Source organism: Argiope bruennichi, chromosome 3 (genome assembly GCF_947563725.1).
Source record: "Argiope bruennichi chromosome 3, qqArgBrue1.1, whole genome shotgun sequence".
Classification (NCBI taxonomy): Eukaryota; Metazoa; Arthropoda; class Arachnida; order Araneae; family Araneidae; genus Argiope; species Argiope bruennichi.
This window is the reverse complement of record NC_079153.1, coordinates 138237419-138309507: the sequence shown is the minus strand read 5'-3', so window position 1 is coordinate 138309507 and position 72089 is coordinate 138237419. Positions and strand designations below refer to the sequence as shown.

Here is a 72089-nt window from a genome sequence, read left to right as displayed (position 1 = left end):
CTTTAACTTTTATCTATGTCCTCTGCTCAGTAAATCATATTTAACAAAATATTCTTGAGATGCTAATATTTTATATAAAAAGAACTGAATTCCATTAAATTAGTCTCTAAAACTGACTGATTTATAAATATTTGAATATCACTATTCAATAAAAATGGGTGACATTAGACCACTTTATCGGTCATCTCAAAGATGATACCCCATTCAGAGCCCAGGATTTCTCCAGACTGATTGGCCTAAGAATATCAAAATGTTGATTTTTCTAAACTATTCTATTCAAAACTTCATAATCGATCACATTTTATAGCAGAAGGTATCAATATTTATTTCCTTATTTAAAAGTTGCAGTGTCAAGAATATTTCGTATAATATAATTCCTTAGGACCAAATGACTGTATAGATTCATAATTTTTTGAAGTACATTTAGAGACCAAAACAAAATAAAATATTATTATTAACGCCATTGAAATCTATTTGACAGTAAAACTAAAAACTGAATTTTATGAAGAATCTGAGAAATTTTTGTAGAATGTTTCTCAAGATATTACATAAATTATGAAAATTATAGTAGTATATAGTAGTCACGTAACACTGAAATGCTGATCAACTGCTTTTCAGTATTCATTTCAAAAAAAAGTTTTTTATATTGATTGCAGTTTAATCATTTCCACTTGAACTTAAAGTTGAAATTTCACGGAGCTGACAGAAAATTAAAGAAATACGTAGTAGATTATGGCTTAATAGTATGAAGGAATAATAATATGATAGAATTTTTAATAGTATGAGTGAATTATATGACTATCAAAATTTCAAGCTTAAAAATATTTTGATGAAGAAGCTATTAAATACAAGTTACATAAAATAATTAACTGATAGGTTTAACGAGCATTAAGATCGGCGAACTGGTTGGTCCCCAAAGACTGTTAGTAATTTATAAAGCCTTAACTGTTTTTTTTTTTTTTTTTTTTTTTTTTTTTTGCTACAACAAACCTCATATTCGTAACTTTAAAATTGAGTGAGTTATATTTAATTGAAAATTGAACACGCTGCATAGGGACCATATACCAAAATAGAAATAAAATCTGTTGCATATTGTAAAAATATTTATGTTAATATTTGTTTTTAAAAACTGCACACTGAATTGCAGACGATTTTCTTTTATCACAATATCTTTCTAAAATACATTTTATAGAATGTCTGGTTATTTGTATTCATAATTCTTTTATTATCTGCGCCAACCGCGGGACCACATAAAACGAAATTGAGGCAAATATCCCACTGCTCGCATAGGCAGATCATTGTTTATCTCTGTCTATTAAAGCTTTATTTAACGCCATTTGGGATTTTTTCGACATATGCTCCTGCATTTTTAATCTAACAATTTCCACTATCGGTTCATATATGGCCCCTATTTTCACTGAAGAAACATCGTTTTAAGTGATGTGAAAAACGGTATAAGTCTGTCCTCCCCCCCCCCTCTATATCATGGTTCATTTGGTGCAAAGATACAGTTGTGCTGTTTTTTTCTAATGATCTTGTTGGACGGAAAAGAAAAGAAAAACTTTTTAACTGGCCCAATTTGTGTAGAAGGGTCGCATAAAAGTTTAAAAAGTGTCACTTTTTGAAAATTATCGGCAATTTTATTTTTATTAATGTACCTTATTTTGAACTATACGCAATTTACATCGTATATTTTTCTCTAATGTGTAAAGAATGAAACCGCTTTTCAATCTTTTTGCGACAGCCTGTATATAAAATCTGGTTTAAAAGCTTTATTTTGGTGAAATCGTAAATATCAAATGCATAAGAAATTTAATTGCAATTAAACGCTACCAATATTTTTGGCAAATCTGTTGATTGCCAGGAACGCCTATTATAAAATAATTAATTCATTCATTTAGAAATTGCACAGTGTGTTTCTTTATTATTCAGATATGACAGAAACAGAAAAGTCTTCACCATCAGTGAAGTTGTTAATTGAGTTCTAAAGGTGCAAATCTAACGGTCTAACAGTACTCTTGTAAAGATATAACTGTTTTAAATATTTTATTGTATTTTTAAATGTTAAGAAAGATAGATCTTTCTAATAATCACAATTTTGAATAATAAATTTTGAAAAAAAAAAAATCGCAACTTTAAAAATTTTATATCATTAAAAGAAAACTGAAGTTCAGATGGCAATCCTACAGCTAGGTAAGTGTGATCACGGTATAGTAAAGCAACTATACCCGACCTAATGCAAATGGCAGCAGCGCCGCTAGTGGCGAATTTCGGAAGATAGCAGTCGATTGGAAATCAAAACAAATAGAGATAGAGCTAAATTTACTGTTAAAAAGTTTTAGAGCATCAATTTATTAGTAAGAAAAGACATTTGGTTCACAGAGGTAAGATAAATTATCTCCTGTATAGCCAAAAATGTCCGAAATCAATGCACGACGATTCTGCTCTGGATATTCACATTTAGGAAATGGAGCCGTGCGCAGTTCCTGATTGTGACGTGGTACTCTACTATACGAATGTACAACTTTAATTTCCAGTGCATATAAAATTTTTAGTTTAACGTTGTTGACGCTCACTTGATACAAGCAGCATAACCTCATAGCATAGATGACAGACGATACTTTTATTCCCAATGGGCGAGGGGTTTTATTTAAAAAATTTTATTTTCCGTGTTATGACAATCTGAATCGTTGCCTAACGACGAGTCCGTGTTTTTGTTTAGAGTGACAAAATAAATGGAAGTCTGATTGATCCTAAATGAATGAGATCCTTTTATAGGTACATTTCTTAAACTTATAGCAAGATGCGATGAGCGAGGATAGAACCTGAGACCTTGTGGTTCGCAGTCGAGTAACATGACCACAATACAAAAGCAATTGCCCGTGTAGCGTAGCTGTTAACTGGCTTATAAGCTTTCACTACAGACTCTCCCTCCAGTGAGTCGGCGGTGAGACGAACGATATGGCTGTTGAGTGGTGATGTATTAGCCGTTGAATCCAATGCGCCTGTACCTATTTGAGAAGCGCCAAGCGTTATGGCGAACGTGTGTGGGTGAGTGGTTGCTGTTGTTGCGTGGAGTCTGACGACTTTGCGTTGCTGAGGCCTTTCTTGTGTTGCTGCGTCAAGTAAGTCTGACGACTTTGTGTTGCGACTTTGGTTTGCTGTGGGTAGATGGCGCCCCAACAGCTGTACGAAGGTTGATGGTTCATCGTCCGAGGCATCAATGTAGCGAAGTGGGATGAGCGAGAATAGAGCCCGAGACCTTGTGCTTCGCAGCCGAGTAACATAACCACAATACAAAAACAATTGTCCGTGTAGCGTAGCTGTTAACTGGCTTATAAGCTTTCACCACAAAGTAATGTATTAAAAATAATCTTTTCTTATAATTTGGAATTAGAATTAAGCTATCGGGAAAAGGCAAACTTCACTGACTTCCAATAATAATACTTTAAAACTTTCTAATTGGAAATTTAGTTCTAACTCTTTTCATTTTCTATTTACTATGATTTTATTTCGAAATGACCATGTTCCAAATTTTGCCACTAGGGGATGCTGCAGTCGTTTGCATTATGTCTAGAGCAGTCGCTTCACTATACCATTACCGCGCTTGCATAGCTGTGACTCTGTCCATTCGCAAGTTAATGGGACTTTCCTATGCACTCTGTATTTATAGGCCAGTGTTCACAAATAAAATTTATTCAAAATTCTAAATTTATATTCCTCAAACACATAGAAAAATCTAACAGAAATGAATTGTCAAGTTCTTTTGTATGTTTGTGAGATTATGAAATTCTTCTACGAACCCTACGATTTTATTACACAGCTCATTTACATTCTAAAATTGTATTTTGCCTAAAAACAGTTATCAACTTACAATTAATAAAGTAAAAGTAATCTGATTTACATGACTGAATTTTGCCAACAGCGTTTTATCCCAGATTTTGAAAATTGGCTGGAACGAAAAGAAACAGGGGAATATCAAGTCAGAGATTCCATTCTTCAGAAATACTATAGAAGAGCTATTTGCAGAACTTCCAAAAAAATTCACTCCACGCACTTACAAGCGTCGAAGATATTCAGAATTCCTTCAAGGTAAGATTCCCATGCAGTTCGTAAAGTTGCTCATAAAATGTACATTTGTTGTTGTTGCCTGTTTGGAACCTGTTGCCAAGACAAAAGAGCTTTCAATGAAGAAATATTGGAAATATCTTCGAAAACGTCAGTTGTATGAAACTCAAAATAGCCTCAAAGGCGCCTCAGAAGTCTCCCTGTCACATTAATATATCGGGATGCGGGAAGTCGCTCACATCTCGCTTTTCCCAAACCAAGTGAAGGTCGTGTTCCCCTTCTCTCCGCTGGAATCGATCTCCTCTTCTTCTCGCCGCGCTGACATTTTTCCCGCGCTAGTGGTGAGCAGCTACCAACATAATCGTATATTTAATAAATTAATGATATTTATAGAAAACTGTCCTTAATTTGCTTAATATTTTTAAAAAGAAATAAGCTTTAAAATTTATTTAACTTTACATTTCAAGATATTAATAATATATTTAAAAATGCAGATCACTATTAATAATTCATTTTGTTGCAAAATTCATAGTCTCGAATTACAATTTATAAACTGTAAATAATTTAGCATCATTTTACTAATAAATCAATATTTTAAATCTTATCATATTGCTAAATTTTTAATAACAATAATTTTATAGTCTACTAAAAAGCTAAATTTCCTTATTTGAACTATTTTTAATTTTTATCTCATACTAGATGACCCGGCAAACGTTGTTCTGCCTTATAAATTATTTCTATTGAATATTTTGGTTGTTAACGAATGTATTGTAAGTGTGTAGGGATGGGATCTATGACAGAAAGAGGAATGAAGCACTGTAGACGATGATCGCCGATAAAAGCTATAAAACACCAACCATTCATTTTCTCAATACAATGCATTTCATTAACGTTACGAACGTTTGTTTGATCTCATAAAAGTTAAACGTAAAGTGAAAAAAGTAGTATATTTTTTGTCCTAAAGTATAAAAATGAAATAAAGAAAATCAATATTCATTTCAAAGAGCAATTGAGTGTACGATTATTTTTTGTCAATCCGTCTTTAGCCTACTTAAATAAGCTCGATGGTTTGTCCACGCGAGAACATGCCATGTATAACTGTCCGTGTGAAAAACATGGTGTGCCCAAATCTAAGCCGCTAACAGACATCGTTTAGCCTTGCGATTTATTGATTATCATTGCGAATGCCAATCTAGTAAGAAATTGAACACGTTTGAATTCAATTGGCACGTCTATGAGAATCATTGGAATTCGTGTCAGCAAAACAATTCCGACCCGGAATTTGCCATTCAAAACGGTGGCTTCGATAACGTTTTTCATCAATATTTTAATGACCAATGGGTGCCATTGCACAGCCGTGGTGGGTTCAAATTCCGAAGTAAAAGAACCGTTGAACCAACTTCAGTCGTAGAAGGTGTAGTGACATGCCTGATAAATCCAGTGAGTTCAAAACAACGACCTCTGTATCTTGAAGTTTGAATCGTTCATATCCTCATTTTTTGCTACCAAAATGGCTCTTTCTGCCAGCCACTCATTATTGTGTGCGTACATCGTGAAATATGCGGTCAATCAGAGCATTTTGTGAATCAACGATAGTGCTGAAATTAGTGGGCAATTTTATGCATCCAGTATTTTTATAGACAGCAAATTTTCAATCTCCAATATCCAACAATTGGTTCGAGAATGTGTCAGCAGATGGATCTTGTAGCATTTGTACGCGCATGTTTATTTTTAGCTGGACTTTTTCAACATTACGCGACAGTGGCGATGATTTCAAGCAAGCGTTGATCTCATTAGCGTACGTTGAATGTGAAATGACGGGAAGTGTTTGTCTGAAATTACCTGAAAGGAGTAATAGAATGCTGCCGAATAGTTTTTTTATATATATATATATATCTTTGAGTGTTCTGTTCAACGCCTCAAGAGATGTTTGTGTTCCATAGTGTAATCATCCCAAATGATAATTTTGCATTTTTTCATTACCGTGGCCATGGACGATTGTTTTTTTTATATTGTACACTATGTCTGGGTTATTTTGAATATTCAGAGACAGCTTAAATGCTGCATGAGCTGTTCTGCCTCCACCCAATAAAGTTACTGCAATGCCAGATGATGAACGGCCAATACGATGCTATTATTAGATCGTATTTTGGCGAGAATTAGCGAAATGAGAATTGTTTTGCCAGTTACACCTGGTGCATCAAAAAACACCGTGTACGAATTCTATGCAATATATCGTCAGTCAATGAATCTTTGTGCTTATCCCACAACGTGTCTGCTCGTTCCGGGAAACATGTAGTCAACACTATATCAAATAGTAAACGAATTTGTTTGGCTGTATAGCCCAATGCTGCTTCAGCAAACATATCGTCCCTGTGATTGTCGTCTTCGAGCAAGCCGAGTGCAAGGCATGCCTCTTTATATGTGGGATACTGTTGTACATTCACTTTGCGTATATCTAGGAATGACAATGGGCCGGTGACATTAACCAACAACAGTCGCAGATAGAAGCACTCAATCTGCCTTGGATTTATTGTATATATTCGGTCCAAAGTGTTTGATTTGAATAGACGGGGCACGCATCAATTGGTGTGCTTTACTTGCGGGGCATCCATTTTTTTTTGTTTGATTGCAGTGTTCGTGCAAAGGCACCGAAAGTATCCGCATGACTACACAATTCAAAAATTTTCGGTGAATGTATTTTTTGGTGGATTTATGTCACGCTCAATTGCTGTCTCGTTGGTGAAAAATATGCGCTGGCCATTTCCAAGATGGACGGCTAAATTTATAACTGCTGGGTCTCGTTCATGAATTGGGAAACCAAAGATACGCCTGACAGCTTCATTGGAGCTGATGTACCGGTCAAATTGGTAGCGTATTATTTCGTCGTTGTCATTCAATAGAGGCGTATTCACATCGGTATTTTGAATGTGAAACACAGCCAAATTTTTGTCAAAAAAGTAGAAAAACAATTTTGGATAGGGACACCCTAATTACCTAGTGTTATGAAATATACTTTACGACCTATTCTCATACCTACCAAATACACATAAAAATCGGTCGAGCCGTTTCGGAGGAGTACGAACACAAACACCGTGACAAGAGATTTTTATATATTAGATATTATTGTTTTACATAATAGTTATGCTTGAAACTAATTTTGATTATCAAATTCATCTTTAATTTGTACCATTCATATGAATAAAAATTTATTAAACCTATCCATTAACTGATAATTACTGTTGCAAGCTATTAAATAATGTGTGCAAGCAAGTGTATAAAACAAAATATACAATCAAAGACAAGCGTATGGAATTTCCGGGCTCCAGACTTTCTTTCTGGGACACAAAATCTGAGATAAAATGCATCAAACTATTCAAAATGAAAGCCCAATTCCCAATTAAATCATTCTTTTTATTTCACTTTTTAATTGCAGAGTGGTTTCAATGGAAAAGAGAGAGGAAAAAACCAGACACATTAATGGATCGTATAACGAATGCCTTGTCACCAGTCTTAACGAAATGCAATGGAAAGAAAAAGAGATCGCAGCCGGCGCGTGATTACAGTTCAGATGATTTTTTCACAACACGCTACAGAGAACTGGAAAAAATAATAAATGCTATTGAAGATTGTAGAAAATATTATTCATTTAGGGCAGATTATCTTCCCTTGGGTAAAGATGTAAGATATTTCTTGCTTCACAAAAAATTAAGGAATTGTTCGCATTAATACAAATCAAATTAAAATATAAACATCTGTATTCTTAAATAGGATACTAAATAATATTAAACTAAATCTGCATGGTGATAAAAGAAATTCTAATGTTAAATTATAAAATTAAAGAAACAAGATTTTTAAAAGCTATAATTGTATAAATTAAGAAATTTTGTTAACTTTGTCTAGTTTTAAAAATCATTTGTTTATTTTTCATTTTGGGTGAAAAGTTAACAAATGATTTAATAGATTTTTTTTATTTGAACCGACTAATGTAAGTTCAAAGTTAATTATGAAATAATTTTGGCTGTACTTATTTACGAAAACATATTCTAAAACTTTTAAATTATTAAATTGTTCCGTTTATCTTTTAAAAAATATTTGTATACTCATTTCACTAACAATCGCGTTTTCATATCAAGATGCAATAAAATACAATATTTTATCGCAAAATAGAAGATATTTCACTCTCCTTTTGTATTTCTTTCTTTTTCTTTTTCCTTTACGTTTGTTATTAAGGTTTTTTAGCAGCGGAAGTATTTACGATAGCAGTGTGCTTGTATGCCTTCTGCCCCATAATTGGCTCATATAAATTTGTCTAGCTTCTCTCGAATCAATTTTTAAAAAAATTCTATTTATTCTTAAATCTTTAAAAAATCGTATGTTTTAAAGAAATTAAATGTCTTTATATTCTATTAAAAATCTTATTTTCTTTAAAAAGAAATGAGATGAATTCTGATCAATTTATTTGCTTTAAATAAACTTCATTCATGTCATTCATAAAGTTTTCGCTTATTTCGAAGATCTTCATTTCGAATCTCTAGCCCGACATTGAAATTTTTCATTTTTTTATTAAAGATGTTTTTCTCTAATTGAATATACCATTCCTCTCATAAATTCAATTAAAAATTGTTAGGAAATTTCGGCATTAAGGTTATAAATTCCAAATTATTTTGTGTCCCGTACTTTATTGAAAAAATGATGCAATGCATTTTGAACCTGCTTTTGTGCGTCATTGGTATGAATAAATCACTTCACGTGACATTAAACATTTAACTATTTAATCGGTATTGCATCTGATATTTATGTAACCTAGCAACTATAACTAATATAAAAATTTTAGAATTAAGACATGAGATAAATACGTGTCGTTATGTTTTTGTAAGATGTTTTGGTTTGGTATTGGTCTCAGGTCCTGTAATGACCGTTTATGTTTTTATAAGTTTTCCCCGTCATATCTGTAAATAGTTCATTATGTGTTCAATTCTATTTCCTCGTAATAAATTGTATTTAAATTAAATCTTTCCTTTTGTCAGACCCAATCTATGGAGACTTTTTATTCATCATCATTTCCACTGCAATACTCTAATATCAAACGGCTGAAGTCCCAGCAGTTTTATAAAATATCATTGTAATAAAAATTATATTATTTGCACTGCAAATAACAGAAATAAATTATAGAATATCTAAACAAAAATTTTAATTTTTCGATGTCATGATCTCGCGAATGCGCAAAACTTCATACTATCGAATTCATTGCGCATTCAGAATAGATATACCATCAAATATAATTCGAAATACTGTTCTCAAATTAGATCTTATATCGTCCTAGTACTCAAAAGTGTGTAGGTTGGTGGTATGATATCTCGTGAATTATCTACATTTTACAGGTGGAATCTTACACCTTTCAACTTTTCATTTCAATTCTTTCGAACTTTCCATTCAATTCAACGTTTTTATTTCATATTTCTGCTCACATTTCGAATCTGAAACCAGTTTTTCAAATCTCTCTTTTTTAAAGAATTTTTCATTGTACATACAATTCTTATAAATTCAATAAAAAATTATGTAATTTTCTCTTCAAATAACTGAAATAAAATACAACATATATATATTGATTTTTAGATGTTAGGCTCTCGCACATGCGTAAATCTCGCTTCAATCCAATCCATTATGGTTTTAACTTAGCATAACAGCTAATATAAATCGAATTGCTCTTCTCAAATTAGATATGTTTGCACAGTTGCTCTAAGCGTGTGTTGCATGTTTATATGATAGCTCGTTCGCTTATTTTGTAGGCCTTCAGTTCGAATCTGAAAGCGGCTAGAGGAATTTTCTCTTTTTTTTATTTGATATTTTTTATCCTATAGTACATACAATTCCCATACATTCATTTAAAAACTATATTATTCTCACATGAAATGACTGAAATAAACTACAAATTCCTACCAAAAAGTTTTAATTTTTAGTTGTCAGTATCTCAACCATGCGCAAAACTTCATATTATCCAACGCAGTGTGCATTGAGATTAGATATACCATCAAATATAAAATGAAACGCTGTTGTCAAATTAGATGTTATATCTGCACTTTTAATTGAATCGTGCGTAGTATAGTGGTATGATAACGCTTGATTTTCTTTTTTTCTTTTAGAGATTTTTTTATCTTATTGTAAATACAATTCTCATAAATGCAATAAAATTTCCATTATTTTTACTTCAACTTAACTGAAATGAATTACAAAATTCCTCTACATTTTTTTTTTAATTTTTAGATGCCAGAATCTCTCGCAGGCACAAAACTTGTTTTTATCCATTACGTTGTGGTTTCAAAATGGATTTACCATCAAATGTAATACTGTTCTCATATTAGAAGTTATATCTGCACAGCTTCTCAAAGGGAGTGTAACATCTTGGTATGACTTTAAAAGTCCTTTAGTTCAAATCTTGAGACCCATCAAAGAAAATTTCGACCCAACAAAGAGATTTTTGATTTTATTGTGCATACGATTGCCATAAAGTCTATAAAAAATTCTATTATTTTCACTTTAACTAAATGAAATGATCTACAATATTCTTATCCAAAATTTAATATTTTAGATTTCGCACCTGCGCAAATTGAGCTTCTATCCAATACATTGTGCTTTTAGAATAGATATACCATCCAAATTGAATTGAAATGTTGTTCTCCATTTAAATGCTGTATCCGCACAGATGCTCAAGGAGTGTACAGCACGGAGCGTTTATTTTGTTTGAAGGCCTGAAGCTCAAATCCGAATCCCAACATTCATTTTTTTATTTATTAGATCTCATTTTATATAAAATTCCCATAAATTCAATCAAAAATTCTTTTCTTTTCACTTCAAATAACTGTAATGTACAACAAATACCCAAAGAATATGTTTTTATTTTTTTGATCTCATGCTCCCGAGCATGCGGAAGACTTCCTTGTGATGCCTGTGAAGAGTGTGTTGTGCGATGGTATGATAGCACGTCGTTTCCGCCTATTCTGCATGCCTTCAATTCGTATCTGACTCCGTCATTCAAAATATTCTCTTTATTTTAAAAACCAAATGTAGACCTTAATTTTGGGGACATTTCGCGGTAAAGTACCAGGAAATATGCTATTCAATTAAAAAATATCAAGTTAAAAGAAAAGGATTAAATATTTGAGAATATGAAACGGAATATTAATATTGTTTCAAATTCATAATGTAGTTCCAAGAGCAGTGGGACTCATGAAAAGGAATGTCGTCTTAATTATTTATTAGAATTATTTAGCTTTAATGGATGGTGAATGTATGTCGGATTCATCTTGGCGACAAATAAAAATTTCTGGTATCCACAGGAATTTTGATGATAGGCAAAAAAATTTTATTGTTTATTTTTATTGTTTTCTACAGATTTTGTGTACTATTTTAGATACGAGATCTAAAACTTCAAAGCAATGCTCCATTTATTTTACTTTATAAAAATGAGATTTATTACAGAATATCTAAACATCTAAAAGTCCTGTCATCTTAATAATTCCTATAATTTTTATATCCCAGGATGTGCAAAAGTTCTTCTGTTCAATATCATACTTCTCTCATCTAACTTCATCCAAATTTTGAAAGTGCGAAAAAATGTTTCAATTACATATCAATATAAATTTGTATTTAATAATGTTACAGCCATTAAAATCATTTATTATATAATTTAGAATAATACAATTTTTCTAGTTTTCATCTGTCATATTTTCTTTTCCGAAAACATACATTTCTGCAATAATATTACATTCATCTTGTAATTTTCTTACATACTCAAGTTACATTTTACACTTGCAGTAGCTCTAAATTATTATTCCATCTACAATTAAGAAGCGAAATTTTAATTGGTTCTCATCCTTTTGCAATATGTAAGAGCGTCGACGATTTGTAGACACTTTTTTTCCCTTTCCAATGGAAATTATTTTCCTCCCTTGGTTGCGCTTGACTTGCAGATTTATTAAAACAATCAACCAAACTCTTCTATTTTCGATTCGATGATGAGCCTGTCTGCCTCAATCGGTGTCATCATTAGTAGAATTATTGCTACTGAAGATCTGATATCTGAAGGTGGTCAAAATTAAAACACCCCTACTCTGAGTTCTCTATACAGGGAATTACTCAGTGTAAAGGCTCCAAAAATGTTGAACATACTTTTCAAGATATGGGGAAATAAATTGCGCGAAACAAAAATTAGTTCCAGAAACAGCGATAGATGGCACTGTACAGCAAAAAAATATGCTGAAAAGATACAAATAATTACAAAACACACACACACACGTGTTATGGAATTTTTCCTTTCTAATTTCTATTACAGATGCAAAAAAATAAAAAATGAAGAAACTTAAACTCTAATTGTAACTGCACTTTCGCACTGTAAGCACAAAAATTTGCATAAACCCTTGTTTTGCAACTACTGTTCTGAGCATAAAACGGGATAAAGCTGGGAAAATGTCATTCTTTTCAAAATAGCTTCATGCTTTGCTTGTGAAGTTACTTAGTTAAAACTAAGGAGACGCTGCAGTTGCATTTCGAGAGTTTCGTCGACTTGAGAATTTACGCAAAGGACAAAAGGTACCAAAACATGCTCGAAAATTTTGTTGTACCCCAAGTGCAACAGCGCCAATGTGTTGATTCAATTACCTTTACGCAAGATGGTGCGCCTCCACACATTGAACTCTGTGTACAGCAGTTCTTTGACAATGATGGAGTAATTAACCGCGCTTTCCGCCAATCTAACCATTTCCTTCTCCACAGTTTAATCCCTGCGAGTTTTGACTTTGGTGATCTTGTTTATTGCGGACGTCTGGTAACCTTGACAGATTTGAAAGACAGTATCCCTCTGCATGTGAGAAGCATCTCAATCGAACAATTAAACTCCGCAGTTGAACAAGCTGTCCACAGAATGCAGATTTTACAGAATGCAGATTAGATCTTGAAGAAGGGATCCATATTGAGCAGTTTCCCCTGCTTCTATAAGGTCTTTGAGATTGAATGTTTGAAACGTTCCAAAAATATCTGCTACAAATGCCTATTTTGTGATTTTTCAGTATATTTTCTGTAGTACAACGCCATCTGTCGGTGTTTCTGGATTTTTTTTCGTGTAATCCTTTTCCCCATGTCTTGAATAGTAAGTTCAACAATTTGGAGCCTTTGCACTGAGTAGTTCGCTGTATAGGGAGCTCAGAGTAGGGATGTTTTAATTTTGACTACTTTGTATACTGCTTGTGTTTCCCTTCTCATAGAGCCCTGATAATGTACCACAGAAATTAATCACATGAAAGAACAAAACGGAGGTTTTGCAGTAGCTCAGAGGATTAGATTACAAGAGGATTAGATTTGCAAAATATAAATAACTTTTAGCATTAAATGAGTTAAATTATTAAAAATGCAGAATTTTAATAATTATTATTGTATTAAAGTTTTTTTATCATTTATTATTTATGGAAACTTAATAATAAATATTCCCACGTTATCTTTATTTTAACGTAATATAATAATTTTCTTTTATAAAATTATTTGTACGATTCGTATTTTATTGGAGTCGTGTCTATTTCAAATGAGACAATGTAAGCTTCTCTGCTTTTCATTATAGTGGATAAGTTCTGTTAAGTATTTGCTTATAAAAGCGGATTTATTTATTATCTCCATATTATATCTACAAATGGAGATAGAAGTAAATATACTTAATGAATATTCATTATTAAACAAATATTTTTCAAATGTTTAGATGAAAAATAAGTTTATATTTGAATGTTATAGAAAATACATAGAAGATTCAGTTTTAGTTATTGATAGTTTTGATTGAACTGCGAGAGCTAATACTTTTCTATTTAGTTTAGATATATTAACGTCCCGTTGTTTTAAAGTAACATTAGGGCTATTTATTCTTTTTGGTTACAAAAATTGCTATACCATTTAACCCAATACTATAGATTCATTTAAATAATGCAAAACTAAAATAGAAGTAATTAAATATTTTTAAAAAAATTATTTTTCAGCATATTAGTACAAATGCATTCTCAAGAAATTTTAAATTTTATATTCTACGATTCTACAGACTTTCTCCATTGGTTGGGAATTTGTATCGAAAATTATTTTCTGTTCTGCCCCACACTTCTCGATTCCAGCCACAATAATGGACTTCGAATTATTCGGACATTTTAACAACCACAGACTTGAAATTATTAATGGATATGGGAAGCTGTGAAGAAAGAGGAGAGGAAAGCTAGTTACATTAATTTTACAAAAACATAATGCAATAATTTTATAATTACATCCTGTAATATTATTACTGAAATTTTGAAATGGAATGGCCATTTAAGAATAAACAATTGAGTAGAAAAATTAAAACGCAAAAATTGAATGCTATTTGCATTAAACAAACGCCGATTTATTTGAAATATGTTGGAATCATTCAAAGAAATGTGAACAGGACCCACATTTTCTATTAAAGAGTGTGCATATGCTTTATATGATAAATCATATCTTTATTAGAGAAATTTAAATGTCAATAAGTTTTTCATTTATATTGTTTCAAACACAATTATTTCAGCTTAATAAAGGATTTTTATTATTAAGATAACATTTTTATTTCCAAATTTGCTACATATTCATGATTTACAAAGTCATTACGACATCAAAAAGAAAATGCATTTTAAAAAGTACATATAATAAAAAATTTCAAAATACAAATAGTCTGTTATTACATTTAAGAATACATTCTGAAAAACAGTTGTAGTAAAAGATAGGAAGTCATTTGAGATTCGAACCTGGGATACAAGACCTAAAATTGAAGTGCTGTGATCTTACCCACTGCACCGTGGGCTCGTCCGTGCGCTTGTGATGTTTATCCTCTTCATTCCCTCATTCCTATCCGACTCTCTAGATTAAAGTCTGAAAATATGCACAAATTCTATAGAAGATTGTCAGATTGAATTCGAAATTTTCATTATTTAACTAAAATCCTTCCTTTTTTAACAGAAATTTTTGTTCGTGTTAATTATAAAAAAATAAAAATTAAAGGTTTTATAACTTTTATAGAATTTTAAAACAAGAAAGGAAAAATTATACTTTTACCCAGTGTGTGATTCGAACCTGGGATACCAAAACTAAAACTGATATGCTGTGATCTTTCCCACTACAACACCAACTCGTCTGCGCCTTTGTAATATTTACTCCCTTTATTCGCTTATTCCTAACCGATTTCCCTGATGGATGTCTGAAAATATGCACAATGCATTCCTATGGAAGACTGTCAGAGTTCTTTGGAATTTGAAATTCTGGTTATTTATCGAAAAGCCTTCCTTTATTTAGCAGAAATTTTTGTTCTTGTTAATTATATTTAAAAAAATTGAAAAAGTTTTAGAACTTTCTTAGAGTTTTAATAACAAAAAGCTAATTATTAGACTTTAACTCTTATGAACAAGCTCATAATTAAATGTGTTTATGTTGATGATATGGCCTCATTTTTTTTTCTTGCAATGAGATCAAGTTTACAATTTCAAATAAGACAAACTTTTGATTAAGTCACGAAGTTGATTTGGAAGTGAATCGTCAGAGAAGATTATAAATCAGAAATGGAAGTATTTTCGAGTTTGTCTTGAAAACCTCCATTTCAAAAACTTGTGCACATTCTATAAGCTGTGACGAAGTTATGCAGAATTCTGAAGTTCTCTAACGTCATGAATTCCACATGGTTCCCAAAATTAAGCTATGAAAATTGCAAGATAATGTGCTAGGAAAAGTCAAAAATTAAAAGAAATTTTGCAATTTATCTTTCCAGGATTTGGTGATACTGCTAGTATCCTGTGCTGGATTAGAGTAATCGGCGATGCTTCTGCGCAACGTGGGCACTCTCTTATTTCCGCGTTAGTCGTCGGACTGTAGCAGACCGTTAAATGTGGCCTTCTCCGTTGTCGATCTCCACCGAGGAGGAAATGAGAGCAGTGATTCACTTCTTGTTTGCGGAAAGTGTTATATCTGGAAAAGTCATTCGTCGAATGTAAGCGCAATATGGTGACAGCTGTTTATGGCGAAACAAAATCTACGAATGGATGGCGTTTCGAACAGGGAAGGACTTCTTTATGACACGAAGAAAGATCGGGCAAGCCATCGCCGTGAAGTTGTTGAGGGTATGGCGATGGAAAACAGAAGAATCAACATAGACAAAATCATCAATACTTTACATATCATTTAAGGTCTGGCGTATTCCATGTTACAAGACAGGTAAAATTTTCGGAAAGTGTGTGCAACATGGGTCTGCCAACGGCCGGCAGAAACAATAAAGGAGTTGGGATTCGAAATGCCGCCATATCCGCCATATAGTCCAGACCAGGCTTCAAGCCATTTCCATATGCTTCTGCCACTGAAGAAAGCGCTAAGGGGAAGACCGACCGATAAAGAAGCTATTGATGCAGTGCAAAAATGTTTACAGATACAACCGAAAACTTTTAATTTTCAACGGAATAAAAATAAAAAAACTTGTGAAACTTTTGGAAAAGTACGTTGAAGTTCAGGGTGGTTTTGTAGAAAAATAATGTATGTTTCAGTTTTCTATCATTGGAATGAATATACCTTTTCTCAAATGTCCCTTTACTTTTTGACTCTTCTTTATATAATAACAAACGTTTGTTTTCTGTCAACTAAGTGCTTGGAAAAAAAAAACTTATATGTGTAAAATGTGTTGGTAAACATTTATTTAAAAATAAGAAATTCTGCTGGCAAAATCAAATTTATTTGCGTGCTTACAAAGTTTTAGAAGCTTTTCAAAAATATTTCATACTATTCTGAGATTAAACAATATGAGCAAACTATCATCACCAAAAGTGCATTATAAAATATTAACAATTTCGATTCAAATTTTTTCTTTGGATATTATTCTAATGATCAAACAGAACGAATGATAAAATATATCGGTAAAAGACTAAGAAAGACGCCTCAAAATCAAGCAGGTACTTATTACTATTTGTTATATATATTCAAAATTATAAATTAATGTTTACGGCTAATATATTGATAAAGGGGTGTAATGTAGCAGGCCTTCACGCGTTGCACGCTGGTTAACACTAAATGCTACGGCTGTGCCTCCTTCCTTGTGTCTGTAACATATTGGAAGGCTAGAGGAAGGGCGTCATAGTCAATCTTCTGGAGATTTGTAATAAATAAATAAATAATAGCTGATAATATAGCAATTATGTCAGCTCTGTCAGCACCAAATTTCTTCTTTGCTACGATAAACTTAAAATATAAAATAATTCAAAGGAGAACAATTATTTTACTCACCAATGACTAAAAATATTAGGATAGAATTAAGAGAAATCCGTTATTTAAACATTATAATTTGATGTGAATCGAAAGCATTCTTATTATTAAAATGGATTACATTCTAAAAGCAAACACATATATTCAGTTTCCTTTGACATTTCACTTGGATTGCATCAATAATTTATTATGTAACATTAGTCAAAATTTTGAGAATTAAGGTTAGAATGAAATCATGATTTAATAGCAAATATATTTTTTCATTTAGATTTTCAGATCATTCAAATGTATATGTTGCGGTCAATATGAATAATCGGTTATTATTAATATTAACCGGTCATTATTAATATTAATCAGTTTGGTTATTATTTACAATGATCGGTTAATATTAATGATAACCGATTATTCACATTGACCGCAACATATACTTTGATCAGCGGAAAGCATTTCTATAAAATGTAAACCTCCCATCGACTGTTTGCAAATCAGATGAAAATTTTGGGGAAAAAAAGAATCTTCATAGAATTCCGGAAGTATAGGAAATCAGCTTTCATGATGCAGGATGGAAATAGATTATGTTGGGCCAAGATTCAAAGGAAGACTTACATATTTAATGGTACTGACATTTAAAATTAAGGTGACAAACAATTCACTAATTTAAGTAATTAATTTCTTATCAAATGATGATTGATATGCAATCTGTCACATTTTCACTTAGCATGAGGATTTTTTTCTTTGTTTCTAATGCCCCACTTGATGTAACAAATGTTCTAAAAGCTATCCACAATTAGAGAGGCTGGATGTCCATTACCAATTTGTTCTTGTCAAGGCCTGGACAGAGGCGGTCACAAAAGTTTACCGACCGGGAGGCATATTCCCAATCCCAACCCTATTTCATGTACGGAAGAAAATCGGGTAATATCATTGGTTCGCACCACCGCTCACTATGCTAAGAAAATGTGATGTCATTATGCGCGAACTTCGATGTAGTTTCAGTTCGTATTATTGTACTTCGCAATTTCCAAAGAACGAAAATAGATAAAAAGAGAGAGAGAGAGATAATAATTACAAAACAAAGCCTTTGTGCTCCGTTTTGTAATTATTATCTCTCTCTCTTTACCTTTTACTTTCCGACTAAATGAATTTGCCTGAGAATATTTACATTAATATAACAGCAGAGAAATTGCCTCTGAATTGCAAAAATGAAATTGCCGAAAACTATGAAACAGTTTCCATTAGGTGCAACTTAAAATCAATGGACGATATCAAAAAATGGGCGAAAGAATTTGGAAATACAACAAATACTAAGTAGAACTGTAGAAAATCAAGAAAAGATTTATTTGCTTAATAAGTTAGGAAATTGATTTTAACTTCCCTAGTATAATTAGGGAATTAATTTTAGCTTTAAATTTTAGAAATATATATTTTAAGTCTCTCGGTAGACTCTTATAAAGTGCTTTTAATTGGCTTTGTTACAGGAAAAAATGTGTATGCCAACATAGTTCATTCAATAATGTGCCATTTACCAAGAATAAGAAAGGAATTTCAAAAAATGCTGAATGTTTTGCCTCTGTTATGGTGAAGATAAAACTAAATACTACACACACGAGAATGGAAGATGATTTTCTAAGAGTACGTTAAGTTTAATTTATGGTCAAAAATTGGCAGTTTTTAGAAATTAAGCTTATTAAGTTCATTTTTTCAGTTATTGTATCTATATTATAAAAGTTGCTGGATATTTTATTTATTTTCTAGTACAGTTATATCTCATTATAACATATTTATTTCCAGAATTTGACAGTGTAATCAAATTATCGCTACTGACGGGATAAATATATAAAATGTAAATCCATATATTTATCCAAAAAAAAATTAATGTGTGTTTAAAAATTTGTCATTCAAAAAAATGAATGAAATAAAATTCTTGGTAAGTTTAGCATTTTGATTAAAACTAATAATTTGGGCCAGACATTCATAATAGAAATTATCTAAAGTTTATATTTATTCTGATTTTACGTACAATAAATGCTTTATTTCAATAATCATTTTAACAAGTAAATAATTTTAGGATTTTAATCTATAAATCCACTATGTGCATCAGATCATCTTAATTCATTTGATATTTCCCATTTTTATATTTCATATCTGTGTTTTATTTCGAATTAAGACTTTTGTGATTTATGTATATCCATTAACATTTATGTTATAGTTTGAAATTGCAAGGATAAACTATACCAATAAAGTGCATAGTGCTTCAGTAATTAGCTATGATTTAAAAATTAGGACAGAATAAACATAAGGGTTATGTTTAATTATTTTATGAGATATACTGAGAAATTTTATTTAGATGGCTGAAAAAATAGAGAAAATTTGATTTTTAGAAAAAAAAAAAGCATAAATAATGTGGTTCAAAGAATATTTATATTGAATAAATGTTATTCTCAGTAAATATAATATTATTATATATTCTCTAACTTGTAGGTTACAAATGTCTTTGGAAAATCACTAATACTTTTTTCAATTTTTTAAAAACTATTATTATTATTGTTTGTGATAAAAACTTTTCTCTAGCTGAAGTGAAAAAAAAAAACACCAAATAACTTATTTGGTACTTGGAGAAGGGATCAATTGATTTTTACCAACCATTTCAATTAGATGGATGCGAAATTCTAATAATTAATAGGAACAGCGAATCTCTTGAAGGAATTCTTCCTTTATCTTCTGAGTTACTTCATGCTACAATAAGCCATTCTTCAGATTACAACATTTATTCACACAATGATAAAAATTCATAAAAGGAAGAATGGTATGAAAAATTAATGAAATTATTTACTGATGGTTTAAAAATATGATTCTTCTGAATAAGGTTAGAAACTTTTGTTACGTGTTTTATTTCTAAACAGTTATTTGTTAAGTGACAATAACTTTTAAAATTTGGAAGTTTTTCCGTAACATAAACTGTTAACAAATTAGAAGAATATTTAGTTTTGTACTTTGCATGTAATGAAACTTGACTGATTTGAGAATCTTACCAAATACATTAAAAAATGAATAACACAGAAATTCAAAAGTAAAATCTTTGAAATGTTTCTAGAAGCATGTTATTCGTGATAAAGGAATTTCCACTAGAAGCATGTTATTCGTGATAAAGGAATTTCCACATTTAGGAAATAATAATCTGATATATTTTCAAAACAAAATCTTACTTTTTTTTCTTCTTAAATTTTTATAGTTATTATTATAGGATATTTATAAATTAAGGTTGTCCATGATTTGTAGATATCTGTTTAGAAGTTCTGTGATAGAGAATTTCAAAAATCTGGTATTAGAATAAATAATATTAATACAACAAGTGTACTCTGAAGTTGCAACTGATTTTCTGCAACTTTTTCCCCCCTCAGTTTTGGAAAAGCCTGAAATGTATTTAGAAAAAATATCATTTGAAGGATATTGGGAAGCAATGCTGGTAACTTTTAATATTAATGTTCCTCTAAAGAAAAAAGTTGGAGTAGCCATAAGAGTGCAACCTACATCCATTGACTGAAGAGCTGTTAGAATTACAAGAGGCAACAAGCGACTAGCATTTTTTGTATGCATATTGCACAATTATAAAGCTTAAATTTATCACAATATTTATTTTTGTATTTCCTCTACTTGGAATGTAAAATTTCTTATAAGAAAAATATTTTACTTGTTACTGTATATAGATAATATCAGCCAGGGGGTATATTGAGTTAGTATCTAAGTTGCTGGAAATATTTCTAGAATTTATTAAGGGACAGAAAAGTACTTTTTATTTCTATTTTCACATTACATATTTTCTGATAAACTTAATACTGTACATATGTTTGAAAGGGTTGCTTCTTAGCATTTGTTAAGAAATTGTAAGTTTATATTCTCAATAAATAATTTTCTCATAGAATTTTTTTTAATGTGATACCGTTGTTTATATCGATGCTTAAAAGTATAATAGATACTTTAGCTTTCAAAAATATTAAATTAACTAAAAGTTATATTTGTTATAAAATTACTAGAAATAAATTGTCTTTTTAAATAGTTACACTACAGCTTCTTCTAAATTAGTTATAAAAAAGTAAACATTGTGTTTTCTTTGGTATAATGTTATTATTCTAGTAAATCTACAAGCTAGGTATGAATATTATCATTTTCTTCTGTATTACAGTTTTCTCTAATTGCAATTGAAAATATAAATACTATATTTTTGCTTCATTCAACTTAAATTTAAATAAGTTAGTTATTGCAGTACATCATTTGCTTAGTTTTGTAACATATTTGGTAATATTGATTTTTATGTATGAAAATGTCAGTAAGATTTTTCTAGTGCTAAATATGTATTTGTTCATTATGAATAAACTAAGTGTTTTTCAAAGAAAAAAGGTCTGTCATAAATATATCAGTAAAAATGAAGTATTATTTCTATACAAATGCAAACCAAAAGATTTTTTTTTAAATTGGGAAATTCATGATTTTTACAGGCCTGATGCATTTCTGGATCAAATCTTCTAGAATATAATTTTTCCATTCTTGACATTAATAAATTTTCTTTTGTGTTATAATTCTGTAGTAATTTTTGTATCCCAGGAGCTTTTAATAAAAATTTAATCATTTTATTGTTCAATTAATCATACTTATTTTACCCCTTGGTGTTTGGAATGATGCATTAATTTATGAAGATCAGCTTTTGTTGTTCCAACCCTAAGTTGCCTAATTTTGCATTAATAGCCATTTAAAATGCACCATAATTCTAGCAAAATAAATTCTGGGATCTTGACACTCATTATAGGTAATAACAATTCATCACCATTTCATTTTTTTTTTTTTTTTTTTTTTTTTTTTTTGATATCGTCCATTGATTTTAAGTTGCACCTAATGGAAACTGTTTCATTGTTTTCGGCAATTTCATTTTCGCCATTCAGAGGCAATTTCTCTGCTGTTATATTAATGTAAATATTCTCAGGCAAATTCATTTAGTCGGAAAATAAAAGGTAAAGAGAGAGAAATAATAATTACAAAACGGGGCACAAAGGCTTTGTTTTGTAATTATTATCTCTCTCTCTCTCCTTTTATCTATTTTCGCGCTTTGGAAATTGCGAAGTACAGTAATTAGAACTGAAACTACATCGAAGTTCGCACATAATGACGTCACATTTTCTTAGCAGAGTGAGCGGTGGTGCGAACCAATGATATTGCCCGCTTTTCTTCCATACATGAAATAGGGTTGGGAATGGGAATATGAGACCGGGGGGAGGGACGAGATAATTTCGACACAGCGCAAGCACAGTTTTTCTCAGTTTCGAAATAATTCATAATTAATACTAGATTTAATGAAAGCCAGTTAGGTATTAATTAGCTCATTAAAATTCTTAACCCTCTTAATCTTCTGTTATTTAAATGCTGATTCTAATTTTTCTCCCATTGTTAAAAATTTCCAAGAGTATTTGTAAAAAAAGTTTTCTGAATTTCTTTTACTCAGCAAAAAATGATTGCTAATATTTGAGTCCATTTTTAATGATACTTTTTAAAAATTTAATTGCACAGAGATTTAATTCTTGAAAAATATACGATTCTATTACACTCTACATTTTAGTAATATTACATATATATATATAAGAATACATTTTTTTTACTTCTTTGAATTTAGTTCAAATTTAACAAGATGCTTAACCTTCTGGATCTTTTTTAATACTTTTAAAATAATTTTCAATAATAGCAAAGATGAATTAATCGGACAGGGTTTTAGTAATCTATAAATGCCTAAATTTGGGCTGACTATAATAAATGCAAAATAATACTTAATAAAATAAAATAATTAAATTTAAAAATTCAATTAAATTTAAAACGTTTTTTTATTAGTTAATTCTCTTGAAATTGAATAATATTTCTACAATATATATAATTATACGAAAAGAATCACGGCATAAGTTACTGTTAAAGCAAGAGAAAACACGAAAAAAGATAAATTCGTATGTTATTTTTATAAACACCTTTCAATTAAGAAAGAAGGCAAAAAAAAAAAAAAATCTTTGATAGCGACACCCTGAAGAATATTAGAGCTTCCCATAATCTTCAAGCGAGGAATTTTCAGTGAAATAATTTCCCGTGGATTCTTCCTTTTCGTCACTTTTACTTATAAGATCGGTGCTACCCGATTTCGCTGTATTAATCGGGATGCTTCAACTTGTTTTTTTTTATTTTATTTTTTTATTTTTATTTTTTTTAGCCTTATCAATGTAAAAGCATTCTTGATAGGCAACAAATTCAATTTTTTATCAATTATGCTTGGATGACGCGCAATGCTAAATGAGCGAATGCATGGTCTCATGTAAAATGAATGTAGGAACTAAATTCCAGCTGTTTGAAAAAAGGAAACATTTTAAAAATACAGAATAATGAATTAAAAACAATATTCGATATTTTCAAAAAAAAAAAAATGTTTTATTTAAAAAAAAAATTTTTAAAGCGTAGTCACCTATTTAACCCATCGAGCGTCGGCTGTCCAGCTTAAGAATGTTCTTAAAACGGCCGCAGTCAAAATAAAGGTTGAACACAATTTACTAGAAAAGAAATTGGCAGAACGTTCCTAAACCGGCCTGGTATGTTTTTGCTTTCCCCTGACCATTAACAACAGGGGGTAAACTTTCCCGCGTCTCGACCATCGCCACCCCCTAAACACCGGGGATTTTGAATAGGACTGACTGATCAATCAAGTAATAAATCTGTCGACGCAGGGCAATTGCCATGCGGTTTTTCAACTAAGAAGTTGGTTTTCGCTCTGAGAACTAAGAACTTCTCTTTTAATCTGCAATGTTTGCAGAAAATAGAATTTGTTCAAAAATAAATTTAAAAAAAAATCCGCAGTATGATTTTATAAATTTTTATTAGTAATAGAAAAATTTGTTTAATAAATTATTTAAAAGGAATTATCATTCATCAAATTGCATTACGAATATAATACATTCTTTTTACTGACATTCAGTGAATTTTACTTAAGTTTTTTCTAATTTTTAGTTGTAAGCCTTTTACTCGCATATTTGGTATTCGAAATGAAAATAGCATGATTTATAGCTCCCTGATTGAAATAAATTATAAAAAATTATTATTAATTTAAAAATACTACATTCATTTCGGATATAAATCTGTTATAATCTGTTATTGAAAATTATAAATAAAAATTTATAAAAAAATTTTGTTTATTTTTTGATTTTTGTTTTTCATTTCATTTTTTTAAGTTTTGAAAAATAATAAAACAATCTTTTGACAATATATAGTAGGTGAATATTTTAATGATAATATGTTGATGAAAATATTATTAACTTGAATATTTTTGACTAATTATCTTATTTTGAAATAATTAAAAAATAAGTTGAAATAATAAATTTTTAAAGTTAATTTTAATGCTAAAATAAGAAAACATAGTGTATCCATTTACTCACTAGGCTTATATCTGATAAAAATCATCATTTCATTCATATTTTTAATAAGTGAATATTTTGAATGTCAATTTCTTATATCATTCCTAATTTTGTCACAAATCTTGGTAAAAATGACTTATAGTCAGTGCAGAAATATTTTCATAAATCCAAGCATTTCTCTGGCGTTAAATATTGCGAAGAATCTTTCTTTCATCTAACTCCATCAATGAAATCAAAATTTCAACTGTACCCATTTTATTAAGTTACAACATTATGATTTTTTATGAAAATTCGTAAATTATCTCGTAGATAATTTACGAAAAATGAGACTTAGCTGCATGTGTCCAACAGTTAAGAATTACCCTTTCAGACTCTTGCTTCCATGCTCTTCATTTCTGAACAATTCAAACGAATTTCACTGGCAATATTTATAAGGTATTTCGCTGCATGTGAATTTCAAAAGGTAGATGCACAATAAAATAAATGAAAAACAATCTAGAGTAAGTAATCATAACTTCAATAACGTTTAAAACCAGTGAGTGAAAATTAAGGTTTTTATTTCATTGCAACAATAAAAATACTTGCTACAAATTTTGGCACACTCATTAAAATAAAACAAATTATAGATATTAATGAATCTGTAATTATTTTATTATTTTACCAGTTCCTTATTTTTCCAGTTTGTGCAAGAAGGGCAGAAATTCTTCATTTAAATGATCTTATCCTCCGGTCACAAAAATTGGATGGGAGAAAATTTGCTTAACAATGACATTACATATTAAGAAGGTTGTGCTAAATCAGAAATAATATATATATATAAGTTATTTTATATTTTTAAGAAAAATAGAGATAGGCGTGAATTGTTACATCATAGAATTAATTAGCAAAGACAGGTCGGAGAATCATGTTGGTGTGATAAAGCAGCAAGTTATTGGTGGTCTAGTCACAGATGACTCATCGTGGTCCCATGATGTTAAAATGTTCTCATAATGTTAAATGTCTCATGATGTTCTTATCATCTGTAACTACTTTTTATCAAAGTAAAAATAATATTCACAAATAGCTTTTTAAAAATTCAAACGCTACTATTTTCGTAAATTATGAATTTTTAAAGCATAGTAAAAATTTTAATTAAAATTTTTCCGTGGTAATTCGAAGAAAAGTAAATTAACTAATTTGACATTTGTATATTAATTTATCGAATTTAAGCATATTTTACATCAATATATTTCATTATGGAAGTGAAATTAAATTGTCTTCATTGTTGCTTCTATCATTTCAACCTAATTTTTTTCCATTGTTGATATCAAGATATGATCCAACTAATTATTTAATGCTGAGTATCTTTCAGTGGTATGCTTTTGTTAAAAATTCTGTTATACTTTAGATAAAGTTCAAGTGCAGAATCAAGCATTGGTGAAACATTTTTAGCTCATTTTTGAAAATTGCTATTAGGATTGCCCTTAGGAACTGCATTAGAAATAAATTTCCTAAAGGAAGCAATTTTTCTATTGGAAACAATCTTCAGTAGTATCTGATCAATAGCCGAATTTCAACCAGAATATAAACAAATTTAGTAAGAAAACCCACTTGCATTGTATTAGTGAACAGAGAAATCGAATTTTTTATTTTATTTTTTAGTCATTACTTATTATTGAATATATTAAGAAATACGTCTTTAAATCTTCTATGAAAAAAAAACTTTAATGGATATGAAAATCAAAAATAGTAGAGCACACACTTTGTTTGACATAAAATCTAAAACTGATTAAAGAGCAAACCTTAAAAACTTTTTTTCATAGATTATTGCCATAATACCCACGTTAACTTAATAAAAAGAACACCGCTTTCAGGAGTGATGAATTAATCTTTTGAATCCAAGACTCATAAATTTCAAGAATGGTAAAGATTAAAAGAACTACTCAAAACCTCTTTCAAGAATTAATTCTTGTCTTGCTGAATGCCTAGCAAGGGAAAATATCCTCCCTTTCAATGCAAGATTCGTATTAAAAGTACTTCTATTGTACAATCTGCCTGGCGCATGTTCTATATAACCCATTTTGAGACACTAATTTTCCTTGAATAGGCTGTTGTTCACCAGATGTAACACTTCTCTTTGTAATGTAACTTGGGCAACTTTAAGCACTAAACCTACCGACATTTTACTGCTTGATTTGATCGTAAAACTTCTTTTAACAATGCGAACAAGCCGAAAAACTACTTTCACATAGAGAAACACATGGATTTTCTTACCGAATACTAGCAATTGAAAGGAACCGAGATCCATAGATAAAAAAAGTTCTGAATCCACAGCCTTGTGATACGTTCAAACAGTTAGAAATCGTATCAGCCTTTAATGCATTTATTTAATTTCATTAAATAGTTAATGCTGTTTTATTGCAAAGCAATAATTATAATTGCACAGATACATTCATTAATTCTATTCTTCAAAGCAATATCATACACATCATCCAATTTTGAAGAATATAAATAAATGTTTTCCATTTATTAAATATATTTTCTTTCTTTCATATGCCAAACTTTTTTTAATAGTCCTTATTATTACCAAGTAATTTTTTTCATTTACGCTTTTCGCAGCCCGTCACAAGACACAACTCTTCCTCCCATTTGAATGTGCTTTGATTTTTTTATAGAGATTTTAAATATATATTTATAATATAATTATATATTTTAAAGATATATTTTCTAAAAAAATATTTTTTATATTTATAAAAAAAGCGGTTTTTTTTATAACCTGAGCCCTCTCCCCCCCCCCCCCCAAAAAAAAAACGAAAGACAAATATGATTTGCAAAAACCAGTGAACAACGCTTGTATTTAAATAGTGAAATAAAAAATAATATTAAGCAGTATAAGAGAATAATAGTAACTACATTTATCAAGATACTTTAAATAAAAACGTCTATAAAAAAAATTAAAAACGCTTTTACTAAAAACTCATTCTAAACAGTAAAAAATAAATAATTAGATCCAAAAATTTTCAAATTTGCCTTTCATTACGTATTAAATGCTTGGCCAAAATCTATATACAAAGCTTAAACAATAGTTAAAATTACATTTATAAATAAATATTTGTCTCGCTTAATAATTGGGATGAAAATAAATTTAAAAATTTTATATAAGGATTTGTTTTTTTATATTTTACAGCATTTTAATAAAAGTATTATTAAAAGTTCAAACGTACTTTTTTGCGAACTAATCACAATCATTAACTGTTATACATGATTATGACATGTAAATATGAGGGATTCCCTACCTTTAATAAGTATAATAGTTTTCATTTGGATATTAAATTTGTGGCGAAATAATGAAATATCCAAATCAGAAATGAAGTATACAGCTCATATCACCAATCGATCCTGCAATCGCGAATTCTTACGAAAAGCGTTATTTCCCCTTTTCGGGAGTTCGTTCCCCTAATTGGAGGGACCACCCAAATTCTAACTGTCAGCGAAAACCACAAAATGACCTTAACAAGCAGATGACCCACCCCGTTTATTGCATTTAAGGGGGAAAGCATTGACGACTTTCTACGTTGGAGCCGGGTTAATAGCAGTTTGCGGAAAGCAACTTCCTACGTTCCAGCCGGGTTCAAAACAGTTTTCGGAAAGCAACTTCCTACGTTCCAGCCGGTATTCAAGAGACACGTTGGAGCGACTTTCTACGTTCCAGCCGGTTGAAGGGTTAAGAGAATTTGTAAATAAAGATTGCAGCAATGAGCAGGAAATCAGATGTGTTTCGAGTCTGCTGTGAATCAGCTCGTGTACACGAACAAAAATTTACAACTATTCGGTCATGTACATTGAACAATATAGATATCGGAATAGATACGAGGATGTTTTTTAAGAAGACTGGAGAAAATATTTTGTAAATATATGTACAAACTTATTCATTTTTCAATTCTTAGTAAGGCATTAAAAATTTCACATACGGAAAATGAACTATTTAAACATTAGATTCCTCATTTACTTATTTTTATGTGTATATTTAGATTTAAAAATCAATTCATTTTGTTGAAAAACAATAAGACATTGAATTTTAACTCCCACCCCCACCCCTGTGTTTATTTTTAAGTACGTGTTCTTATCATTAAGTACTTTTTCTCTCGGAGTATTTCAGGCCAATATTCTCCTCCTCCACCCCCCCCCCCAAAAGAATTTCAATGGCATGAATTCATATATGAATAATATGAATTTATATATGAATATATTATATATGAATTCATATATGAATATTTATATATGAATTCATATATGAATATTTATATATTATCCATATATGAATAATATATAAATATCATTCTATGAATAATATTTATATATGGATATAAATATTATTCATAGAATGTATGAATATTCTATGAATAACTACTTTACCCTTAAGACATCTTTATCCAAAATCTATTCAAAATTTTAATGCAATTAATTATACAGTTTTTACCGTGGAGAGTAACTGAACAAAAAATTGGAGGGAGGAAATTACATTCCCACATTGCATAATTATGTATAATATTAAATATAGAATCTGAAAAATATATGTGAGTTTAACAAGTTTTGTGAAATCGAAAAGTTCTTTTAGTGTAATTAAAAAGCTACTGTATACTATATATTTATTTATTTCGTCGTCTCTTGTAGTCGTCAACGAAATAATTACATCTTAATACATTAGATTGCAAAAATCAAATAATTTACAGTCAAATAAACTTAATCATTAATGCACAGCCATTCCGAAGAATCGACTTCTACCGACAAAACTCTTTATCGCCGACGGGCAAACAGTAAACGGCCAAACGGATGTAGGTACAGGATGTAGTCACAATCTGCAAAGGATAAAACTAGGTTCAATGTTAGCAAGACAAATTCATGTTGTATGGGATAGTGCCTGAAATATTTCCCTCGACTTTCGGATTGCAGGTTCGAATCGCAATGCAGAAAATGTGTTTTGTTTTAGAAATACATGAAATATTTTTTAATCCATTTTTCCCCTCATTTCCCGAATAAAATAAATATCGTGGTTATCAAGCAGTATTGTTGTTAAAATAGTCTGATATATTCTATTATAGGAATACATTATGTCTTCTGTCAAGCTTTCATCTTGCAACTGGAATAAGAATGAGCGTCAAAAGAGTAGAATTACATTCAGCATTAACTAGATAAACTCGTGGTGGAGGAAATAAAGCATTGCTTTTTCTGCCATAGACTTAAATTTCAGTTTCGAATTACGCAATTCGCAAAAATATTTTCTTTCTTTTCTGTTTTAAATTTTCTGAAATTTGTTTTACCAATTGTTCTCATTATTGGCTAAAACAAATAAGGATTGCACACATGAAGTAATATTTTTGGACAGAACGACAAGTATTGATATTCGATTACATACTGATAGCATACCATAGGAATGCATACTGGTTTTTCATAAGTTGGTAATCTTGCAAGTCGCATAGGAATGAGTAAATGAAGAGTAGAATCAGCGTCAATCTCAGTTGATGATTCTTGATGTAAGGTATAGGATAATGAGTTTGTGTTTTAGTGTTAAATTTCACTTTGTAATCGCCCATCGGTCAAGAACGTTTCTTTCATTTGGTTTCAAAATTCCATGACATTTTCGAAATTTTTCATCTTTTTTTTATCACTTTTTGAAATAAAAAAACCCATAGATATGTAATAGTATTTTTGGATAAAATAACTAGAGTTTGAATTCGATTATACATTTATATTCTACTATAAGAATACATAATGCTTTTTAAAAAAAGTTTTGATCTTGGAAGTCGAATAAGAATGAGCGACTGACGAGTAGAATATAGCTTCGATAGATATTAAGGAGACGAATTTATGGGGAAAAAATACCATACATTGATCTTCCTTTTGCAATTTCGAATTGTAGAATGTGCAAGAATAAAAATTTTCTTTTCTGCTTTAAAATTCCAAAATATTTCTAAAATTTTCCAATTCAATTTCTCTATCTTTCATTGAAACTAGATATGATTGCGAATATTTTTGAATGAAGCGACTAGTATTGGAATTCGACTATTCATTAATATCTCACCTTAGGAGCCTTTTTGCTTTCTCATATACGAGAGATAATATTGTATTCATCAAGACATTTGAACTCTGGATCTGTATAATTCAGACCTGCCCGGATTCGGGGAAAAAAACACACACACCTTGGAATTATGTCTGTTTATCTGTTTGTCCGATTTCTGTGAACAAAGAAAACTCAAAACGCTTTGAGCTACTCGGAGGAAATTTGATATATTCTTTACATTAAATTTGCATCTTTCTTTGCATTTAATATCTATAGTTTAGACATCCAATTTTAAGCCAAATCCAACAAGCCTGCCAATCTGCACTTTTAAAGACGCAACCGCGATAACTCTAAAAAGCAAAGGCTTAAATACATCAAATTCAGTACGTGATTTTGGGACAACAAATGTTGTTTTGTATCAAATTTTGGTTTAAATCGGCTGGGAAGAAAACGCATCTCAAATACAAGTTCGATTTTCAGATGCTATTAACAGCATGCCAAGGTGGATCGCCAAAAAACTCGCTAAAGATGGCACGATAGATTCAGTAAAAATGAAAAATTCATGTCAAAGGTTAATATTGCGAAACTATTGTATGCCAATGGCGTTCAATGGCAGGTGCTCTCTGGGATATCACATTTATTAGAGAGAATGCAAGAAAGTTTTGGGAAGATTATTCCAACTGGTTTTGTTTGTAATGTAGAGCAGCAAAAGGAGCTGTCCTCACTCTCGCTGGTTTCATGCTTTGATTTTAGTTTCAAAATGCGCGAACGAAAAGTCGAAAAAGCTTCAAACAACGACAGTGAGACGTATTCGTGATGTGTTTTGCTCTCAACTTTGTTATGCAATTCCAGATTCGAATCACGTATTGGCATATCATATATTTTTTTTTTCAAAAATTATTTATTTATTTGCTATTAAACGAAAATATTTTGTAATATTTTTCATAAATAATATATTTTTTTGTTAAATTGGACAAAATTTTTAAAAACCTTTGGCTCACTTTTTAAACTCATTCGCTGTAATAATTTTATATATAAAGCAACATGTTTAGTTACAATGATTATAATTCGAATTCGAATATACATTGATATCCTAGCATAGGAATACAGTGAGCCTTTTTTCAAATATTGATCATGGAAGTGTAATAGGAAAAAGTAAATGAAGAATAGATTAGCGTCAAGTTCAATGAACTCGTCTTGTAAGGATAAAGCACTGCTTTTCTCTTTCAGTTTTGCAATTCTAGATTTGAATCTTCCATCAATCCAGATTTTTTTGTTGCTTTTTTACCCCTTTTTTAATAATTTGAAAATTTTTATCTATTTTTTTTATTATTATCTACTAAAATTAATAATGATTGTACATCTCAAACATTGTTTTGGATGAAACGGCTATAATTTTAATTTGACTATATACTAATATCACGAATTCTATTCCAAACTTTGATCTATGAAAGTCGATTAGGGAAGAGTGAATTAACAGTAGAATTATTAGTTAGATGAATTCCTGATGCAGGGGATAGAGAATGCGGTCATTAAATGAGAAAAAGTAATAAATAAGAGTTTAAAGAATCTGTTGTTAATAACCTTAAATAATGTTTCTGTAAATAATTTTTTTTTGGTAAGAGATTGAATTTCAAAATTTATTAAAATGAGAAATGATATAAATGCGGCATTTCATAAATAAAACAACATAGCAATTTTTTTATCGTCAACATATGCAATGGCTTCAAAGGTAATAAATTACATTATTAAATCCTTTATCTTGTTGTAAGGGGAAAAAAAAAAAACTATAGTAATTTCTTCTATATGTCTGATATGAGTCTGAGATTACACAAATAATTGACTTTATTGTCTTTAAAAGTGTACTTTGTGCTTCGCATTTTCTTTTTTCTATTCAAATACATACATTAGCACTTTTTTCTGGAACCGAAACTTTATCTGCAGACTTTTTAATTTTTGCATCTATAAATTTAATTTTAAAAGACAAGTATTTAAATTATATTATTTTTTGTATTGAGAAATGAGGAAGGAAACGTAGAAGAAATTTAGAGATTTTACGTGTAAAAAGTGAATTGAGCAAAAAAAGAAGGGGGGGGGGAGGAATATGCGGAAATATTTTTTCCTGTTATCTACTGAATGACAGTACATTTTGACCTTGCAATTTATAATTAAAGTTTTAATAGTGGCGCCATCTGGACAGAAGTATAGTAAATCCTATATGTTTCCAAAATATAACGTATATGATTTATAATGAATTTTATTGGCTTGTGGTTAAAATCTAAAAATTGTACATTTTCAAAGAATATTATTTTTTAGAATCACATTCATGTTTCTAAATTCTTACATGTTTTAACTCGGTTTAAACTGTAAAAGATAATTATGTCACGAATCAGTTCACACAATTTTGCAATCCAGACTTGCTCACCTTCGTTGATGATTCACGATATACGGTTCTTTGACAACAAAAACAAAGCAACGGAGGCAGACCATTTCGCTGAAGCTACAAATCGTATTGAGTGCTATAAGCAGATACTGCTGCCGAATTGAAGTGCTTTTTATAAAAGATTCTGCCTTACTCAGCAACGAAATTGTGTTGTTTCAAGATCTACATAATTCAATAAATTATTAAATATTCGTTTTTAAATTTAAAACAATTTTATTTTTCGAACATGACAGTTATAGATCCGGCTTTTGAAGGAGTAGGACAAACGCCAGGTTTGACAATCTGGAGAATAGAAGTAAGAAAAATGTTGTATTTCTCTTACCTTTTTTTCAGAAAATTAATTTCATTAATTTTTTTGGATATTTAATATTCTTGTGTTACGTTTTTGCTATACCTTATCATTAATATAATCTAAATCCAATCAATAGTGTATTTTAAGAAGCAGTCTAAAATAGAAGTTTAGATGACAGTTTATGTTACTAAGTGTAATTAATTAAACGTGTTTGATACCGCTGGAGCATCTAGCGAATATTTTGGTACACACTTCCTCTGTATTTATTAAGGGTGTGGCAATAGTTAAATTAAGTAACTCTTTGGTAGATAGATATATGTGCTTAACTTGCAGAAACAGCTGAGTAATAACTCTGGACTTAATCCAAAATCCTACATTCCTTCTCACTATTTAATTTTTTTAATTTTTAGTTGCTTACTGGTTCACCCAAATATCATTCACTGAGAATGTGGCATTTTCAGAATAATGATAAATATGCATAAATGGTTTTTAATTATAATGTAGAAAAATAAGTATTTATCATATGTCATGCTAGATTTTTAACTTTAATGTTAAATTTAAGTTCATGATACGTTTAAAAAATAAAGATTGTGATATTATTATTTTAAATTAAATATATAATTAATACTCTGTAATTTCTTCAAATATACATATTTTGAAATTTAGATTTTTGAAATTGATTTGTTAATCTGCATTCCCTATGAAAGGAATATATCTTTCAATATGTTAATTCAGATAAGAAATTTTATGGCTGTGTTGGAACTATAACAATAAACAGATATATCTGATATTTTCCATTTGTTATTTTTATGTATTATAAAAATTCTTATCAAATCATATAACCAATAAAAATATAGTAAGAAAGAAAGTAAACAGTTCTAAAATTACTTAATTCCTTTAAATGTAAAATTGACTGAATAGTAATTTAATTAGATACTATATTTATTTTTGATTTGAAAAGAGAAAATGTCTAATCAGTATTTTTGCATTAATCAGTTTAATCAGTATTTTGCATAATCATATCTTACAGAGCCTCTTATTGTTGATAAATAGCTGATTTCTAAATCTTTAGGAACAGAGATGTAAACCAAGTTGAGAAAACGATTTAAATGATGTGTGAAGAATGCTGTTTGAGTCAAATACATTTTATGCTGTTTGAGTCATGCAATGTATTTTTTGAAAATTTATGAACTCTAAATTTCTACAGGTCCTTCAGTTTTATCAAACATATTTAGTAAAATATTCTTGACATTATTAAACTTTAATTAAAGAAATTCATTTTTTTCTGCAGCAAAACTTGATTGACTTATAGAGTTGAATATTGTACTTTTAGAGGAATTTTGCAGATAATTTTGTAGCCTCAAGGGAAATTTTATGAGAGATTTTGCAAATTGAAATTATGTATCATTGTTTTACTTTTTGAAAGTGTTCCTTAAAATAAATTTATTCTCATTTAGATTAAACTGCTATAATACAGTCAATTTTAATTATAAAGCAATGTTGTTTATATAAATATATATATATATATATATTAGAATATTGAAAATTTTTAAATAAATATGGATGATAGGACCAGAGTATAAAAAATTTTCTCTGTAAAAGGACTGTATAAAAAGTTTCTCAAAAAGTTACAAATTTTAAATTTTTGTGAAAAATATTTACTCTATCAAGCAACATAAATATAATTATTCCCATCATTTAAAGCATTTTTCCAAATGGAACAATATGTCTATCTCTAATGGTTTAGAAATTAAGTGCTGTGTTACAATAAAAGTGAATAACCTGTATACATGGACAAAATAACCTCCAGTCAGTCTTCCTTCAGCAATAAGGCAAATAACCTAGAAAAAAGAACTTTTAAAAAATGGACAATTTTTAATTTCTATTATATTGAAGCAATTGATTCATATCAATTTTATGAGATTTATTCAGTTTTCTTTAATGTTATTATATTATGGTTTGTAATATGAGGATTAGAGAGCAGCTAGCTTGTAGTTTTTAAGTTTTATATAATTCATTCAGTGACATTATTTTTTATTTATTATTAAAGATACTGTTATTCCTAAAAAGTTACATCAAAATAATTTAAGTAAAGATATGCATCTTCATATGCAGCCAATAACATCTTTAAACCAGCTTTCTTAAAAATAATTTGTATATTTTATAAATCTATTTAAAGGCTTTTTAAATATATTCTCTGAATTAAGAGGTTATTCATAGGTAACTTTAATAGTGGTTTATTTCTTCCAGCTTTGAAAAATATTCAAAATAATAATGGATACAATTTATATAAGTAATTGCCAGGCATATCTCAAAGAACTTAATGATTAATTATTCTCATCTTGTTTCTGTTTATATATGTAAAATAAAGATAAGTTGAAGATAATTCAAAAATTTCATTTTTAGTTGTTTGTTAATGCATATTTTTTTTAAAGAAATCATGAAGCTTTTTTTTTTTATCCCTAAGAAAAGCCACACAGCTCCAAAAAATTAATTTAATTATTAATCTGCTAATGGAATTAACTTAGGCATGCCTTGATACAGGAAGAGTGTTACAATTATATAATATATATGTCAGATAATTATATTTAATATGTGTTACATTGCTATTATAGAAGATGTTTAACGATGGCACAAGAAAAATTATGCATCTCATTTGGCTAATCATCTGCACTAATATAATATATGAAGAGAGAATGCTAGAGATAAAAGAGAAAATATTAATGAAAAAAAAAACCAATCAACTGTGTTATTATAAAAAAAACTCATTTAACATAAGAATCATGTATAGTAATTATGGTTTGGTTAATTTTGCTAGAGATAAAAGAGAAAATTTATCCTTACATAAAACAGTTTCATGACATTTCATTAAGAGTAAATTGAATCTTGTTTCTATAAGATTATTTATCCTTAATTGCTTCCAAATATATTCTTCTAAATTACATACTTTTTTCTCTGTTTTGTGACATTCACAATATGCAGATATGATTTTCATGTAGCAACCCTGCAAAATAACTTTAATTTGTGAAAAAAAAAAGTTTCAACATAAAGCTTTTAAAAATTTTAAATTAGAAGCAAAAGAACAAATCTCCATACTATTTTATTTTGAATCAAGTATTTTAAAACTATTTGTGATAAATATTGGCTGCCTTTTTTATTCACTATTTTTTTCTTTTTATAGAATTAGTTTTAGGGTGAAAAAGTGACATTATTCAAAAAGTGGAGTTTTGCTGAAATTGTTTCAGAAAAATTAAAGTTTTGGGTATTATTTTTAAATGATGCCCCTAAAACTTTAAATATTGAAGCTGTATATGTAACTGAATAACCAAATCATAATTATTATACTTGATTCTTATGTTAAATGAGTTTTTTATGATAACACAGTTAAATGTTTTTTTTTGTTTAGTTTCTTTTAATGTAACTAAGATATGATTTATTTGTGTTATAATCTATTTAACATAGCATTTACGTCTTATAGCTATTACTTCATTAATGGTTCATAAAAAGGCAATGTAAGATTAAAAAGTTTCTTCTAAAGTAAAAGAAGGTGTAGAAACTGTTTATTTTCTTTTTCTATTTAAATCTCTACAAAGTCTACTGAGAATCTGAAGTAGGTTTTAATTTTGATCTAAATTAACATTTTTGTAAATGTTTTATCAGTCTACATCTAAAATATTGCAAATGAGTAAAAGTATATTTGCAAGTATTATGTAAGAGGAACCTGATATTTGATAAATATTGCTACTTAAAAAATGGCACAATTAAACATGGGCTACATTTACAGGATTTGGAAAGGGTTAAATTTACTGAATCATTCCTATATCTTCTGCATCTTGAATTTTATTCTATTTATACTTTCATTTTGTTTTGATAATTAATTATTGCAATTTTATATTGCTATAAAAATTTAGAAATTTCCTTTTATCTCTACTGTAAAATTTGATATTTTGTATTTCCCACTTTTATTATAGGTGACTGATATCCTTTCCATATGAAACTTATTTGTAAAGTACTTGTTATTATATATTAACTATTACTAAAGTTTGTCCTAAAACTTTCAGTAATAAAATAAATAAATAAAATCATGAGTAATAATCATCACTACACATTTTAAATTTCTTTTAACAGGAATAATTTTTTTGAAAATGGTTTTCAGATATTAATTTAAAAAAAATAAAGCAATGAATTTTAATTTGGAAATAATTTCTAACATATGCTATCATTTAATTAATTTTATTGTAATTTTTTTTTTTTTTTTTTTTTTTTAGGATTTTGAAGTAAAAAGTGTACCTACAAGTGAATATGGGAATTTTTACAGTGGAGATTCTTATATTGTTTTAAGTGTAGGTATCTTATATTTCTTTTCTTTCCTTTTAATGATCCTCATAAATTTATATTTTTTTATAGTGATGGTTTATTGTTACATAGGTATTCAGAAATATATTTCTTTTCAGCAATTTCCTTCAGCAATTGTATTTCTATTCTTCCTCTAGGTTGGAAGATGTCTGTGAGAATATAAGATATTTTTAAGTTTTGTTTTGTTTTATACTGTAAGTCTTATAAAATTTTTCTTATGGTTGGAGAGTAATACTTACTGTAAATCTTAAAAATATGTAGCATTTATTAGACATAAATTTCTTTTTTAGTGAGCTATAATCAAACTTAGAATGCTACAAAGATTTTAGAATTCTATCACTAACTTATATAAAAAGAATGAAATTTTATTTATTAGATTATATTGTATTTTGTAGATGTCTAATAAAAATAGAGAAGTTAATTGCAGTTAACTAATATTTATGAACTAAAATTAATTAATAAAATTACATATAATAATATGAAATAATGTGTTTAAGTAATATGAAACAAGATTTATTTAACTATGATTCTTTTAAATTTGAATTATTTTAATGTCATTTCCAGGCCATTATCAGATACTACTTTTTTTTCACCCACATATCAATCTTAATAATAGTCCTTTGTTATTGAAAGATCAAGTAAATAACCTTGTTTTGTGAGCAGCTTTTTAAAAGAGCTCGTTCTAATTTGCCTTGAAGAAAAAGTAGGTCATAAGGGCAAAACACATTCCAAAAGGAGTTTTTTTTTGTCATTTATTTTTGTTTTTGAAACTAGCCTATTAAAAGTTATTGTTATCAGTACACTTGTTAATTTGTGTTTCTTTATTTAAAAGATTAAAAAAAAAGATATATTTCAAAATAGTATGATTACTTTTCATTCAGAACAACTTGAATTACTTTTGAATAAGATTTGTAAAGTTAAAAGCAAAGAAAAAATATTTTAGAATAAATTGATTTAATATTTCTGTGTAATTTTCAACACTTAATTTAATTTTATTACAGCAAATTCATTTAATCACAAAATGTTTAAATATTGATTATAGGAGAAATTTACTCAATTTTTTTTTTCAGTGCAGTGGTGACATTGTTAACTAGGTACTACAATGAAGTATTCAGGCTATATTTTTCTACTATATCTATGAAAGATGTATTTTTTAAATGCGTTATTTTGTTATGAAATATTTTCATGTTAAAAATTGACTTATTACATTAGCTTATATGTGTAGACTTCATAAATTTTATAGTTAATATAATTTTTTTCTGTTTTAGTCATTAAAGTTTAAATAATGATTATATATTAGTCTTGCTTATGTAGAAATATTATGATTTTGACTAGTTTGTTGCATCTTTGTATAACAGAGCTATTCCATATATAATGAAAAGTTGAAATTCTTTTAGACAGGTATCATATAACTAAAAAGTGATCTTATTATAATGTTGCATTTTTAAAAAAATATTTTCTTAATAAATTTTAGCAGTAGCTTCTTACAAAAGTGAAATATAAAATTAAAACATTTAATAATTTTCCATTGGCTATTTTCAAGGAAGGTGGATTTTCTTTAAAAACAACGTTAGGAAATGAGAGCTTCTTTTCTTTTAATCCCCTAAAAAATAATGTTCATGTTTAATTAAATTACATCTTAATACTTGCAAATTCTAATGGACACTGTTTAAATATAATTGAAATTTAGATAGGACAAATATATATTTGTGGCAAGAGGCTTAGTTATTACACCATCTGATTATATATTGCATTAATAGAATGTAGATTTTAAAAGAAGTTAAAAGCGAAGAATAATCCTTTAAAGGTTAATGCCACTAAAACTTCTCTATGTAAAAGAAATGTGGTGTATCTGCAATCTTTTCTTGTATTAGTTTTTCATTTAGAAATTATTCTCTTGTTATGCCTTTCATTTTATTATTATTGGAATAATTTTAAAGTTTGTGAAATATTGAATTTTTTTTATATATTTTATAAAATGTTGTAAAATGAATTTCTTTATAGCATGAATATTAATGAATATTATTATATGTTATCTCTTCAATGTAGATTACTAAATTGAAAAAGTAGGTATTTGCTAAGGAGGTCACAACTTTGGGTAATTTGAGATTCTAATATTGTTTGTAGTATTTCCAACATAATTTAATTTTGTGATTTAATTTAATTTTCAGGAGTAATGCTCTTCAACTTTTTCAAATTACAATCTAAACTAATATTTAAATTTCAGATTATTATTCTAAAAACATTTTTCATTAATTACCTCTTGGAAGCTTTCTGTTATAAATTTTTAAAAATATATTGCTTTATATTTGAAGAGTTATCTTATAATTCAATATCAACTAAATGGTATCAAAAAAAATTTGTACATTTTCTACTGTTTCATATAATATTTCTTTTAAATTTTGAGATTTTTTGATGATGCTGGAATCATTCTCTTTAAAATGACCCACAATTAAAACACTTTATTATTTTAGTATATCAAAATTTGCTTCTTTACTTTAATTTAAAAAATAAAAATTTAATTTGGAAGTTAAGTAAAGGGAAAACCGAGCTTCAGTGCCTTTCATTGCCCTGCATCCCTGTGTATAAATTTCTTCTCATGAAATAAAATAAAAATATTATTTGATTTTAAAAGATCTGAATTTCCAACATGGATCAATCAACAATGATTCTTTCTTGTTTGTATTACTGTTTTACTTTCAAATTTTTAAAATTGTAACCAGCACTCAAATTATTGTATTATTCTCTTTTCAGACAAAAGAGACCAAAAGTGGCAAATTAGAATGGAATATCCACTTTTGGCTTGGTGAAGAAACTTCCCAGGTGTGTTCATTACAATTAAATGAAATATCTTAATTGTTAATTGAATTTATCTTAGTACTTCAACAACAACAAAAAATAATAATCATTGTACTGAATTATCTGTTAACTTATTTCTGATTGTGAAATAGTTTCTAAATTTTCTGATATAATTTTGTGCAATGTATAAAAAGTAATATTAAAATTGCTAATATTTTAACAAATGACAGTTTTTATTCTTGCAATCATCTGATTCTGTTTAAATTTTATTTCTATCTTAAAGTTATTCTGAATCATTTTATTTATCAGTTTCTTAAAGTTGTTCTGAATGATAGTATTTATTATTTGCATAATTTTGGTCTGATGATTTTATAAGCATAAATTTTTACTTTTTCAGGATGAATCGGGTACTGCTGCAATCAAATCTGTGGAATTGGATGATGTACTGGGAGGAAGCCCAGTTCAACACCGTGAAGTACAAAACTTTGAATCTGCTTTATTTTTATCTTATTTCAAGAAAGGTATAAGGTAAGTTTTAAATCTTTTGAAATCTTTCCACTCCGTTTGACATATCATAACATCATGCAATTGTCTGAATTATTGTTTTTGTAATTTTGATTGCCTCAAATTTCAATGTCATGTCATATCATGAATAATATGCAATAAAGGAATTCTTGTATAAAATCAGGACTGGCTATTTGAGGTGTGTGGTGGATGTTATGCACTGGGACCCCATGATTGAGGGTTGTCTCAATGTGATCAAGAACCAAAATAATGTTCTGAGCAATAATAGTGCTGAATAGCAATCTGAACAATAATAGCGTTGACACATACTGAAAGTATACAAGTTTGTTCCCATGTGACTGGCTGAATGTTATCTGATGATGTTACTAGGAATGGTAACTAGCAATGATTGCAATACACCTATAAAGTGGGAGGGGGGAGTTTGTTCATGAGTAGGGAAATCCCTACCAGACAAGATAAGACGGAGCGATACCCAGAAGTTGCTGATGGGACTGTGTTCAAATGAAATCATCAGCCTTCTTTTCTTTTCTATTTTAATGTTACATTTTTTGTATGTGCATCTATATATGTTATATAAGTAAAAGAATGGTAGGTTAAATGAGTAACTCCCTGACACTGCACTACTTCTTCACTAGCCATGAATGAGATAGGAAGATGAAAGAAAGAAATTTAAATGGAGCAATTGATGGGTTTAAAAAATAAGAAGTTTACAGTATATACTACAATTTAGTGCAAGTGTGCAATATATTATAAACAAGTATAAAGTTTCAATCAATCGTAACAAGTATAAAATATTTTTTAGTAATATACATTTGTTTTTGTTTTTTTAAATTTTTTACTTTACAAAAAAATTTAGAGCCCCAAATGGCTTTTTGTACACAAAGAAGGCCAGCTCTGCATAAAATCTAATGCTTTTACATAAACAAAAAATTAAATGTACGTTAAATGCAGGAATTTAAAAAAATATATGTGCCTAAATGGATAAAAATTAGCAGAGAGAAGAAAGAACATGACATTATGAAATAACCACAAAGAAATTATCCCTGCCTGGCAAAACAACTAGGGTGAATTGAATGATCTGTTGAGACAATAAAACAGGTCCTCAAATGAATAGAAAATGGCTCCCATTATGTTATACACACCTCATGAAAGGTGTATATACACCACTCATGAAAGGTGTATATACACCACTCATGAAAGGTGTATATACACCACTCATGAAAGTGAATGACTTGACATTGGCATGGAAATAACTCAAACTCCATACCAATAATTCATAGGCATGGAAACATCCCACTCCAAACCAATAATCCACAGGGATGGTGGAAGCCTGTTTATTTATATCGCTACTTCTCATTCCCATATCTGAAGTGCCCCTAGTGGAAATTAATTTCAGATAAGTTAAATGTTGTATTTTGTATATTTTTGAAAATTTTATTAAGACTGTTCAGAATAATATGTGTTGGTAGATGATAATTTTGCCTAATATTGATGAAATTCAGGTTGCATATTCGTTTGTCTTTTATTTCTAAAAGAAATAAAAAAATGAGTGCAAAGGTTTTGTGAAGATAACTAGTCTAAATTCCTTACTCATGGATTTGTACATGAGAATAATTTTTGTGACACATGAATTTTTTTTAAAAACAGGTACTTGAAAGGTGGTATAAAATCTGGCTTTCATCATGTTGAAAATGTGCCTGTGAAACGCTTCTTGCGAGTAAAAGGACGTCGTAATGTTCGGCTTAATGAAATGCCAATTGAAGTGAGTTCTATGAACATAGGCGATTGCTTTATTTTGGATAGTGAGCCTAATGTGTTCATCTATGTAGGACCTCAGAGTGGTCATATGGAGAGAATCAAGGCTATTCAAGCTGCTAATGCTATCCGAGATGATTTACATGGTGGGAGGAGTGAAGTTAAAATCATTGGTAATATATATATATATATATATATTATTTAATTTTTTAAAATTTTTTACAAATAAGAATTAAGACTTAATAGATGATTATAATTTTTTATTTACTAGCATGGCATTTTACTTTAAGCATATTTTTATTACTTATGTGTATATATAAGCATTAATTTAAAATGATGCATAAAAAAGCATTATTTTACATTTAAGGCTGTGTTATTATGTATCAAAAATTAAGACAGAGGGATAAATGCGTTGAATACCTTTTGTTTTGTGGCTTTTTTCCCCCCTTACATACGACCGGAAAATTGTTTCAGTGGGATTGCATTTATAAAGTTATTCATCTGTTGGCTAATAAAAGCTCTCAATTGTTTTAAATAGCATCATTAAATTATATATTAATAATGCTATAGAATAAATGATTATTATTAAAATAAAAATTTGGAAATATATATCTTTGCTTTCTTGATTGATTGCTTAGAGTAGTTGACTAATTTTACTATTATTGTGCAGTAAATGTAGCTTTTGTTTTGTGACATTTATTTAGCAAAATTTTGGTAATTGTAAATACTATTCATAATTGTGTTTATTGAATATTTGCAGATGAAAACTGCTCTTCAAGCGAGATCCAAGAGTTCTTTAATGAGCTTGGTGGGGGCTCACCTAATGATGTTGCAGAGGGAACAAGTGATGATGATAAGAAATTTGAAGCTAATTTTGAGTCTAAAATTGCATTATACAAGTGAGAGTAATATGTAACTTAAGGAAGAGATCTTTATTTTGTTTGCTTTTTATGTATTTCATGAACTTTAATCTTACTAGCGCCTTTACATTAAATCACTAATTCTCAAAAAATGAACATTCTTTTAACCAGTTAACTTTAGATTTATTTTTTTAGTCCTTCAGGCCCCTCTTTTTAAAGTCAGGTGATGACACATATATATAAATTGAATGAAATACCAATGGTTGCTTAGTAAATGTTTCAAAAAAAATAATAGTAAAGTGAATAAGATATAATTTTTATTAAATGAAGAAATTACACATTGAAAGCACTGAAGTGAAGATTTGGATTGACATATATAAATGTCGAACACACTTAACTAGTTAATGATTGCTTTATCAGCATCTACTTATTAAAAACTAACTTAAAATGTATTCTTTATTACTTTTATTCGAATTATTTATTTAAATGTTAGAAGATTCTATTTAAATGTCTATGGTTTAGGAACAGATTTTCTTTTTCAAATAAAGATGAATCTGAATAAATTGAATAGTGGATAATCTGTACAATTACTAAATATGACAGTGTATTGAAAGGGGCTCTTGATTGTTGGAAATTAGGACCTCATGGATTGATGATAGTGAAATATTATTGAAAATTCTATAATCTGTACTATAATTAAATATAACATAGTATTGATAATGGCATTTTTAAAAAATTTTATATTAGAACTGATTTTTAGATTAATTTTTTAAAGAAATGATTGGGATTCACACATTTGTTTTACGAAGTTTCGAACATATCAAAATTTTAAGTGCTAAAGATCTCTTATGTTTATATTTAACTGTACCACTAAAAGGTATCAATTAATATTTGATATTATATGTGAATTAATAATTATTATTATATGTGATTTTCCTATTACCTTATTTAAAACAATATTGGTTAATTCTCTTAGTATCTTAAATGAATTGTAGTATCTAAATGGTTGCAAGAAACAGAATGACCCCAACTTCTTTTTATCTTCATCAACTTCTGGTTGGTCCCTCAAATTTTCTTATAACTGAATCATCTATGTAAAATGTAAGTTTAAGCATACTCTTTCCGTGGCTGAAATTCAGAAACAGTGTACCCAACCATTGTGCAGAAAATTGTAAAACATGTATAAATCTGAAAGTATCTGAATAGTTTTGATCATGTAATTTATTTCTTCTAATTTCAAAATCAGGAGAAATTGCAAGTTTAATTTTCTTTTCAGAATCTGGGAAAATGAATCTGGAGAACTTCAGCATGAGCTTGTATCAGAGAAACCTTTGAAACAAGAGTATCTGCAGTCTGATGTAAGTTAATAATGAAAGAAATTAAAATTTGAGTGATTAATTAAGAAAACCTATATGCCTGATTTTAATTTTTATTATTATGATTTTTAGGATTGTTTTTTGTTGGATGGTGGAATAAATGGTTTGTTTGTATGGATTGGCAAAAATTCCAGCCGAGAAGAGAGAATTGGAGCCATGAAATTAGCTAATGTTAGTTTATTTGATAAAAAATTGGATCTTTTTATATTTTTTTATTATTTGCCATAATTAAATGAGAACACATGGAGCTAAATATTTTTAGAAAATGGAAAATTAATTCCTTTATGTATACCATCAAATCTGACCTCAATTCAACCATTTATGATTCAATTGAGATTTGTTTCATTATATATTATTTATTCTTTCCCTTGGACAAATTTTCACTTTATTTACAATTCAGGAAACATTTGTATTTGTATCAGAAGTTGGCTTTTCTTTTTTGTAGGTATTAATTTTTCAAATGATGAATATGAAAATTGAAGACAATGGGTTTTTGATACAATTCTGGGTTTTCTATTTTGAACAGACTATTTCGTTTTCAAAAAATTTTGTTAAAAAATAGTTTTTCAAAAATATTTTCCTTTTTTATGTAATTGATTATTTTTAGCAGAAATATATAGAAATGAAAGGATATCCGAAATGGTTGCAAGTGAAGAGAGTCATTCAGTATGCTGAACCTCCTCTATTCAAATCATACTTTTCTGTTTGGAAAGAGCAGGATGATGAAATGACTATGGGGCGTTATTTTGCTTTGGAGCAAGCAATGGGTTTGTTTTATTCTTTTTAATTTTAAATTATTTGATTTTTTATAATTATTAATCTGTAATACATTCCCTAAATGTCTTATTTTTAGTTTTTCCTTTTTTTAAAAATTTTAAATGTGTACAAATTATTATATCTATATTATATATATATATATATATATATATATATATATATATATATATATATATATATATATATAGTTTTATGTATAATGTTGTGTGTATATATATATATAATCTTACAGAAGATGAAGATAGTAAGAAGAAATGTGCGCTGTATGCAAAAAGTGTCGGTAAAGCCACAAGCTTTATGCCTGATGATGGTTCTGGTGAAATTGAGGTATGGCAGGTGCAGTTTATAATTAATTATTCTTTTTATTAAAATTTCTCTCATTTATCATCAAGCACTTAATAATTTCTTACAGTCATTTTCACGTATGTATAAGTCTTCTAAGGTAACTGTAATTGTTAAATAATTCAGGAAGACAGTAGCTACTATGGAGACAAACACTACCTAATACTTCCAAAATTCTTCTAATTTTATTTAAAAAATTGTAAAGCTGAAACAACATGTTACTATTCAGAAAACAAACACATCAATAATTATTTGCAAAACTATATACAGAAAAATACACAATAAAAATACAAAAATGACTCAAATATTAATTAAATGCTAATACAGCTAAATAATTCTAGTTGGCTGTGAAAGCCAAAATTATTACAATAATTATTAAGCTTAAATAGGCATTTTTTTTTTTAAAGTTTAAACCACTTTTTATTTTTTATTCGTTGACTTGATATTGATATACATAGTCCACCACAAGCTGTATGTAGGCTACAACACTTTTTCATTGGCATTATGTAAACTTTTTCAATTACATTTTTTTTTTTTTTTTTTTTTTGAATTTGCTATTTTAGTGATATATCAATTTTGTTATTTATTATAATTTGTATTTCAGATTTGGAGAGTGGATAACTTTGATCTTGTACCTGTAGAGGAATCACAGAAAGGGATATTTTTTGGAGGAGATAGTTATATTATCAAGTATACTTATCATGCGAGTGGGGAACAGCATATTTTATATTTTTGGCAGGTTTGCATAGATATTCTTGTTGATGATATATATATATATATATATTTGATTTGAATAGGTCTATCTTCTTTTGATCTGTAATTAAAGGGTGGGGGGGAAGAAATAAAAGAATTTTGTTTATAATTTAAATTCTAGTATATATTGTTATGCTTGTATATTTGGTGCAGAATAAAGCTTGTAAATTTGTCCTTTTTCTTTTTTGTGTTTATTAGACATAATTGAATCTCTATACTACTCAGTCACAAAATAATTCTTCATATATTCATATTCATGTAGGATAAGCATTTTTAAATATATCAATGTATTCTCTATGTAATATTTTTGATTGAATTGTTATTTAGCTCAATTGCATTACATTTTTTTTTTTTTTGCGGGGAGTGTGGTTAAAAACCTTTTTTTCCCCTTCAAAATTCCTTTCTTTTTGTTTTCATTTCTTATTAAGCATGCTGTAATATTCTTTTACCATTACTTCTTCTTATTTTTAATTAACTTATTTTTAAATTTTATTAAATGGATTTCTATTATTTCCTTAAAGATCTGGTCTTAGAAGATGCTTTCTGGTATTTAAAGCAGAATATCTAACTTCATGAATCAAACATAAATCAAGATAAATACTGCTGTTTATAATATGTTACAACTAACCCCATTGTATAGTTCTTTACATTTTTGCTGATTTATAAAAAAGTATTGCAATTAGTAAAAACATTAAAGCAATATTTTAAAATTTAATGCCTAGACAAAATAAAGAAATAAAAAAATTTCTAAAAACATAATTGTTAGACATCATTGTTCATTTTCACCTTCTTAATTCCTTTTACCTAAAATAGAATCTGCCATTATGTCAGTAAATAAAAAAAGAAAAGAACGATACATCATTTTATTATATACATTTGAATACATGAAAATATTATGTACATCTGAAAATTCTGATTGTTTTAGCTTTTTATTTTTTTTAATTCTATGGATCAGGAATAAGGAGGAACAGTTATTTGTACCATAGAGTATTAAAATAAATGCTCTTAGAATCATTAAACCTTTTATTTTATACCACATAATCATGAGTTACAATTCTACAATTAATTAAATTTCCTCTGTATCTTTTTGTTCATTAAATCATTTTGTATAGTTAAATATAAAATATGTATTTAAAAATTAGTTTTTAAATATGTAGTAAGAAAATATTTTAAATTAAATTCCTTGAACTATTCTACTTCCAAAAAGCATTTAAAAATATTGGGATGGTGAAATCTTTTCTGAGGCAGCTTTTTACAAAAAAATAAAGCAAGAATTTAAAAAAAAAAAAAAAATCTGTAATGTTTTGAATTTTTTTAAAAAATTATTGCTGATATTAAATGTAAAAGAATAATTTCTTTGAAAATTATTTTTCCTATTTGAAGAAATTATCAATCAAATATGTGAAAAGGCAATATTACATATTGTGCTACTCAATTGTTTCATTTAGGGCCAGTCCAGTTCCCAAGATGAAAGAGCTGCTTCTGCCATGCTGACAGTTAAAATGGACAATGAACTAGGAGGCAAGGCTGTACAGGTAAACTTATTTATAAAATAAAAAATGAATTGTGAAAAATGATTCAGATATAAAGCTTTCTATGAAATATATTTTATATTATGGAATGAAGGGTTTGTGAATAAAATAATCCTTATTTTTATTTTTAATTATAGTGATAATTATTTTATTCATCTGTGATTTTATTGCATATATTAATCGGAGATTTGTTTATTTTAGGTCCGTGTTGTCCATGGACAGGAACCAGAGCATTTCTTACGCGTTTTTAAGGGCCGCATGGTTATTTTAATGGGTGGCCATGCAAGTGGTTTCAAGAATATTCATGATCATGATTCTTTTGACATGGACGGCACTCTCCTTTTTCAAGTTAGAGGGACCAATGAATTCAACACTCGGGCAGAGCAGGTATTCTATAGCTCCAATATGATTTGCTGTTAGTTGTAAAATGATTTTCTTTTGATTTCTAAATTACAAATTTAAAAAAAAATCTAAGTTATTCAGGGTTGCCACGAAAATCTGGAAAACCGGAAAAACACAGAGAACTTAAAAATCGTCAGAAAAAAAAAATTTGGAAAGTTTCATAAAAACGAAAAATACAGGGAATTTTAAATTTCATAGTTATTTTTTTCTCATCTAAAAAATTCCGATCGCTAAAGATTACAAGAATGAAAGATCGTAGTCGAGCTTCCAAAAACGAAACAATGTCATTCGCGATTATGTAATGCGCCCCTTTTCTACTCTTTCCCCTTTTTTTTTCTGTCCAGTTTCGATTTGCAAGACAGTTGTTCTTTTTCTATGGGATTCCTGAATTGCAGCTAATGAGCATGCACAGGACTTCTGTAACTGCGTGAGAAAATAGAATACATTTGGTTGAATAGAATACTATAGCTGGAACATTCAATTTGCAGAAGCAGCACGATAGTGTTTAGTCTGCCATACTTGAGTTTACTGAATGGTTTCTTTATAATTTGAGAAACTGTCAGTTTATTCAAAGTAGATTAGAGAATTTTTTTAAACAATGAGCTGTTCAACATCAGTTCAGTGTTTAATACAAATTGGATGGATTAAAAAAAATCAATCCTGATTTTCTGCATGGGTTTGAGAAGTTCCACAAAATCCATTTTTTGTGTACTTCTCACTTTGTAAAAAGATAATGTCTAATTAATATGGGAAAACAGGCACTTATTAGGCATGCCAAAAGTGAAAAACATGCAAGATTGCCTGTCAGTTCAAAAGATTCATCATTGTTGTTGAACTTAGTATCTAAAAAGAATACAGGAAAGGATAACATGTCAAATCCGAAGACATCAAATTAATGTCCGCAAATAAACCGAGTTCGATCTTTTTAGTGAAAGAACAATAATTTAAAGTTGGATTTTTATATGCATTAAAACTTACTGCGTCACATTCATCTTTGAATGTATTCAATGATATATCGGAAGTATTTTCACATATTTTCACTGAAAGGGAAATAGCTAAAACATAAAAAAAAAAAAAAAAAATGCACGTTAGGCTGTGCAAAAATGCATACTTTATTTGTTAAGGATTAGCTGCATGAAACTGATCCCAAAAATTCTGCCGAGGTTGCAGAAATTGATACCCAAATACATGAATTAGCATAAGTGAAGAAAAATAATCTTGCTATGTAATGTTTTTTGTTAAATAATCATTGAATGATTTTGTGTTTTATTTCACACGATTCCTTAATTTAAAGAGCATGAAAAGTTATATATTCCCCTCCCCCTTTAATATATGAATTTTCTTGCCAAATTCTAGATAATAAATAGTTTTTTTAATATTTTTTATGTTAATATAAACCTTCTTTTAATATGTTATTTTGATAATGTTAAATTGTTGCTTCCTTTCCTTGGTTTTTCCACTTTTTAAAATCATATTACATTATAACTAGCACATAAGTGCTATTCATGCATTTCCTCATATCTTGAATATACAGACGGAAAAATGCAGAGAATTTTTTTTTCCAGTTTTGAGTAGCAACACTGTAAACAGACTTGTTCCCATTATGCCTCAGTTGGACACTCAAGCACAGAATGCCATTCAGATCCAAAATGTGCCAATGTGTGATAAACCACACACCTAAGATTCCAAGGAGTGCAATAAAAGAAAATGGAAAAGAAAATTTAAGAGCTTAAAGTAACTGAGAATGTATCATGCTCAGAGGCAAGGAAATTTGTGTATCCCCAACTTTCTAATTCATCATCTTCATTACTATACTCACAAACAGTCAAAAATACTGTTTCTGATTATACCCAAACAGATAAAATAACTCTTCAAAACTCTTCTTCACAATCTACACAGTCTCTTACAAAAAAAGGCAAATCGAAATATAAAGAGAGAACTAAAAAAAAAAGAAAAAAAAATGGAAAGTAATAAGTCTCCTATTTATAAAGAAATGAACCTTTATAAACTTACTTTAAATGTTGGATGAAAGGTAACCGATTCCGAAGTCATTGCTAGTAATGTGAAATCATCTTGTCCAGTTAATGTGTGCCCTAAATCTTCTAATACTGTACCTGTGATAGATGAAATTCCAAATTCCAATACTGGAAGTCATATGAGCACTTCGAGTATTTGAAATAGTGATGACATTCTCGAATGTAATATGACTGAATCACTTGAGGATACCCTTGGAGATACAAGAAACAAGCTGGTGTAAAAACTGTTCTCGAAAAAATCAGAAGTCACTAATCCCTAGTCTTCAAATTTTAAGCTGGAAGCTAACATTTTTTCAAAAGGAAAGGAACTTTTGCTTGGTATGTTAACTGGTTATTCACATACCATTACACCAACAAAATATAAACATTGAATTTTTTTTATTTTTTTTTCATTTGCTTTGCTCCTAACCTGTTTTGCTTTGAAATGTTTTGGCTTTTACTAAATCATTTTACTCTAGGTTTTATCTAACAATTATAGCTTGTACCCTTCGTGCTTTTCTTTATACTTGTGAGAATTTTTATTGTTACATTGTGCATATTTCTTTTTACAAACTAGGTTTTAAATAATTTTAATGTCCCACTTTTAACATGTAATTATACACTCTCATCATATGTTTGGTGCAACATAGTCAAATTTGGCACCTGTGCCAGTAAACCCTACTATTCTATCCTATCCTGATTATGAACCTATAAGGTTAATGTGAACTCAAACTGATTATGTAAATGGATCACTATTTATGTAGAGTAAAAGAGTTTAATTCATTTCTTTTTCTTCAGTATCAATGCATTTGATTTACCAAATACTAACAAATACTGAACATTTGTTTGATTTAAAATCAAATTTTGTTGGACTTTATAAATATTTGTTGTAGGGAAAATTTACAAGCACTTATAAAATTAAATATATGGATTTAGGTAAGCGGATAGATTTGCTAATATCAAGCACAAATGTAGATTTCTAGTAATTACTACTTGTTATGTACTTAAATTGTTTTTAATTCTAATTGTCTTGTAAAATTTAATTTTTCTAGGTTCCAGAAAAAAGTGATTCACTGAACTCGAATGATGTTTTTATTTTAGAGACACCATCAGTTACTTACTTATGGATTGGACAAGTATGTTTTTTTTTTTTTTAAATGTTAGATGACTTTACAATTGCTGTTTCTGAATATTAGAAAATGAAGGGAATGTGAATAAACTTTATATTATATGGATATTTAATGATAGTTATTCAACATATTTTTTTTAGTAATTAAAAGGATTGATAAAATGTGCTGCGCCAAACTCACCCCACCTTACTTTGATTATTTTCATAATGTATGCTTCTTAAAAAGTTAGTATCACAGAGGTCTACCATGTGGAAAATAAGAAAAATTGGGAATTTTCTGTTGAAAACATGGAAAAATCTCATAAAAAAGGTTTCATTTTGGAAAAAAATATTATTATTTTTTTTCTTAAAAAATTGTGTAAAAATTCTCTTGAAATAATTTTCTTAGTTTTTAACAACTTGCAAATTTTTTCCCTTAAATTAGTTTGCCATGTCACTTTTTGCTCAATACAATACTTTGTAGTTCTCCTAAAGTCTGATAAAACCTTCTAAGTGAGAATCCTCATTGATTTTTCTTCCTTTTCCTGGGGCAGTAGCAAACATTGACTATTGAGAGGAACTATTTCTTAAACTGATAGTAAGAAGCAATTTAGTTCTTACATGCTTAGTAGAAAATTTATGCCTATCTAAGATGAAATTTCAGCTTGCCAATAATATCTCAGGTCTTATTGTTAGAATAAAAGTTCTAGTAAAATGAAAAAAATCTCATGCAAATTGGCAGAGTTAAAAAAAAAAAATTAGACTGATGGAACAATTGATGCTGAATAAGTTTTATGGAGTCCTGCATGGAATGAATTAAATGAAAAAAAAGAAGGAAATACAAAATAAATCTGGTGTGCCTTTTATTTCAATGGGAAAAAAAAGCTACTGAAGTCATTAAAAAAAGAAGAAAAAAGTCTTGTCAAATAGTGATATCCTAACACACAAAGAAAAACAAAAATACTAAAATATTATATTATGAAAACAAATTACTTTTTATTTTTTCCTACTGTGATGAATGGTTCCATCTGCTTCTTATATATTCATTTAGCATATTGAATGTCAACAGTGGAGTGGGGGAATGTAGTGACAAAGGCTGTTATCTCTTAGGTTGAAAAGGTTACAATTAATAGATATCAAAAATACTATATTTCCTTAGCTTGTATTTTTTAGCCTGTTTGTATGCAATTGGATTAGTTAAATTTTTGCCAATTCTAATTTCCTGTTAAAAAATATTTGTTTAAAATATAGACTGATGATTAAGATATGTTGGTGTAATAAATGAAATATGTATAAGGGCTTATAAAGTAACATGAATTAAATATCATTGCTTGAAATTTATTGGACAAGGCTACACACATTTACTTATAATTAATTAAGATCAATAATGTGGGTGGTGAGCAAGCTGTCTGCCAGAAACAGTCATTTGTATAATAATTTATAATACTAATTAAACAGTTTATATTTATGCATAGTATGTATGCATTAAATGCCCTTTAATATGCATTAAAAAGGTACAATTTTCATATGAAAAATATGGCACTTTTATGATGCAGATGCTAGAGTTGATTTTCGCTGGTATTGATCTTGTCTAATTTTGCCCTAAAATATATTTTTAAAAATGGGCATAATTTCAAAAAAAGGAATCTATTCTAGAAATATCAAAAATTTGTAACCTTTAATTATTAAATATTTATTAATATTATTTATTTATTAAATATTTTGTTTTCTGTGCATGTGAAAAATATTCTATTATTACTGAAATTTCAGTTTGTGCTTCTGCTCTGAAAAGTTTCACAATTTTTGTCTCCCCCTTTTCAGGACTCTAATGAAGAAGAACATAATATGGGCCAAAATCTCACTGAGATTGCTTCACCTGGAAGGTATGCATACTTTTACTTTTTAAGCTGTTTAATTTTATTTAAAAAAAAACTTGCAGAATATTTTGTAGAAGTTCTGAGAAATATTTGTTTTATCTTATGATATGCACAAAGATTGGCATTCATTTGAAAAATAAATGTTTTAGTAATAGGTATATATAAATATAATAAAATAATATATTTTCTTAATGTAACATTATATCTAGACTGATGGCAAACTAATCTACTTTGTCAACTAATAACTTTTCGATTGTAGCTCCCCAAAATGTGATTCCATTGTCAATTTGAAATTTAATACCATATTGTTACGAATTTACTCTGCACAGTTAGTTCCATCATTGTAAAACTATCTTTACTGACAGCTCTATGTTGATTCTTTGGGAACCTGCTGTGCCCTGCTCTGGAAGCTATAAAAGGCCGGCAGACAAAACAGGAATCAGTGTGTGTATATGGTCAGAGTTGAGTTAGCAACAAATTAGTTGGATCAGTTCAGGAAAGCTTAAAGTTTAAGTGAACCTCAGTCATTTAGTGGATTGAGAATTGAGCCATGCTCTGAGTATTGTGTTGAATAGCCAATCCTATTATAGTGAATCAGGAGTTGAGTACAACTAAAGCAAGAATGCAATGAAGAATAACAAGAATTTAGAGAGATCATAGTGAATAACTATGTGAATTCTTTTTTCTTGTGGAATTCTGTCTAGCTGCTTTGTGTGCTGTTATGGTTACTTACTACTGTTTGCTACTTGTGGGCTCTGTTTATGCCAAGTATTGCTTTGTATTCCTTGTGTACATCTCGGCTATATATTTATCATCTGTGCATTCGTGTTAATAAACTTCGTTATTTGTAATTGAGACCGGTTGTCTGTGTCACCATATATCCACTACAGCAAACCTGTTTGAATTTACGGTGTTTTGTACAGAGAATTATTTTCCATAGCAATATTCTTTAATTTTGTATTAATTAGGTATATAATTTAACATAATCTCTCTCTCTCTATATATATATATATACTATATAAAATGCTCGCGTGGACGCAAAATCAGACCGAATTTGTTAATCGCCGTTTGGCAACACTTCGACCTCTCCCAGGAACATCAATATGCGGTTTGATAAGATTTCAAGCGAATTCTATTCTTGCATCAGTTTGAAAAATTTTTTAACAAAAAATTAACGGTCAAAATACTGACAAAATTTTTTACGATGAATTTAAGTTGTGCCGTATCGATTTTAAAACGAAATCGTCGGAAATAGAAGACAGGTCGAATGAAAATGCCCAAGAATCGTTCATAAGAAGATCCAGCCATAATGAACGAGATAGGGTTAAACGTTTATGTGTACGGAGCGAAGTTTCCAAACTACAGGATCATAGTTGTGGGACTATGTCAGGACTCTATTCTTTTTGCTAGGCACGTTACTGGGAAAAAGAAGTAAATTCAAATGGCCGATACACAAATTGTCATGATAACAAAAAATTGTTTTGGAACATCTGTTAAAACAACCGAAAATATTGAAAAACTTTCTGATCAGTGATTCAATCGAAGGAAGAAACTATCGGAAGCATATAAGAAAATATAATTCTGCTTTAGCTTTCGCTTCCATAGGAGCCTAAATTAAACCTCCTCCTGCAACAAGGCCATATTGCTATAGGATTCATGGTCAGATATACCACATGTTTTCTCCTTTATACAGTGGTCATAAGAAACCAAGCTATGGTCAGTTATGTGTTTGATACCAGTGAAGACACTGAAAAACGCATGGAGATAGATGAAGAATGTTTGCTCTTGAGAAAAGCACATTTTTTTAAAAATTTATTTCTGTGGTGGATATGTTACCGTGAAAGACCGAAATCAGAGAATGTCAACAAACACCAAATACGTCGGTGAAAGATCGAATATTCCATTACATTCTTGTACATTCGGGCCCTCGGACTTGTTTCTCGCCAAATCCTTTGTTCTGGTGGAGTCTCCCGCCAAATCCTGGCTACTGGCTGTTTCCAGCCAAATCCTTTGTGCTGGTGGAGTCATTCAGCTTTGTCAGTCTTATGCATATGCAAGGTTCGATAGTAAAAACAAAGTTTCCTTATTTTTTTTTTTTTTTTTTTTTTTTTTTTCTGATTTCCTTATTTATACAGAATGGATACTGCAGTGAATCGTGATCTTTTTCTTGAAAAGTTAACTGTATTAATTGCGGGTAAACGAGAAAACGAGAAGACAATTGCTTTTATTTTTCTCGAGAAAAGTACTCTAAAATACTTTCTGAAGTGATTTCTGCTAAAACTAAGTGCAACACACCTTTGGATTACAGACGATTAAAACGTTTTGACGTTTTAAAAATTAATGATGAAGAGAAGTTAATTGTGCCATTAAAACAAGGAGAAACGAATATACAGTATTATGTTACCAATGAGGAATTGTTCAGTATATTATATGAAGCTCACACCAGCACAGGCCATGGAAGAAGAACATGTATGCTTAAAGAGTTGCAAAATAAATACAAAAATATTACATATGAAGTTGTAATGTTGTATTTAAATCTATGCAAACAGTGTCAAATGAAACACAGTGCACCTAAGAAAGGTATTGTTGTGAAACCAATGATCAGTTCTGAGTTAAACTCAAGATGTCAAGTTGATCTGATAGATCTGCAGTAAAACTCAGATGGTGAATATAAGTTCATAATGGTGTATCAAGATCATTTAACTAAGTTTGTCCAGCTACGACCTTTGAAAATTAAGAGGGCTGAAGAAGTAGCGTGTCACATTCTTCCAATATTTTTAACATTTGCTGCTCCAGCAATATTGCAATCAGATAATGGTAGAGAATTTAGTAATCAAGTCATATCCGAAATATGCGCTATGTGGAAAGATGTTAAGATAGTTCATGGAAAGCCTCGTCACAGTCAAACACAAGGCTCAGTTGAAAGGGCCAATCAGGATATACAGAATATGCTAACTGCATGGATGAACGATAACAATACAAATAAATGGTCAGAAGGTTTACCCTTTGTTCAATTTGCCAAGAACACTACGTACCACGAAGGAATACGCCAAAGTCCTTATGAAGCCATATTTGGCATTAAAGCGAAAAGAGGCATAGCATCGTCTTTTTTGCCTAGCGAACAAATCGCAAGTATCGAAACTGGGGAACAACTTGAAGAAATCGCCAATACTTTTGAAACCGAAGAACAGCTTGAAGAAACTGGTAATACTTCTGAAAAAAATTTCAGCGGTGGTCAAACCGAAAACCAAATTCCAAAGAAAAATATTGAAGAGGACTTGCAATCTACCATGTCTTCACATCAAGTTCTGAATGAAAAACACGAGTTAATTTCTATAAAAAGAGCCACCGCGAAAGAGAATCTTCTACTGCAAGCAACAAAAATGTTGCGAACCTCACAAAATCAATTTCCTCCTGCTCAAATTGGTGATACTGTACGAATACAAGTCCCTGATGTCGACCGTGGTCGTACAGATAACCGAAATGTGTTAACGGTTGTTGTTGGAATAGAAGACTCCGACTTCTATATACTTGCGAATGAAAATGGTACCATCAAGCAGCTTTACACACGTAATCAGTTCGAAATTTGTAAAGAAAAGCTCCTTTCCATAGATAAGATTTCTTTTCAAGAAATTTCGCTGAGAGAAGCAGCTGCAGCTAATTCGAGAAGCGGTGGCCAAGGCTATACACGCTGTCATTGCAAAAGGAAGTGTTCCACAAATAAATGCAGTTGTAAAAGCAAGGGCCTCTTGTGCAATTCAAAGTGTCATAATAGTTTAAGTTGTTGCAATAAATAAGATTTGATTCACATAATTTAGTAAGTTTTTTATTACTATTATTTTCCTTTCTCATTTTGAAAGTACTGTGTGTTTTAAGTTCTTAGTTATTCCTCTCAGAAAGAGAGGCAAAAAATTTATCGCGACTGAATTACGGAGAAAAAAATATAAATCTTGGACATGTTCAACATTCACCATTAGTGCATGGTGAATACCGACATTCACCGGTGAAAGTCAGAAATAAGGGTATTTAGCAAATATTTTATATACACCAAGCACATTTTTTATATACACTATGTGTTTGTCGACATTCTCCAGATTTCGGTGTTTCACCGTAGCAGATATATATAGTTCCTAAATGAGAAGTTATTTGTGTTTATGAAGAACTTTTCTAAGGTTCAGTTTTTGAGTGTACTTTTTACCTTGCATTTTTTTTTTTTTTTTAATTTCTTTCATTGTTTTATTTTGGAATCAACTCAATTTGAATATAGCTGCTTTCAGGCATTTTTTTTTTAATATCAAATTCTTATACTATTTCTGTAGTGTAGCTTTCAAATTTTAATAGTTGTGAGAAAAGCACAATTTTTTTAAATTTGTGTTTTTGTAAATATCATTTTTTTTATATTCTGCTTCTATGGTATAGTTCCCAAATTTGAAAAATTGTGAGAAAAGCACAATTTTTTAAAAAAATTGTTTCTTTGGTGGATGTACATAGTTATTTAATTGAAAGGTTATTTGTGTTTGCAGAGAACTTTGATGCAGATGATTTTTGCGAGTGTACTTTTTGCTTTACATTGCTTTATCTTATTACGGAATAAAAGTCTAGAAACAATATATTTGTTTCTAGACTAAAGTGGTTTACTAAATGGTGAGCGAGCGAAGCGATCTGAGAGGAACTGCATTAGCAGTTCCTGAGGGTTTTATTTAGAATATATGAAATATGTGCATTTGATATGAAAATATACACAATATATCCGAGATGACCTATCCAAAGGCATGATATATAAAATTTAGAAATATATGGTACCATATATGTAATTTAGAAATAATGGAATTTTTGGTAATGGAGAGCCATAAGTACTGCTGGATAAAGATTCTGAGTGCCCTTTGTGATATTTATGGCTTAATCTTTCAATATTGACTTTTTTCTCCTTTTTTTTAAAAAAAATATTTTTTAAAGTTTAGATCATTTTGATATACTTTTCTGCTCTTTAATTCAAAGAACTCGTATAGTTTTGTTGCGACATAAATCGCAAATATTTTATTTGTTGTTGTTTCTTATGGCACTTGCCATGGACAAGCCCGCTGTTCGAAGACAGCCGATTTAAGCCTGAGGGGGGAGCGCCTCTTGTTTCTATAGTAGCGCCATCTAGGGCCAAGAGAACGACTTAGCTACACACACGTCACAACCCTTTTTACGGGGAGGACTTCATTCACGCATTTCATTCACTCAACCACAGATCGTAATTTAGACCTGAATCAGAGAACGATCACCCCTGATCCAGTACCTCCAGTGGTATTACTCTCGACATGGAGGATTTTGTGACCACGACAGATTTAACGCGCGTCAGCCACCAAGCACGCGGGGAATCTTCGGCCGGTGGGGTTCGAACTCGCAACCAAAGGGACGCGAATCCGACGCTCTACCAATCAGGCTATCCCGGCCTAAAAAAAAAAAATAATAATATTTACTACTTTTAAATAAATATTTTATTTAAAAGTAGCTAACGATTATTTTAATAACTATAAATTTTATTTTGTAAATAGTTGTAAAATTCAGATTGGCAACAGTGATATTTCTGGAACTTTTAATTTGTTGTTTAAAAACGATGCTAGAATTTTGAATGAAAATAAGTTGATGTAAATTTGATAATATTATCTATAATGTAATAAGATTTAGTTTTATAGTAAGTTTGTCTGCGTTTTATTTTTGTTGACGCATGAACACAACAATTGGTGACCCTGGTTTTACGATGACAACGGATAGCCGACATTCTACGATTGAAACAGTTACTGTTATGGATGCCGAAGCGAATAAAGTAAGCATAAAAATTCCACCATTTTGGCGCGAAAAACCAGACATTTGGTTTTATCAAGTCGAAGCTCAGTTTGAAATAAATAAAATTTCTACTGAAGAAACTAAATTCAACTATTTGTTTTCCCAGCTTGAACCGAAGTATGTTGAGCATATATCCGATATTATTAAGGACACTAAGCCTAATAAATATGCCCTGGCGAAAGAAAGACTTTTAAATATGTTCAAGGAAAGTGAAAACAAGAGAATTCAGCTCATAGTTACTGGAATAGACCTTGGCGATAACAAGCCAAGTCAGCTTTTGCAGAAGATGAAAAATTTAAGAGCGGACGATTTTTCAGAAAAAGTGTTAAAATCTTTATGGCTAGATAAAATGCCTGATTTTATTCGAAATATTCTTCTTGTAAGTGAAGAAAGCTTAGACAAACTGGCTACGATGGCTGATAAAATTCATGAGATAAAATCGGAAAAGGAAGTTTGTGTTTAGAATAAAAAATTGATTCGATGCAAATAAATGTCCGTTCTAGATCCAAATTTATAAATCATCACCGAAGTATATCTCGAAGTCTCAGTCGTTCAAATAAGCGATTTAACCAGAAAGGTAAATATTGTTTTTATCATTTTAAATTTGGTGATCGTTGCCGACCTGATAAATGTTACTCCCCATGTGCTTGGAGCGAAAAGGCGGGAAACTCCAGGATGCAACAGGATTAGCGGCTACCGCTGTTGCTGATATTAATGAAAGCCGCAAGTTTCGTTTATTTGTAAAGGACAAAAACACAGGACTGCGGTTCTTAGTGGATTCAGGGGCTGATGTTAGTTTTATTCCTGCAACTCACCGAAATAAAACAATAGATAATTTTAAATTATATGCAGCGAATGGAACAGAAATTCTTACTTATGGAATTAAAGTTTTGAACTTAAATTTAGGACTTAGAAGAGAATTTAAATTTCCTTTTATATTAGCTAAAGTTGATAAAGCAATAATAGGAGCTGACTTTTTGAATAAATTTAAGTTTTTAATAGATATTCATAACAAACAACTTATTGATGGAATAACTAATCTGTCCGTTCGACACCACGTAGCAACAGTTGATGATGTTATTAGTACTTTGGATAAAACTTCTAAATATGCTAATTTGTTACAACAATACCCAAATTTAACTAAACCTAATTTAACAGTATCTAAATTTGAACATGATGTTGAGCATCTTATCACAACAAAAGGACAACCTACTTATTCCAAAGCTAGACAACTGGATTCCAAGCGACTACAAGCAAAACAGGAATTTCAATACATGGTAGAAAATGATATTATTCGACCATCTAAATCGCAATGGTCCAGCCCTCTTCACATGGTGCCTAAGAAAGATGGTTCCTTCCGACCATGTGGAGATTACCGACGTTTGAACGCTCAAACCATACCAGATCGTTATCCTGTACCTCGATTAGAAGAGTTGAACCATATTTTAAAGAATACTCGAATATTTTCTAAAATTGATTTGCATAAAGCCTATTTCCAAATTCCGATTAATGAAGCTGACAAGAAATAAAACTGCTATAATAACACCCTTCGGCTTGTATGAATTTAATGTAATGAGTTTTGGCTTGCGTAACGCTCCTTCCACCTTTCAAAGATTTATCAATGAGGTATTTAGAGGACTAAATTTTGTTTTCCCATATTTGGACGATGTTTTAATTGCGTCAACTATAGAAGAAGAACACGTAAAACACTTAAAATTAGTTTTTGACAGATTGCAAAAATATGGATAGAGACTTAACCCCTTAACTGTTTTATTTTCTTTACTATCTAATAAGATGACACCTTCTATTTTTTGAATATTTTCTTATTTTGATTCAAATGGAAATCCATTGAATACTTGACTTATCTATGTATTCTAAGTAATTTTAATATTGAATTATAATCGTTATGAATGGTTTATTTTTTGCTTACAACTATCAAAATTCGATAAATCGATGCACGTATGGCACTCGGGCAAAACAGTTAAGCGGTTAATATTTCTAAATCTATTTTTGGAGCTAAGGAACTGGAATTTTTAGGTTTTTTAATTACAAGTGAAGGATCAAAACATCTTCCTGAAAACGTTAAAGCAATTCTCAATATTAAACTGCCTGAAACTGTTCATCAACTGCGGACTTCCCTTGGAATGGTTAATTTCTACCGTCGTTTTTTGAAGAACGCCGCTAGTACTCAAGCCATTTTACACCAATACTTAAAAGGAGCAAAGAAAAAAGATAATCGGAAAATAACTTGGAACAAGGAAACCATTGAGCAGTTTGAAAAATGTAAAAAAGATTTGGCAAATGTCGCTGTCCCAAATTCACCAAATCCAGAATTACCTCTTTCATTGTGCACAGATGCTTCAAATACAGTGGGTGAAGTTCTACAACAACTTGAAAATGGTAGATGGAAACCAATTGGATTTTTTTCCAAGAAGCTTAACCACGCACAACAAAATTACATTGCATACGATCGGTAACTTCTCGGAATTTATTTAACCATTAAATATTTCAAACATATTCTAGAAGGAAGAAAATCCACAGTGTATACTGACCACAAGCCATTAATCTACGCATTTTTGCAAAGGTCCGATAAAACTTCTCCACGTCAAATTAGACAACTTCAATATATTTCAGAATTCACAACAGAAATTAAATATATTGCAGGAGAAAGTAACGTGGTAGCGGATACTTTATCAAGAATTGAGGAAATTGCCTTAATAGATTATGACTAATTGCCAAAGAACAAGATAATGAATTTTCGAACCTGTCAAAAATCTACAAGTTTGTCATTTAAAAAATATCCCCTTCCATCTGGAAAATATTTATGGTGTGATACTTCAACACAGCATATTAGACCTTATATACCTAAACATTTTCGCATGAAGATATTTCATCAATTTCACGGATTGTCCCATCCGGGAATTAAATCAACAGTAAAATTAATTTCTTCAAAATTTATATGGTCAAATATTAAAGATGTCCAGCAGTGGGCGAAGTCGTGTATTCTATGCCAAAAGTCTAAAATAATCCGCCATATAAAATCAGTATTGGGTGAATTTCAAAAACCATCTGGAAGATTTCGAGAAATACATATCGATATTGTAGGTCCACTACCACCTTCAAATGGCAACACCTACTGTGTAACATGTATAGATAGATACACGAATTGGATGGAAGATATTCCGCTGGAAAACATCTATGCAGAAACAATATCAAAAGCTTTTTATAACAATTGGATAGCAAGATTTGGAGTACTTGGGAGCTTATTACTGATCGTGGAACCCAATTTTCATCCAAGATATTTCAAAATCTGTCAAGAATCTGCGACATTAAGCTTTCACATACTACAGCCTATCACCCGCATAGTAACGGAAAGGTAGAAAGGCTGCTTTAAATGCCCACAATAATGTATCTTGGAGTGAAACGTTACCAACAGTACTTTTGGGTTTACGAACTGCGATCCACGACGATACTAATTATACAATAGTAGAAATGATGTATGGAAAGAATATCAAACTTCCTGGAGAATTCTTTGATGCAAATATTCCGCATGTGTCACCAGGACATTTATAAATGATTTACAAAATGTTATGGAATTGATGAGACCAAAAGAAACTCAACAAAAAAGTCATCCAAAAATATTTGTGCACAAAGATTTAGAATCAACTTCTCACGTTTTTCTTCGCATTGATAGAGTACGAAAGCCACTCTAACCCCCTTATGAAGGTCCATATTTTGTTATCAGCCGTACACCAAAATATTTTACTCTGAGGATAAAGAATAAAGAAGTGAATGTAACTATAGACAGATTAAATCCAGCGTATCTACTACCACAAGAAAATCCTGAAGAGCAGCTTACAACTCCAAGAAGCGTGAAGATTACGCCTGTGCCACAACCAGCTAAGATTCAAACCAAGGAAACTGTATCTCAACCTGATCTTAAACCAGCCTTAAGACAATCTCGAACTGGTAGAATCATTAAGACGCCATTGAGATTCAAAATTTAAATTTTGACTTATTTCCTACTTTATACTACTACTAAAATATTTACTTCCTACTTTCTAACATAACATTCGTTACTGGTAGGGGAGTATATGTTTCCACATAAATCGTAAATATTTTATTTAAAAGTAGCTAACGATTATTTTAATAATTATAAATTTTATTTTGTAAATAGTTGTAAAATTCAGATTGGCAACAGTGATATTTCTGGAACTTTTAATTTGTTGTTTAAAAACGATGCTAGAATTTTGAGTGAAAATAAGTTGATGTAAATTTGATAATATTATCTATAATGTAATAAGATTGAGTTTTATAGTAAGTTTGTCTGCAATTTATTTTTGTTGACGCACGAACACAACAGTGTTTTGTTTATGTTAGACCTAACTGAAAGCAGAAAGGAATCATCATTCCAAATTTGGTACCAAATAAATTATTAATACCTAGTGTCTAACATTTATGTATTGCATATTTGCTTCTTTCGGTTTTAAAAATCCATCAGCTGCTGAATATTTTTAACTTATTTATAATAAATATATTTAATTTTTTAGAGAAGTTATTGAAATAAAAGAAGGAGATGAGCCTGGTGAATTCTGGGATGCTTTAGGTGGAAAGACAGAGTATCCTAAGTCAAAGGATCTGCCATCTCGACCATTCTTGCAGCCAAGACTCTTCCGAATTTCTGATCAAACAGGAAAAGTAAAAATGGAAGAGATCTGTAATTTTACTCAGGAGGTATCTTGAAATATCTTTATTCTAATTTCTGAAAAATTCTATTTTTAAAGATTATGTAAAATTAAGGAGAGTAGATTGTTTTGAGATTATTCTCTATTATAGTTTTATGTTTTCATGAATTTTCATGATTTTATTTATCATGGTTTTTTTTCTTCTTGTTGTCTATTAGTTCTTGGATTTTTTTCATTTTTTTTAAAATTTTGTGTTAAAAATTGTTAATGAGAAATGTAATATTTAAAAAATACTAAAGCTTCAGAAAATATTTGCTTTTTTTTATAGTTGCAATTATGTTTCATTTAAAAATATTTTCTTCATTTTTATTTGTTTTAAAGTTATTTGTTAGTTTAATATATGCTGTAAATAAAGTAATTACACATAAAAATATTTTTTTTTTTGTAAAAGTTATTTTTTTTTATTTATTTATTTATTTGCATTGGACAGAATATTAGTTCTATTCATTTTATTTAATAGATATTTTGATAGCTAAAAATGTATTTATTTATTTTATTGAAAAGGAACAATTAAAAGGAAAAATAAAACCAAGAATGCATTTAAAGTGGAGATATTGGATTTATCATTATCTTCTACGGAATTAAAAGTGATTACATTATAAATGTATTGATAGGCTCGAGAATATCAAATTATTTTAATTTACATATTATTGTGAATAGAAAATGGTATACAGTGTTTACTGTATTGTATTCATTACCATTTATGTTAGGCATTCATTATTATAAAGAAATGTTTCAAGGGATTATTCCTTCTTCTCTAGAAGTAATGTATGCAGTTGCTTACAGGATAGCATTTACTATTGAAGTTTTAAAATATTCCAATCAGTTAAAATTTGTAAAAGAAATTTTATCTTATTATTACTTCCTTAAAATGCAGCAAAAGCAATGAGCTAGAATTTAGTTAACAAAAATAAAGTTTTAATCCTAATGTGATGTTAAGACTATTTTTTATTCCTGTAGTAATTCCAGGATATGAAATAGGAAGGGGGAAAAAAAAAAAATGAATTCTTTTTAAATATTATATGAATTAAAAAAGAAATATCCCAAGATTTTCTTTGTAATGTTTTGTTTAGCTTTATTAACTTTAGTTGTATGATGCAACCACAACAGGACATCTGAAGCCTTGGTAATGTTTTATGTAAATTTTTTACTGAATTGAGTACTGTTCCTTAATCTTTAGTGCTTTTATATAAGGTATTTAAATATATGATTTATTTAGGATCTGGCTGAAGATGATGTAATGATTCTGGATTGTGGAGATGCCATTTATGTATGGGTGGGTCAAGGAGCTAATCAAGAAGAAAGAGAGGCATCTTTGAAAATGACAGAAGTATTCAAATATTTTTTTAATCGCTAATTTATTTAAACTGGCAGTTTTTATTGATTTACAAATTCGAAAATAAAATGCTCATTCAATTTTAAATATAGGATTATGTCCATGGAGATCCAACTGATAGACACCCAGGGAACACTGTCATTATAACTGTTAAACAAGGTGCTGAACCTGCTGCTTTCAAGTTGTATTTTGGAGAGTGGAATGCAGATCTCTGTCAGGTAATAAGCAGTTAATCAGTTTTTACATTATTTTTTTTGTAAACTTTATTCATCATGCTTTAAATTTTAAATTAGTAGTAGTTATTATTAACATTTTAATCAGATTTTGAAAGGCATTTAGTTAGTTTAGTTATTAGTTCTTATAGAAATGTATGTTATTCATGTTTAAAATATGATCTGGTACTATTCTAAAAATAAAATCGCAGATTTTATCAGATCAAATAGTAATTTTTCTTTGTTAAAATACTAATGCACTTTGTATTAAAAAAGTTTTTCCTTCAAAGAACTGCTGATGAATGAAATGTGTAATGAAAATTACTTTTGGATATGATTAGCTTGTGATTTTTTAAATTATGTTAATGTAGCAATAATAATAATGACACAACTTGAATAGCAGTTTAATTTGATTTAAATTTTTTGTCATTTTTTTTCCCTCACAAAGTTATCAATAATAATAATTTTTCATGTAGATTATTGATGCTTTTCAAATACTGTATACTTTTGGTTTTTATAATTATTAAATATTTTTTATTACAGTAATATCAGTGAAAGAATATTTTAGTATTTTTCAAAATTTTTTACAATATAAATAAGAGCTAATGATTCCCAAAAGAAGTTATAAAATTTTGTATCCTCATCATTTATGAATGTATCTTTCTTGTTATCTTTAAATATGCTTGGTTTTTTTTTTTTTTTTTTTTTTTTTTTTTGTTATAGGAACTTTCCAAATTAGCTTTGAAGGTCTGAAGCTTTCTTTTCCTGTTTTCAATTCTGCATTGATTATCATTTTACCTTTATTCTTTATTTATCTTTCAAACTTCGTTTGTTTTGTGCAAGGAGGCTGAGCTTGCTGCTTAAACTAAATATTGCGGTGCAAATGCTTATATTTTTAACTGTGATATATTTTGTTGTAATCAAAGTATTATATAAGAAATCAATTTTCTTTTTATATGCACAATGTTATGGACTGTTATGCTGATTTTTTATGCAAAAACTTATTATAGTGAAAGCATAAGAGGTATATACTGGATATTCACTCTAATCTTGGCCTTATAACTAATTTCTAAACTATTAGATATTGGCATAGATTTCAGTTTAGGAATTTCTTGAAATATTTGTAGAAATTATGTTTTGTTGTTTGTATCATTAAATATCCTGTTGAAAAGATGTAAAATTTAGAATTTTTATATAGCCTTTTGATTTTATCACTCAAAAATAATTAGCAATTTAAGAGAGAGAGAGAGAGACTCCTCTAAAACTAAAATTGACTGAATCATCCTCGAGATACCCTTGAAATGATCTAAAATATTGATATATATGTTTCATAACCTCGCTCTGTCGAATTTCAGAAGAGATCCTTATTTATTTAAAATAGTGTGTCATGAATATTTTACTAGCGAATAGGATTAGAGAATTTGAAAAATGTAAATATAACTTTTTAGCAGTACATATTATGATTCAAACAACTTATATAATTTTGTACTTTATTTAAAGAATCAGTTTTTTCGTGGCATAATTTCTTTTAGAAATTAACTTTTGGGTAACTGTTAGAGTGAATACATATATTTGCATGTACTTATATTTTTAAGTGTGGTATTATATAGTTCTTAAAGTATTAAATTTTATAAATGATATAAACAATGAAAGAGATGTATTCATTGAAGTATTATATTCTGAAATAATGCTTTTACCGTGTTGTTTTATTTAAACGTTATTCTCTTTTAATGGACAATGATTGTACAATAATTTTCCTTGTTTAAAATTTGTACATTTTAAAAGCCTTTGGAATATGAGCATTTTTACTTATTCAAGTCAGGGAGAAAGAGATCTGCTTATTTTTTAAAAAGTGAATGTGTATTTTTATAGTGATTGTATAATTTATCCATATATTGACTATAAAGCAAAATGATCAAAAATTTTCATTGTATAATGACTGAATGTATAATGTTATAAGAAAAAAAAATGAGACTTCATATGCATTATTATTTTAAAGTGCTATGAAATTTTTTGATACTACTTAACGTCCATTTATTACACCTTTATACTTAGATATTGGTTCAAAGATATGTAAATTTCTGCATTATGAAACACATTGTATATAATTATTTCAGTATATGTTTTATACAAATTATTTAATATTTTTGAAAATATATTGGCTGGAAAATACTTAATTATGTGCAATAAAAAATGAGAAATATCTTATTTGCTTAAAAAAAAAAAATCTTTACATTTTTTTTTTTTACAAAGAATAATTTGCAGAAATCTATATTTAATATTCTTAAATGGAGTAATATTCTTAGTCCTATTATTATTTGTATAATATTTTAATAAACAGAAATTGAGCTTTAAGAACTAATAGTATATATATATATCAAATCATTGAAGTTCTTAGTTAAAAATTTGTCTACATAGTTTATTTATTTTGTATAGCTTGTGTTTCATCATTCATTCCTTAAAAGTGAAAAATAAGTGTTCAAATTGAAATTCTTTTAGAAATTTTAATCATTAATTTACATATATTTTTTACTCTTCTTTTTCTGTCCCTAGACTATTCAAAGTTAATGAAGTGTGAATTAAACTCCATTTTTATTATACTCAAGATAATATTTCTGCAATGTAGAGGTGGTTTAGATTAATAAAATATTTTTTATGCTTTTGTTAGAGTATTAATCTGGTTTGAAATATCACGTGTATGAAGGAGGAATTAAATTATTATTTTAGGAAAAGTTTTTAATGTAACCAAAAGAATTCAGACATATTAATGAAATCATTTTTTAAAATTGATGGACAACTATTGCTTTATTTTAAAAATATAGGAATTTTAATAATATTTTTATCTACAAACATTTCCTTTGTTATTAAGGAAAGCTGTAATTGAAATCTCAGCATTGTTTAGGATTTTATTGTTAGAAAATGTGTTATTTAGGATTTTGTCGATAGTTTAAAACTGATTAGCCAGTAAATAAAATATTTAAAAGTGTAATCATAATGAATCAATGAAATATATTATTCATTTAATAACCGAATTAAATAGCAGTAAAATGATTATCTATTCTATTGTATATATTATAGAATAGTAGTAGTATATACTGTATATACAGTCTCACAAAAGTGATAGGACACTTATGCTTTACAAAAGGAAACTGTAATAAAATAAATAAATAAACATGAACAAAATTTTTTTGGGTGTGTTTCATATTTAAAGTTAATAACAATTATTGTATAACATACATTTTGTCAAAATATTAATTTAATAAAAATACAATTGTTTAGAAAGGAGCAAAAAATGGCTCACATAAGTGATGGGACACTTACTTTTCCATCAAATATTTATTCACAAATTTTACTTTTTAAAAGGTTTTAATATTTTGTTGGATTTCCTTTTACTTTTAAAACATGATTTAATCTTCTTGGGATGGATTCGACTAATTTTTTTGTGATTTCTGGAGTGATTTTACCCCATTCTTCTTAAAGCACCGATTTTAATTGTTGTTTTGAAGAAATGGTGTGTTTGCGAATTCTTGATTCCAATTCTTGCCAAATATTCTCTATGGGATTTAAGTCTGGAGATTGTGGTGGTGTTTTTATTATTTCAGGACAGTTATACAGCAGCCAAACGTTCAAAGCAGTGTGCTTGGGGTCATTGTCCTGGTAGAATTTAAAATCGTTATGAAGGTTCAATTTTCCTGCTGAAGATTTCAAATTTTGCTTTAAAATGTCAATATACTTGTACTGATCCATTATACTGTAATAAAAACAAGATTATCAACTCCAGCGGAAGACATACACCCCCGATACCATAACTCCTCCTCCACCATGTTTTACTGTTGGCACCAAGTTCTGTTTACGAAATTCTTCCCTGGGTTTTCTCCACACCAAGATTCTACCGTCAGAACCAAATATATTAAATTTACTCTCATCAGCAAATATAACTTTATTCCAGTAATCAGAATTCTTATTTATGTTGGATTTTGCGAAAGCTAGTCTGAGTTTTCTATTCTTTTCACTTACGAAGAATTTTTTCCTGGCTACTCTACCGTGATATCCAGCAGATCGAATTACCCTTCTAATAGTCTCAGGATTAACAATTATTCCATATAATGCTTGTAAATCAGCAGCAACTTTAAGAGCACTCTTTCTTGGAATTTTTTTTTAATATTTCGAACGATAATTCGCTTTATTCCATTGGATAGCTTTGTTCCATTGGTCGGCCAGGTCTTCTTTTATCCTGAATAATACGATTCTTTTTATATCGTTTAACGATATTGAAAACTGTTGAATGACTCAAGTTAACTGTTTCAGCAGTTTTTCTAATAGATTTTCCACGTTCAATATGCAAATTAATAACTAATTTTCGAATTTCAGACGAAGTTTCTTTTCGTTTAGCATTCATGGCTGCACAGAGCTAAAAAGCACAAAAATTCCAAAACAAACTGGAGAGAAATACTGCAGACGATTTTATAAATTGTTGCCAATTGCTTTTGAGTAAAAATAAAACCACCAAAAATATTTTTATTGCTTATTTCAGGCGAATTTTGTTGCATGTCTAATGGTGTCCCATCACTTATGTGAGCTATTTTTTGCTCCGTTCTAAACAATTGTATTTTTATTAAATTAATATTTTGACAAAATGTATGTTATGTAATAATTGTTACTAAATTTAAGTATGAAACACACCCACAAAAGATTTGTACATGTTTTTTTTTAATTTATTTTATTACAATTTCCTTTTGTAAAGCACAAGTGTCCCATCACTTTTGTGAGACACTGTATGTTACTACTATTCTCCCAAATTTCACCCTTTTTAGCTCTTATGATTACACAATGTTTGGCAGTTAGCTGTTTCACCAAAATTAAAGTTAGCTCACATTTTCAATTAAATATTTTATGTAAAATGGTTTCTTTGGCAAAATATTTTGATGCTGCAAAATTTATAGTCAGACAACTCAAACTATTATAGAAAGAAAACTTACAAAAATCTGTTCATTGCATGATATATCTTTCAATTTTTCTATAAGCTCCTTTAAAATTTCAACTTTAAATTGAAGCAGAAATTAAAATAAGAACACTTTCTGAAACTTAATATATTTTTTAAAAAGTACAGAAACCAAGATTATTCATCATTGAAGTCTTATATGCACTACAGATTATTTTACATAACTTATGCAATATCAAAAATAATCATTCAGTAAAAAGTTTTCTGATTCGACATGAAATTCAGTTTTTAGTTTTATTTTTTGAAATGGATTTAAATGACGTAAATACTAATATTTTGTTTAAGTTCATAATTTTTTAAAATTATATATAGAGTCCTTGCTCATGAGGAATCATATTTAATAAAAACAAATTATAACTTTAGACTAATCAGCTTCAAGAAAACTCTTAGCACTGATTGACATATCTTCTTAGAAATGAAGTGGTTTAATTCACACTTTTTTTTAAGATAATAATATTCAAGATTTTCATATATCATGCAGTTTTAACCTCAGTAGAGTGGGCGTTTTTTTTTGTTACTTAAAATATTAATTTTTCTGGAATATTTTACTAAATAAAGGACTTGTAAGACCAATGGTCTAAAATTCATAATTCATCAGAATATTTATTGACTGAAATGGCATAAAAAGTATTCTTTATTTCAGTTGGTCTATTTTTCCTATTAAATATATACTGAGTGGCCAAATTATTATGTTTACCCTCGGTAGTACACGGATTCTATGAGATGCTGGTAGGCGATGTGTGGCATTTCAGATCATATTCGATGAACTACACTTTCCATTTGCTTGAGATTTTATGGCACCAGACCCAGCTGCCTGATGACCATTTCAATCTCATCCCACAGATTCTTAATTGCATTGAACTCTAATGTTGGTACAGGCCAACTAAGACAAGTAAATTCTCTGTCATATTCTTCAACCCATCTG

General features: G+C 29.1%; 1 protein-coding gene across 2 annotated transcripts; it reads left to right on the top strand.

Moving 5' to 3' along the window:
* The first annotated feature begins 33070 nt into the window (after positions 1-33070).
* Positions 33071-68824, top strand: LOC129963423 (gelsolin, cytoplasmic-like). Of its 2 annotated transcripts, none has more exons than XM_056077780.1 (19): positions 33071-33560; positions 37826-37900; positions 40668-40736; positions 41110-41240; positions 42885-43165; positions 43753-43891; positions 45129-45210; positions 45301-45399; positions 45836-45995; positions 46238-46332; positions 46952-47086; positions 48549-48635; positions 48834-49019; positions 52102-52185; positions 53979-54040; positions 64420-64603; positions 65834-65944; positions 66043-66168; positions 66886-68824. In XM_056077780.1, exons 1-19 carry the CDS (start codon positions 33492-33494, stop codon positions 66913-66915), a joined length of 2205 nt encoding a protein of 734 aa, XP_055933755.1. In that variant the 5' UTR covers positions 33071-33491; the 3' UTR covers positions 66916-68824. The 2 variants fall into 2 exon arrangements, with proteins under 2 accessions (XP_055933755.1, XP_055933756.1); XM_056077781.1 differs by having other exon boundaries at positions 33072-33560; positions 45839-45995.
* The last annotated feature ends 3265 nt before the right edge of the window (positions 68825-72089 follow it).

Coding starts and splice junctions, on each gene's coding strand:
- LOC129963423 (XM_056077780.1), top strand. CDS start 33,492: ATGACAGTTATAGATCCGGCTTTTGAAGGAGTAGGACAAACGCCAGGT. Junction 43,166..43,752: donor GAGTGAAGTTAAAATCATTG/GTAATATATATA, acceptor GAATATTTGCAG/ATGAAAACTGCTCTTCAAGC. Junction 65,945..66,042: donor CATCTTTGAAAATGACAGAA/GTATTCAAATAT, acceptor TTTTAAATATAG/GATTATGTCCATGGAGATCC.